Source organism: Lycium barbarum, chromosome 5, assembly GCF_019175385.1.
Source record: "Lycium barbarum isolate Lr01 chromosome 5, ASM1917538v2, whole genome shotgun sequence".
In the NCBI taxonomy this organism is placed as follows: domain Eukaryota; kingdom Viridiplantae; phylum Streptophyta; class Magnoliopsida; order Solanales; family Solanaceae; genus Lycium; species Lycium barbarum.
Genome location: NC_083341.1, coordinates 10,751,086 through 10,823,174, shown reverse-complemented (window position 1 = coordinate 10,823,174; position 72,089 = coordinate 10,751,086). Strand labels below are relative to the sequence as shown.

Below are 72,089 nucleotides of genomic sequence, written 5' to 3'. Positions count from 1 at the left end.
CAAAGAAGTCATTTGAATAGAGTGATTATTCATCGATTTTGGACCATCAATTTCAGCTTGTACTTTTCTGCTTTGAATTTTCTATTACTCATTACAATGCAGTTGTAATATGCCTCACACCATTTGTACTACTTACATGGGACATGCGTACATACAACGTGCGTGTCCAGATACTAGTAATACTAACTAATATAAACTAGTATTATGCAAAACTAATTGTTTAAACATTGAACTTTGACTACTCTATCTTGATTGAAATATTTTTTTGTGTAATTGATTTACGAAGGGGATTGCTTGTACTTTCTTTTGAATATTTTTACATGTGTGAGGTGTTAGTACAATATAATTGAGACGTTTCTTGAATAACCGAAGTCATAATTCTCTACAATATGAATATATGTAAGTTGAAATTGAACGAACTATGGTACCGATTTGTCATACCGCAAAATACCGAAACCGAACTTAAAAATACAGAACCATACCGAACTAATTTGGTATGGTAATAGTATAGTATGTTTAGAAACCGAAAATTCGAAATTACCATACCGAAATTTCAAACACCGTACCATGCCCACCCTAATCCTTAAGTGGGTGGTCTGTTCAAAATAATACAGTATTCTCCTATCCTTTGACCTCTCCCTCTCTTTTTTCTTTTTTTGGCACACTTGAAACGGAAAAAGTGTCAAGACGAGCTTACGTATATTATTTAACTAATTTGTGCTTATACCGGCTGAGCCTATGTTTTAATATTTTTTTATTGTAATTGTTTTTAGAAGTGTATCTATGTAATTGATTTTAGAAGTGTATCTATGTGCTTTCTTAGTAAAATTAGCAAACTATGCCCGTGCGATGTACGGAGTCCAACATGATTAATTTGATTACTCACTTTAGTTAATTTTTATGATTTGTATATTTTGCAAAGGATAGCGCGATTTTCCTTAGTGGGTCTCCATATTTTATTTCTTTTCCCCTTAATTTCTCAATTGTGTTAAGATTTGTCCATTCACATTAATTACTCATTTTCAAATCATTTTCTAAGGCTATTGAGACTATACACCAATAAATATGGATATTATGATAAAATATATACTTCATTTATTAATTCTTAAAGAACGTGAAAAGTCAAAAGTGGACAAGTAAAAATGCACGGAGGGAATAATTATGTGTAGGAGAATTAAAATTGAAGTGCATACGTGTATACATGAGAAGAGAATAAATACGCAGTACTATGGCATATGTCCAAGTAAGATAACAAAGTAGTTGGTTAAAGTGTACAATTTATATAACTTTTGATACAAATTTGCATTGCTATTCGCCCTCTCTTCACGTTTAAAGTATTGACAAAGAAGGAAAACGGGGATAAAAGTCACTGCCTCTGTTCACTTTTACTTGTCCATGTTAACATATCAAGAGAAAGAAATTTTTCTTCTTATTATTAATTTTACCCTTCACATTAATTACTCGTTTTAAAATCATCTTCCAAGGCTATTGAGAGTTACACCAATAAATATGAATATTATGGTAAAGTATATACTCCCTCCGTCTCATATTACTTGTCACTTTTTCTTTTGTACGCCCCTTAAGAAATCATAAATAAAAGATGTAGTTTACTATCTTACCCCTGTCTCTCTCCAATAAATACATTCTAATCAAAATTGACTATTTTCAAGAACATTTATTACTAAGGGTAAGATGGGAAAGATTTAATTAATTTTATCTTGGTTTTGTAAATGAACAAGTAATTAATTTGGACATATTTTTAGTAATGTGGCCAAGTAATATGGGACGGAGAGGGTAAGATGGGAAAGATTTAATTAATTTTATCTTGATTTTGTAAATGAACAAGTAATTTGGACATATATTTTTAGTAATATGTCCAAGTAATATGGGACGGAGGGAGTACTTATTAATTCTTAAAGAATGTGAAAAGTCAAAAGTGAACAAGTAAAAGTGCACGGAGGAAAAAAATATGTGTCGAAGAATTAAAATTGAAGTGCATACGTGTATACATGAGAAAAGAATAAATATTTAGTACTATGACATATGTCCACGTGGGATAAAAAAGTAGTTTAGTAATGTGGCCAATAATATGGGACGGAGGGAGTACTTCATTTATTAGTTCTTAAAGAATGTGAAAAGTCAAAAGTGAACAAGTAAAAGTGCACGGAGGAAATAAATGTGTCGGAGAATTAAAATTGAAGTGCATATGTATACACATGAGAAGAGAATAAATATTCAGTAGCCAAGTAATATGGGACGGAGAGGGTAAGATGGGAAAGATTTAATTAATTTTATCTTGATTTTGTAAATGAACAAGTAATTTGGACATATATTTTTAAAAATGTGGCCAAGTAATATGGGACAGAGGAAGTCCTTCATTTATTAGTTCTTAAAGAACGTGAAAAGTCAAAAGTGAACAAGTAAAAGTGCACGGAGGAAATAAATGTGTCGGAAAATTAAAATTGAAGTGCATACATGTATACATGAGAATAGAATAAATATTCAGTACTATGACATATGTCCACATGGATAAAAAAGTAGTTGGTTAAAGTGTACAATTTATATAACTTTTGGTACAAGTATTCATTGTTGTGTTAGTCCCTCTTGGACACTTATATATAATAATAATAATAGAAAAGCATTTGACTCTGTAACTATACTGATATGGTGTTTGTTGCTGCTAATTCTATCTGAATGGCCCTTGTAAATTGGAGGTAATATCTATAATGAGTTAAGTTTTCTTTTTAAGAACATATATTACTCTGAATTCATTAGTGCAAAGTGAAATATAAGGAGTTGTATACTTACATTTAGGGGTGTTCGGTCAGTTTGGCTTTCGGTTAAAACCAAAATCAAACTAATTTAATTGGGGTTTTAATTATTAAAATCAAATCAAACCAAATATAGTATATATGTTATCAGTTTGGTTCGGGTTTTCAATTTTTAAGAAATCTAATAGTATTTCTCTCTTTCATTTTTTTTCCTTACGATTAGAGAAGACTTTTCCATCCTTTTCCAACTTATAATTAATCCGTTATTATATTTTTATTGTTGGAGCTATAATTTTCATGGATTATGAAGAAAACGTCTTAAGATCCATAAGTTTTAATCAAGTGAATAAAGTTTATAAACATACAACTTTTTTTAGGTAAATCTATAGTTGTTTATTTGAATAAAGGGCAAAGGAATAAAAATACCCCTGAACTTTTTGATATAGAACATATTTACCCTCCGTTAAGTTTTTAGCTCATTTGTGCCCTTGCAGTTCGCGAATGGGCTCAAATATACCGTCCGACTAGCGGACCCTGATAATTATTCTCCTTCTTTCACTCCCATGGTGAAAAAACTATTGTTGCTAATTTTGGTTTAGTTTCTCTCCCAATGTCGGACTTAACGTGGTAATTAGTTATGTTCTGTCTATTTGGATAGACCATAATCATTATGATTTTTTTTTTTTAGTGCAATGAATTCAACAAATTGACCACGTGCAAATTCATACAATTTGTTTTCCCTCCAAGCAATACTCTATTCCTAGTTTCGATTTTGGTTGAATATTAAAAACTTCAGTGCAATAAACAGGGGAATTCTTTTTCTTTTTAACAGTACGATGACTTGGCTGAGCTTTTGCGGAGGAATTATTATCAAGTGGCAACATTCAAAAACCTTCATCTCATCCCTGTAACAAATGTTAATTTCACCAACACTAACACAAGCAACAGTTCCTGAGGACTCCTCCGTTCCTGGCAAAGATCGCCCTCCTAAAGGGAGAGAGATGGGGTGGGTGTGTTGATCACAGAGGGTGGGGGATTTATAGCTTATTTGGCCAAGGTTATTTTTGCCCGAGAGTATTTTTATTTTTTTCAATAAGTGCTTATTTTAAAAAAAGTGAAGTGTTTGGCCAAGTTTTTTGAGAAAATAAGTGCTTTTGGGGAGTAGCAGAAACAGAAGAAGTTTTTCAGAAGCTAAAAAAGATAGTTTTTGCCCAAAAGCACTTTTGAGAAAAATATACTTAGAAACACTTTTTAAAAGCTTGGTCAAAAACTAATTATTGCGCAAAAGTGTTTTTCAAATTAATTGGCCAAACACAAACTTTTTTTTGCCAAAAGTACTTTTTTGAAAAGTACTTTTGAAAAAAAAAAACACTTTTCAAAATAAGCTAATTTTAGAAGTTTGAATAAACAGGCTATTAATTAGACGGTTGGGGGTTAATTAGAGGGGTGGGGGAGGTTCAATTAAATACAGGTGGCATTTTTTAAAGCAAAAGACACTAAAAAAATATTTTCAAAATCATAAAATTTACTCTATTAGCCGAAAGGGTATATTTGAGTCCTTTGATTAACGGTAAGGGCATAAATGAGCAAAAAATTTAACGGATGGTAAATCTGCTCTATATCATAAAGTTCAGGAGAAAAGCCCCTTTGCCCTTGAATAAATGAGTTTGGATTCATGAATTTCTTTTAAGAAATGAGCTTAAAGTGTAAAGTTCATTGGCCTAATAGAGATAAAGAAAATTTTGATGAAAAAGTATACAAAGTTTAAAATTATTTAAAAAAATTGATATATTGTATACATATACTTATAAAATATTGTATGCATATACTTATAAAAATTGTGTATATTATTTTATCGGTTTGGTTTGGAATTTTCTTCATTTTGTTTTTAATAAAACCAAACTAAATCAAATATTATCGATTTTAAAAAATTTAAAATCAAATTAAACCAAACTCGAACAACTATCGGTTTGTTTAATCATTTTGATTCGATTTACGGTTCGGTTAGGTTTTTAACCAAACCGTTAACACAACCTTTTTTTTGCCCATAACTTTGTCATATATTTTTTAATATTTCTAACTATAAAAAGTTTACTTATAATCTAGGGATAAGGCATAGAAATACCTCTAAAATATGACGAAATTATCAACTACACATTTAAATTATGAGAAATCTTATTACCTCCTGAACTTATTTTATTCGAACATATTTTTTCATATTATTTACCCCTTCACAAGCCCCTCCATACTGATTGCCGGAGGAGTTGAATTTTTAGGTTGATGAACAACGAGACATTGCAATAGCTTCTTGCCTAATCATCAAACTCAAGGTAACATTATTTACTTTTTACTGGGTTATTTTCATTATTTAACCATTCTGCTTCAATCTTTATTACTTAATTGCTGCTTCCTGGTATGATCCTCATTATATCTTTAATTTCTCTAATGATATGTCCTTTTCCAATTTATGCATAGGAACAATTCTTACTGCTGGTGATTGCCTTTCTTGGCTTATGTTGTAATTGTAAGCAATTAATCATACCAAATTTGTTACTCCCTCTGTCCCAATTTATATAATATTTTTCGTTTTCCAATAGTCAAACAAGAAATTTTTTACTACTATTTATTTATGCCCTTCAAATATTTTTAATTATTAAATTGGGACAGAGGGATACTTCTTTTGCGAAGCGGTCACCAAAATTTAGTTCAAAAACTCAAATAAATTCTTCTTTGTAATTTCCACGAAAAAATACAATTGATTTAATCTGGGAATATGCTTTCCTAATTCTACAACATATAGTATATTCAGTGGCAACTTCTTGCACCATGTTGGCCCAGTCATCTATCAAAAAAAGCAACAAAGAAATTCTAGGAAAGGAGGAAAATGTAGTAGCCTCGAATGTGGGGGAACAATATCAATTAGAATGACTAAAACAATTAAAGTTGATTTCTCTAGGGCTCTGAATTTTGTATTATGTTGTGCAGTCTTCAACAGACAGGAAAATCTGCTGGAGGAGCCTCCAATGATTCCAGTTCACTGTGTTGAGATTATGTGTAAGTGTAATTGTATTTATCTTGTAACTTGTAATTAGTTAGTTAGTCAAAGTAAGTCAAAGTTTGTTAGTTAAGTCGGTTGAGTCAAGGTAGTTAGATTAGTTGGTTACTCATCATAGCTAAGAAGATCCTTTTCCAGATAGTATATATACATCATTGTATTAGTAATTGAACACTTCTTCTGATTCTAAGAGATGAGATGCTTACATTTCATAAATTCTCTCTCTAAAGCTCTTATTCTCCATTGTTGCTTCTTCTTTCTTCTTCTTAGTTCGAAGCACCATTAATGGAGATTTTGTGTATGCCTCCTTGATTACTGATCTCAACACACTGACTCCATTTTCCACTAATGTGAACGTCTAAGTGACAATGCATTAGCCACACGGCCTGTTTAAGTAAAATATTGTTAAGTTTGTACCATTGAAATGTGACATGGCATAAAAAGAGTAGTGACTATTAGGAGATATAAGTACTTGTTTCCCTATTATTTCTCTTACCTGGATTGTCAGTGACGAATCTGATGACTGTCCATCCATTGACAGGTATACACTTGCTGTATTTCTGAGAGGTGGATCGACAAGGTTGAATTTAGCTGCATCTCTTTTTGGATTAAAGTTACCAAAACCTCTGCAATGATGTAAAAATCATATCCATGAAGATGAATTGGGTGGTTTTCACCAGTGAAGATACTCGTCCCTTGTAACACAACTTGCACTCTTGCCCCATATTTCAGCTTGTACAGCTTAGTTCCTCGAATAGGTTGCCATAATGATCGGCTCACGTTGCCAGTATAATCAAATTTTACAGGTGGCACAGCTGGGAAATCAGTTGAGAAAACACCAGGTATGCTTTGGTGATGTGCTTGTAGCAGAGAAAGTTGGACGGTAGCACAAAAGATACATTATTCATACTGGCAGCGAATCGAGTTCCATTTGGACCTTGACAGTTTCTGGAGCGTGATCCTCTTGGGCAATTCTCAAGTCCCAGCCCGACTGTGAAAAATAGATTTTCATTGATTTCAATGGGCACCTCGACCTTTCTTGGACTTCTGAATTTGGTTGTGAAGGCTGTAGCAGTGGCTGTGTTATTATATGCTGGTAAAGATGGGAAAATGGGATTGCTCTTGACACACTTGGAAGAACAAGAAGCCGATTTGTACTCGAGGATGGCAGTGGTTGTGGTATTATCAAAGGGGGCGCCTTGAGCGCTTGCGTATGCACGTGCTGCCATGTAGTATCTTGCTGGTTGTTGATCAGCTTTAATCAGGACATCAGTTGTCTGGCCGGGTCTGAGCATAAGGACTGATGTTGTGAAGGGTTTAACATAAGAGGCATCTGCTCTAACAACAGTAAGCTTGTGGTTGGCCACAGTAAAGAAAAGCTGTTGGTTTAGTCCAGCATTGATAACTCGAAGGAGGTTGGCTTCGCCAGAGTCCATATGGACGATGGTGGTCTCTGCATAAATATGATTGTATGAAAACATGTACTAAACAGGTAAGATATCAAATCATAGTTTAGTGAATGCTAGCATAACATCGTTAGGTGGAAATTAGTCTTTTCACTATGTATAAACTTGCTTCCATTATTTGATCTTTTAAGAGTATTACTATATGAATTCGTTGTCTTGAGTATTTGAACAAAATCGTTTTGCTTTCGGAAGTAATCTTGACAGTTTCTACAAAACCGTCGAGATGCAACATCTATAGGTCTTCTTAAATTTGTGAGTCAAATTTCTTGGTACCCTGTGTCAAGTATTCTGTGAGATTGGAGCTAACCTTGTTTGGAACACTTGTAGAGATCACCTGGTTGACCATTGATGGTGTACGCATCAGATATATTAGGAGCTGCTCCTGTTCTTGTAGCTCATCCTACAACATCAATAGGGTTTGTATCCCACCACTCACCTGATCAGCACTTTCAAACTATTATTTCAAAAAAAAATCTAAGGGGAAACAGAATACGAACAAATGCCCAACTAGTATTCTCTTATAGGAATGGTCAAAGTTTCTGGTGTTAAGAGAAGGTAGAAGTAGTACCCAGCAGAATTGGTGTTTCTCTTTTGGGCTTAGTAAATGGATATTTTTCTCCCTCTTTTGGGTGGATAATTATAGCTCCATAAACAGTAGCCCTTAGCCATGAACTGTGGGCATGCCACCAAAGTGTCCCTTCCTGTCCTTGAATTGTAAACCGGTAAGTGTAACTCTTTCCTGGTCTAATTGGACACTTTGTCACAAATTCTGGTCCATCTGCCCTAAGGGTGTCAAACGGTTTGAACCGGAACCGGACCGGACCGGTAACCGGTTATAAAACCGGTCGGTTTCTGGTCTAAAAACCGGAACCTGCCACCGGTTCCGGTCTAAAAACCTGAACCTGCCACCGGTTCCAGTTTACCGGTTAAAAACTCGAAACCGGAACCGGTCCGGTTCAAAACGTCCAAAACCTTTTTTTTTGTTTTGTATAGTATATATATATTATAGTATTTATTAGTATATTGTAGATATATTTACATATGTTATATAAGTTTATAAGTAAAATTTATATATTTACTGACTAACAGGCTAACAGCAAGTCAGCAATACAACATATACGTGTATATATATATTAAGTTATATGTTTAAGTTATACTACATATACCTAAAATATAGTAAGAATATACTTATATATATCAATATACTTAGGTTACATAACTTATATATATATATATATATATATATATATATATATATATATATATATATAAGTTATAAGTATATATAGTATACATATAACTTAAACACACACATATATATATATAAGTTATATGCTTAAGTTATACTACATATACCTAAAATATAGTAAAAATATACTTATATATATCAATATACTTAGATTATAAATTTGATCAACCAATGCTTTAGTATAAGACACTTTTAAACAAGAATTTAAAAGAGAACCCAATATAAATAAAGTTGGGATGGGAAAAAAATACTTCTTAAATTTTGTTGTCATATCAAAAATAGCCGCTTGATAACCGGGTTTATATTTATACTCTTGTGAAACTCTAGCTATTTCCGCTAAGTAGGCTAAAATTCCGGTTACCGTGGGATAGAATTGTTTAGAAAAAGCAAGAGTTGCATTATAAAAATTTTCTAAGAGTTCAACACATTCCTTAACATCTTCCCAATCCCTAAAATTTAATCAATCATCACTATTAATATTATATTTGTTGTGAACTTGTTGTATGAGAATTCTATATTCATATGCTTGTTGTAGCATAATGTAAGTGTACGTAGTTCCACCTAGTCTCAATTTCTACTTGAATTTTCCTAGGTCTAAGGTTATTTTCCACACAAACATTCTTAAAATCTCTAATTCTTCCCCTATTAGCATTACAAAAAAGAAATGCAACCGCATCTCTAACTTTTTGAATAGAAACGTCAAAACGCACAAGACCATCTTTAACAATTAAGTTTAAAATGTGACAATTACATCTTACATGAAAAATATTTCTTAGCGGAGGGTTTAGTTCTCTTTTTAAAAGACCAATTGCCTTTGTATTATTAGAAGCATTATCTAAAGCAATACAAAGTGTTTTTCTATAAATGTTAAAAAATCTCATAATAGTAGACATTGAATCTGCTAAAAATTTTCCATCATAACGACCTTTTCCTTCATCATATAAAAAAGCTATAATTCTTTTTTAAATAATCCAATTGTCATCAACCCAATGACATGTAATAGCAAAAAAATCTAACTTGTTAAGACTAAGACCCAAATCAGCTGTAAGACAAACATTACAATTTAAAGAATTAAATACATGGCGCAAATAAAATCTATATTTTTTATACAAATCTATAACATCCGCTCTACAAGTACTTCTACGAATACCCTAAAATAACGGATTATAACAACGTTGAATGTAAGTAACAAACCCCAAACCCGAAGGAAAGGAAAATGGTAAACAATCATAAGCTACCATTTTAGCTATTTCTACACGCTCTTTTTTCTTGTCATACTTAAAATTTGTACCGGTTCATGGGTCTATCGTCATTTGAATACCCCCCACATTTGAACCCGTTTGCTCTCCCTAAACATCCATATGTTTCTTTCTCATATGAGCATTTAGTGTACCCGTTCCACCATCTTTACTAGTTTCTTGCTTAAAAGTAAATATTTGTCCACATAGGGTACATTTAGTTGTTTGGCTTTCCCTATCCTTAGTCATAAATTTTCAAATTTTAGCGGTTGGCTTACGAGTTCTAGGCGGTTTGTCTTGTGTATGTGATTGTGCAGGACATGTATCTCCTATGGGATTTTCGGAGGGTTGTGTTTCATCATCATCATCATCATCAATTTCATTAAAAGTGTCGGTATAATGTTGTTGCATTGTCTCATGACCTAAAAGTGGATTATTTCCACCAATATCAATACCTAAATTAGGTGTTTCTTCTACAAATGTTTCCTCATTAAGCCCACGCCTAACAATACCACTACTACCGGCACCACGTCTAAATCTCTTCGCCATTATTAAATTGAATTAATTTAAATCACACTCAAATAAATCACAAGAAAATGAATTGCAACAAATTAAATTAAATTGCGTAAATTAAATTGCGAAAAATAAAGATGGAGTTGGAACGAAGGTACCAAATTGCCGGACTAATTTCCAACAAAGTGAAGGCGGCTAGAATTGCAAATCCACCAAAGCTACTTCGGATTGTTGCAAAATCACCAACTCCACCAACAATATTATAATTGCAAAATTTATAATTGAAACTATAATAAGACTTTATAATATTTATTTGAGAGAAATTTAAAGTGACTAATTATTGCAAAGTAACTATAATTGAGAGATTGAGATTTGAGAGAAAGAGAAGAGTGACTTGGTGTGGATTAAAATGGAAATGGAGAGGGGTTTATATAGGGGTGGGGGATCAGTTAAAGTGTTAAAAAAAAAGTTTGGGGGGTTTGGGGGGGGGGGGGGGGGGGGGAAATGAGTTGGGGACCGTTGGCAACGGCCATTTTTACAAATGGGGGCCCAAGCCTACAACGGCTACAAAAAAAAAAAAAAAAATCCACTGGTTAACCGGTTCCGGTTTTACCGGTCCGGTTACCGGTTTGAACCGGTAAAACCGGACCGGTTGACGGGTTTAATCTGCCCATCCTGTTCTCATTTGCCTAACTCCATGCCTTTTGAAACACAACAAAAAAGTATAGAATGTAAACGAAAAAGTCACATGAAATATAATCAAGTCTTATTTGTTGGAGTAACATATATCAGTTCATTTGAGTTCTGCATGCATGAATTTACCAGTGAATGGTGACATGGTATCCGAGCTCTATTCACAACGTTGACCACTAGAGTATCCCCGTTGTCTACTTCCAATGTTGGTCCTGGAAATTGTCCATTCACTGTTATGGTGTTGTGGGTTTTGCACAGCCTCTTCACTGGTGTTGCTTGAATCCGTTATAGAGAAACAGAGGTGAGAATCGTACATGTTGTAAATATATGAAATGTTAGCAAAACAAAGAAGTAAAATCTCTTACAACAAAATCATGGTAATGGGTTTTCCCTGATGCTGCATTTGCAAAGAAAAGCAAAATGCATATAACTGTTACACCCCGTAGTTTCGTACGTTGAAATTTATAAGTATCGATGGTTGTTTTAAGTACGGTTACTGGAGTTACCTTGAGATTATATGCGCCTGTTGACACCCAATTTTGTCCCGTCTATTTATTTACGCTTCTGATATTTTGGCAACTTTAAAATAATTATTTATATTTTTCTATAATTATCAGTCTCTTATTAATACCGGCGTTTTCGATCGCTAGCTGTTATTATTTTTGTTACTGCTACCATTATTATTATTATTATTATTAGTATTAGTATTAGTATTATTATTATTATTATTATTATTATTATTATCGATATTATGATAATCCACATTTTTTATCATTTCAGCATTTTTACCATCTTATGCACACGCATCGCATTTTATTTTACGCAAGTTAAATGATAGCGTTTATTTATTTTCAAAATATTATTGCACGGCTACTACGACGTCATATAATTTTATTACCTGAGCACTAATAATGACATATTTTTTATAATAATTAATTAAAATGGGTCTTTTATTTAAATTTAAAAGCCCAAATCATTTCTCTCATCAGCCCAATTAATTACCCAAGCCGAACCCATTAACCATTAATATCTTTTCGGACCAGCCCATTACCACCCGAAGTAATAACCAGCCTACCATTTGTTTAAACATCAGCAACCCGTACCCGTTTAATTTGCATTCGACCCGGCCCAGTTTCACCTCTTATCCATCTTCTACCATACAACCCTAGCCGCACCCTCTCTTTCCCCTTCCTCTCTCTTCTCTCTCTCTCCTCCACGACCCGCGACCAAAACAAAAAAATTGCAGAGCCCTTTTGCTCTTATCAGACCATGCATGGTCATTTCGAGGAAGGGCATTAATGGTTCGTCCTTCCCCCATCCAGATTTCAACTGTTGAAAGAGAGTGAGGTTTTGTTTTCTTCTTCCCCCCACATTCGGAGTTGGGCTAAAAGCCCAACATAACCTCTCTCCGTCCAAGCCCTCTGTCTGCAGCAAAATAGTCCATAAAAACTCTGGGTCAAAGCCCAATAGACTAGAACAGTCCACAGCAACAGCATATGAAATTCGCTGGGCCGAAGCCCAAATAGCAAACAGATTGCAGAAGTCCCAAAAATGGGGTGAACCCCATTTAACCTTATCTGCCCCCTTTATTTTTTGTATTTTTTATGCATCTACTTGTATTATGCAACTAGCCCTCTACTTTGTTTATTTTTTAGCTTAGATGAATTATAGGGGATTAGTGTGGTGGGTAGTCAACCTAAGGAAGTTACTAATTAATTCCATAATTTTCATTCTTTTTTTATTTGCGTTAAATTATTATAATACCTATAATATTTATCTTTCTTAGAATGATTGATTTATAAAATAGCATAATTATATATTTGAGCTAAAGAGAATTATGGTTTATACTTACTACTTTAAAATTTCAAAACGCCCTAATATGCAAATATTAATCCCAGTGCATTTCATGAACGTTTTAGATTGATCTGATGATGTATATATTTAGCTAAACATAGTTAAATAAGGCTAATAAGTACGAGAAAGAAAATACATCACCTTTTGCATTCTATTCATAAAATAGTTTAGATTAGATAAGCATATCTAATCGATTGAATTTTAAAGCCTCATTTACATTATTTTGAACTCTTTGCATTATAATTCCTACATCGCTGTACTCATATAATGTCGTTTTATCACAAGTTTAAATTGGCTAGTTCTTTTCTTAAAAAGTTTTTACTTATATGCAAATCATTATATTTGCAAATCTTATTTTTTTTAAATAGCATTATTATTTAAAGCCTTAGTTATATTTATAAGTTTGTTTTTAAAGTAGCCTTTAAAGTTCTTCTTTTATACAAATTATTATATTTTCTATAAATCTTATTTTAACAAATATTATTTTCCTTTACAACTTTAGCAATAGTTGTAAGCCATTTTCTAAAATTCAAACACTACATTTAGCCTTAATTAATTAACCTAAGTCTGGCCGGATAACCGTAGTTAACGGATTCTAAAGGATGCCTAACCCCTTCCCTTTAGGATAATATAGAACCTTTACCTAGAATTATACTGATTAAGCAGACCATTAACGGATATTTAGGTAGTTTTACCTTAGTTAATAATTAGGTGTCCTAATTCACCTTTAAAATCAATTAGGTGGCGACTCCTTAAAAATAAAACAAATAGGAATCACCAAAATGTTGTACTCTAATTTAACCCGTTTAAATGGGGTATAACAGCGCCAACCTTATGGTTACGAGGGTTTAAGTTCATATAATAAGCTATGGAGACTCCGGGACCAAGCAAATCAAAGAAAATAAATTTGTCGAAAATTTGGAAAAAGTTGGCAGAATTTTGGGTCAACTTTGGAGGGGAATATCTCTAGGTATATTAGGAGTTTTAAGGTGTTTTAAAATCATAAAATGAAGTTCGTCGAGTCTAGTTTCTAACGCAACAAACCACTCGTCGATACGATGTCGGAGTAGAGAATTATGGACGTTACAGGTTAGGCGGGTAGAGCAGGGCGCGCTGCTACAGTGCTACAGTGCCAACCGACTCTAACCCACTATATAAGGGCTAAAACCCCTCATTTTCAGTCCAAAACACTCCAAATATTTCCAAAATTTTCTGGAAAATTCTCCCAACTTTCGCCGACTAAATTTTAACGCAAATTAAGTGAAATCCCCGGATTTAGGTCTGAATAACGTATAGTTGTGATTATAATATCGTATTGTGGCGAATCTTGGCTTGGAACCAAGGTGATAACTGAAGATATTACGGTAGTGGGTGAAAGGTATGAATCTTCCCTTATTTATATTGATTTAAACTTATTACGGAGGAAAAGGTTATTAAATGATCATATAATGAATTTGTGGGTGGAGGAATTGGATAGAACGTTGTGTGGGACGTTTTATGGAATATATTGGTATTGATAATATTATGGTTGATGTTGGTATTGTTGTTGGTTCCTGGATTACGATTTCGGACTAGGCATATAAACAGGGGAGATGCTGCTCGAATTTCGACAGAGCCAAAGGGATTTTATTTAAATGCTCGAGACAAGTGGGTGACAACGCGCCTAATGATAGTATGAATGGTTTATGTGTAGATTTGCGGGCTTGGAAGAATAAACGTTAAGTGACCAAGGAAACCGAAAGGTATTTTAAGGCTAAACCCTTTCTTCCTAAAGGCATGCTTCTTTTGTTATAAACCTTTGTGCCATATCCATAATATCCTTGCTTCCACAAATGCTAGAAGTCTATGAATCTCATGATCCTTACGATATTATTGAGCTTATTCATGATCTTGAGACTATTCTTTGTGATTGATCTCACCTCATAATACTTGTTCTTTCGAGGTGAGATATAGCGATGACGATTCTATTTCTAATGCTATCTAAGTTCATGGTTCTCGATACTCTCATGACATTATCGATTTCATCTTACGATGATTGATCCTTCAAGGAATGATATAGTGATAATGATAATGCTAATTATGATGTTGATTTCATTTATGTATTTTTTTTTATGTTTATATATGTATGTATGCATTGCACTCCCACTGATCAGTTGGGTATTACACCGAGTCCTGAAAGGTCGGGTACGGATGACACCGAGTCCTGAAAGGGCCGGGTACGGATGACACCGAGTCCCGACAGGGCCGGGTATGGATATGACAGATGTATGTATAGTAAATGTATGTGAATGCAAATGTGTGTATATTGTGTACGGATGTGTATGAAATGTTTTTTTTTCCTATAGACAAGTTAATTTACGTGACAGAGGTCTGAGAAAGTGTACGAGGTATAATTACTCACCTTATCTTTTGCTATCTTCGTTTTTATATCATGTTACTATTCATGCCTTACATACTCAATACATTAATTATTCGTACTGACGTCCCTTCTTGTGGACGCTGCATTCATGCCCGCAGGTGCAAATAGACGAGACGAGAATCTTCCACCGTAGGCTGCCTTCAGGTACCAGTTACGTTTGGTGGCTCCACTTCTTCCTGAAGCATTGTCGAGCCTAAGTCTATATATATATATATATATATATATATATATATATATATATATATATATATATATATATATGTGTGTGTGTGTGTGTGTGTGTGAATTGCATTAAGGGTATGTCGGGAACCCTGACCTGACTTGTATATTTCAGTCATGTTCATAGAGGCTTTGCAGACAGTTCCTGTATATAGCTTAGTTATGTTGTGTCGATAGTTATGTTAGCATCGTAGCCCATTGCACATATATTTATGCATGATATTATGTTCATATTTAGCCCTTAGCCGTATTTTTACCATTCGAGACAAGAAGGATGCAAGTTATAAGTTGGTTTGCTCGGTTCCCGTAGGGTGCCAGTCACGCCTTACCAGGGGTGGGGTGTGACAATAACAAAGAAAGAACACAAAGGGTTTGCAATGCTTTTGAAGGCCTCCATTGTTTTCCTTTACTTAAAACTCTTTCTATGTATTAGTAGAGATGCAAATCAGTGTTCGCTTGTGAAAGTAGAGTTGAAGGGTCTGCTTTTATGGAGGAAGAAGAAGAGGACAATGTTGTCTGAGGTTAGATTATGTTTTCAAAAGTTAGTTAAACCCTGTAGAACTAATTGGTTCACCCACTTAACCTATCTAACTAGCAGCAATTTTCATGAGTAATGCCTGCATTAAAAATCTTTTTCTTTAAGTAGTTATATTTGAAAATTTCCAAGGAAGCATCACTTTTTATGGTTTTTGCTTAACATTAACGATGCTGCTAATTCAACAACTGTAGTTTGTTGTCATGATTATATACTACCTATCTTCGTCTCTCGCAAATTGGATATCAACAAATTACTACTATTAGCTAAAGCTCTTGAGGTAATTAAGAAATGACTATCTCATTATGTTTTAAGTCCAAAGAACCAATTGTTGTAAATCGCAAGAATGAGTTGAAACGCAAAATCTTTTGGGTATAGAAGTCATAGGTTGGGGTAGCACGACAAATCTTTTGACAAAAAAGATATTAAATTTTGAAGGCTAGGTTTATTAAATCAAGACTGCATATTTGGTTCTTTTATTTTTGAGCATGGGGGTTGACACTTTGACTGGGCAAAAAGTTAAAGAAAGAATGAAATACTTTTAAAACTCATGGTTTGAAATATACTGCATTAATATTTATGTAGATATAAATCAAATAATCAAAGATAAAGTTAAAAAATTAAAGTTGGATTGTACTTAATTATAAACAAAAAATGTATTCTTCATACTGCATTAATATTTATGTAGATATAAATCAAATAATCAAAGATAAAGTTAAAAAATTAAAGTTGGATTGTACTTAAATATAAACAAAAAATGTATTCTTCTTTTTGAAACAAATCTTTTAAAAAAGAAGATAGGAGTATTACAAAAATTGGAATAGAGAGAGTATTAGATACTGAGATTGGTATGTGGTTTTGAATGGCTGAAGTTAAATCCTCAATAATATTAACGGTTTTATAATTAAAGAGTAAAATCAAAATATGCTACTAACCCAATCCCAAATAAAGGCATAGCCAAAAATTTGAAATTTCTGAATTTTAAATTGTCATTGAATTATAGCTCGTTTAAGTTATTAGATACATAATTATAATTAAATAGAAAACTAAATATATATACATTTAATTTTTTTAATATTTATATAAAATTTAAGAAAAAATTATTCAATTCATCTAATCCGTACCCCATATGTATAATTTAGCCACTGCTACTCTGCTAGATTGCACGTACTCTAGTGGATCAAGACAAAGATGGCAACAGGTCTTCTTCAGTTTGTTGTGTCTATTGGATTAGTCGGTTAAATATTTGATTGGGTATGAAGTATAAGTTATAACTAAAACTTCAGTTAGAGAAGCCTACAACAAGAAGCCATGATTTTGATAAATGATGTCTTTAAGTAGGTGGTCTGTAAAAAAAGTACACATTTATTTCAGTCATCCTTTGACTTCTTCCTTTTCTTCTTTTTTTTTTGCACAGTTGAAAATGAAGAAGTCTAAGACGTACTAAGTACGTTATATCAGGAATTTGTGCATATACACAGCCCACGTGCTATATTAGTATTTTTATTCGTTTTGTTTCTAGAAGTTAATAAGAGCGTGTGTAATCCTCGATCCCTATTTATGTTTAACAAAAATGTCTCCTTTTCATAATCAGAAATGACATAATTTTAAAATTGTCCTTTTACCTTAATAAAATAATTTGTGGCCAGACAAATGTTTAATTAAGGTTTATTTTACACCATTAAATTCAAAAGTCTTATTTTTTTCTTAAACTTTGTGTCAAGTCAAACGGTGCCTCATAAATTGGGACGAGGAGAGTAACTCTGTAACTATACTGATATAGTGTTATTTTGTTTTTAATTATGTCGTATTCAAAATTTAATGACCCGATTACTTTAGATTCGCTCATTAGGCTAAGAGGGATGGTCTTCTTAAAGCTCAAACTCAAAACTTCTAACCGAGAGTGGAAGGATTTCATCTATCTACTGATGTGATTGTAATTGCTACTAATTCTAGTTTGAGTGGCAGATGTAAATTGGAGGCAATTTAGTGAGTTAAATTTTCTTTTCAAAAGAGTATATTTCTTCGAAATATGAATTCATTAACACAAAGTGAAATAGAAGGAATATATAGTAAACTTGCTTTTCTTAACGTTTTAAAAGTTTTCACTATTTGATGACTCACAAAACCTTTTTTTGTCCATAACTTTGTCATATACTTTTTGCTATATTTATAAGAAGTTTATTTATGGTAATTTTATCTAGTTTGTAATCAAGTGTATCTGATCACCAAGTCAAATATGTGCATTTTGCCTCAATAGAAGAATAATAATTATTAGGCATCATCCGGCCATAAATAACATTTCAATATTTGTAAGTGCAGAAGTAGGAATTTGGACATACGTTATTTTCAAATGTTTGTTATTCACAATTCTGGTGTGCACAAGTACGCACCATTGTTTTAAAAGGCAGTATCAGGACTCGCCTCGGGGCTCGTCTCGGGGCAGGGCAGTGGCAAAACGCCCTGGGGCTAACGTGCAGGGCTTAGTTCCTATGAGGCTTACGCCCTAAGCGCCCAACCGTACGCCCTAAACACGCCTAACGCCCAACGCCCAGGACTCGCCTAACAGTTCTTACACAAATTATATTTTAAATTCCTTAATTAAAATCATTCACCCTCATAATTGTTTAACAAAATAATGATACTTAATAGTTTTTCATCTATAGAAATAGAAGATTGGGTGTAACTCATATAACAAGTCGTAGTATTGGATATTTACTATTTGAGAACGTCGTGAGGGTGAATATCACTTAATTTAAAAAAAAAAAACATATAGCGGAATTGTACATTTTCACTTGTCATTGGTCATAAGTCCTATGTATCAGAATTATCATATAATTTTATTTTTTGTTCATGAAGAAGTTATGTTTTAATTGTAATATTGATAAATTTTATTGATTATTTGCTTATAGGGAGAACTCCGCCTGTGTGAGCTCGCTCACATTGCCGGTCCCAAGCCCGGATAAAGGAGGAGGGTTGCCGAGGGTCAATCGGAAACAGCCTCCCTACCCAGGTAGGGGTAAGGCTGCGTACATCTTACCCTCCCCAGACCCCACTATTGTGGGATTACACTGGGTAGTGACCAAGACCAAGACCAATTTGCTTATAGGGAGATAAAATGAATAGTATGATAGTAATAGTATTTTAAGAAACTATGTTTTTTTTCATGTTTGAAAGTTAAAATGTTAGAATTGATTTGCATTTCATAATAACTTTTATTTCATTGTATTGTTTATACTTGTAAAATTATGTTATATATAATTACAAGTTATAAGCGATGTATAATGGATTGCTTTGATCTTTTTTTTTATGAGGATCAAGCGTGCGCGCGCACACACACACATATATATATTTCATTTATTTACAATTTCCTTTTATTGTTTTATGTAATTTTACCTATTTAAAAATATTTATTATAATTATATTATTTTAAGAAATACTAAAAATTAAATACTCATGGGGCTTACGCCCCGTGCCTCGAGGCGTATGTAAAACGCCCCGCCTTTTAAAACACTGGTAGGCACCTCAATTTATTTCCGTTTTGTCAGTTGAACACTTCAACTTATAAAATGATCATTTGGACACCTCCAAAAATGTAAGTGTCACGTCAATATTTGTGCTTACGTGTTTAACTTTATACAAGTTGAGATGCCTACTTGTGCACAATCAAAATTGGAAGGTATAATTGTCAGCTGAGACCAAGTTTGAGGGTTAATTTATGTATTATGCCTAAAAATAAGTGGCTCCGAACGCCACTTGGCACTGCAGAGGAGATATCAAACAGAAAATGTTATCATTTAAGGGGAATAAAACCTATATTTTAAGTATTAAACTTGTAAAATATGAATAATTTGGGAGGATTTTTAGGTACTAACTTTATTAGGAGTATTTTACTTATAAAAGATGGAGTATAAGCTTTACAAGGAAAAAGAAAAAGTAAAGGTGCCTGACAATAATTGCTCTTCAACCATTTTTATTTTCCTAATCATCAAACGCAAAGGTAACAATTGACTGGATTTTTTTCATCATTCTGCTTTAATCTTTCTATTTTAAACTGCTTCCTTGTGTCCTCATTATACTTTAATTTCTCGAAAGATCTGTTCTTTTCCGAATTTATGCAAATGAGCAATTCTTACTGCTGATGATTCCTTTCTTATCTTATGCTGTAAATCTGTAATTATGCAATAAATAGGCAGTTCGTAATTATAGTACTGCTTTTGTGAAGTGGTGACGACATTTAGTTTAATACTCAAATAAATTCTTCTCTGTAATTTCACACGAAACAATACAATTGCTTTAGCAATATGCTGGCTTAATTCTACAACAGTTGGTGAATTCTAGGCACCATCTTGACCAAAAATTCTAGGAAAATGTAGTAGAGGAAAAAGAACTAGCCCCAAACAATATCACTTAAAGTGATTAAAACAATTAAAATTGATTTAATTTTGTATTATGTTGCTTGTTGTAGTCCTCAACAAACAGGAAAATCTACTGGAGGAGCCTCCAATGATTCCAATTCACTAACTCCGTTTTCCACGATGAACGCCATCGCCAAACCCCACGTGATGTGAACATCCAAGTGACAGTGCATTATCCATACTCCTGTTTTAAGTAAAATATTGTAAGTTTGTAGTATAGGAAATATTAGGAGATATAAGTATTTGTTTCACTATTATTTCTCTTACCTGGATTATCAGCGACAAATCTGATGACTGTCCACCCATTAACGGGTACACTGGCTGTATTTCTGAGAGGTGGATCAACAAGGTTGAATTTAGCTGTATCTCTTTTTGGATTAAAGTTACCGAAACCCTCTGCAATGATGTAAAAATCATATCCGTGAAGATGAATTGGGTGGTTTTCACCCGTGAAGATACTCGTCCCTTGTAACACAACTTGCACTTTTTCCCCGTATTTCAGCTTGTACAGCTTAGTTGCTCGAATAGGTTGCCATAGTGGCCGGCTTACGTTGCCAGTATAATCAAATTTTACAGGTGGTACAGCTGGGAAATCAGCTGAGAAAACACCAGGTATGCCTTGGTGATGTGCTTGCAGAAGGGAAAAGTTGGATGGTAGCACAAAAGATACATTGTTCATACTGGCAGCGAATCGAGTTCCATTTGGACCTTGACAGTTTCTGGAGCGTGAACCTCTTGGGCAGTTCAGGAGTCCCAGCCCGACTGTGAAGAATAGATTTTCATCGATTTCAGTGGGCACCTCGACCTTTCTTGGGCTTCTGAATTTGGTTGTGAAGGCTGTAGCAGTGGCTGTGTCATTATATGCTGGTAAAGATGGCAAAACTGGATTAGTCTTGGCACAATTGGAAGAACAAGAAGCTGACTTGTACTCAAGGATGGCTGTTGTTGTGGTATTGTCAAAGGGGGCGCCTTGAGCACTAGCATAGGCACGTGCTGCCATGTAGTATCTGGCTGCTGGCTGATCAGTTTTGATCAGTACATCAGTTGTCTGGCCTGGTCCGAGCATAAGGACTGATGTTGTGAATGGTTTAACATAAGAGGCATCCGCTCCAACAACAGTAAGCTTGTGGTTGGCCACAGTAAAGAAAAGCTGCTGGTTCAGTCCAGCGTTGATAACTCGAAGGAGGTTGGTTTCGCCAGAGTCCGTATGGACTATGGTGGTATCTGCATAAATATGATTTTTATGAGAACATGTCCTGAACAGGTAAGATATCAAATTATAGTTTAGTGAACTCAAAGCATAATATCGTTAGTTGGAAATTCGTCTTTTTACAATGTATAAACTTGCTTCCATTATTCGATATTTTAAGAGTATTAGACGATTTCATTGTCTTGATTATTGACTGTATGAATAAAAGAGTCGAGATACAACCTATATACGTCTTCTTTTAATTTCTGAGCTAAATATCTTGGTACCGCGCGTGTTTCAAATGTTCTGTGAAATTAGAACTAACCTTGTTTGGAACACTTGTAGAGGTCACCTGGTTGACCATTGATGGTGTACGCATCAGATACATTAGGAGCTGCTCCTGTTCTTGTAGCTCTTCTTACAACGTCCATAGGGTTTGTATCCCACCACTCACCTGACAGCATTGAAAGACTATCATTTCAACAAACATTCTAAGGGGAAACAGACTATGAGCAAAGTTTGTGGTATTAAGAAAAGGTAGAAGTAGTACCTAGCAGAATTGGTGTTTCTCTTTTGGGCTTAGGAAATGGATACTTTTCACCTTCTTTTGGGTGGATAATTATAGCTCCATAAACTGTAGCCCTTAGCCACGAGCTGTGGGCATGCCACCAAAGAGTCCCTTCCTGTCCTTGAATGGTAAACCTGTAAGTGTAACTCTTTCCTGGTCTAATTGGGCACTGAGTGACAAATTCTGGTCCATCTGCCCATCCTGTTCTCATTTGCCTAACGCCATGCCTTTTGATACACAATAGAGTAGTATAAAAAAGTAGAAGCAAATGTCATTACATATAATCGCCACTAATTTATTGAGTAACATATATCAGTTCATTTGATTCTGCATGCATGAATTTACCAGTGAATGGTGAGATTGTATCGAGCTCTATTGACAACGTTAACCACCAGAGTATCTCCGTTGTTTACTTCCAATGTCGGTCCAGGGAATTGTCCATTCACCGTTATGGTGTTGTGGGTTTTGCACAGCCTCTTCACTGGTGTTGCTTGAACCTGTTCCAGAAAAACAGAGGTAAGTATAGTCAAATTTGTAAAATATTACGAAATGTTAACAAAACAAAGAAGTAAAATCTTGGATAGCTTACAACAAAATCATGGTAATGAGTTTTCCCTGATGCTGCATTTGCAAAGAGAAGCAAAATGCATATAACAAGGAAAGAACACAAAGGGTTTGCAATGCTTTTGAAGGCCTCCATTGTTTTCCTTTACTTAAAACTCTTTCTATGTATTAGTAGAGATGCAAATCAGTGTTTGTTTGTGTAAGATTGTAGAGTTGAGGGTCTGCTTTTATAGGGGAAGAAGTAGGAAGAAAGAGTTGGTCTGAGGTTGACAGAAGATTATGTTTTCAAAAGTTAGTTAAACCCGGTATAACTAATTGGTTCACCCACTTAACCTATCTAACAGCTAAGAAATTTCAGGAATAATGCTTACATTATAAGTCTTTTACTATTTTCAGGGAACATGATTTTTATGGTTTTGCTTAACATTAACGATGTGCTTTTATCCAGCAAACTTTTGTTGGATAAAAAAATTCATGAATTAATGTGGAGTTTGTTCTTATGATTATACATACCACCTATCTTCATCTCTCACAAATTGAAGGAAACTTTCTGCTTTTGCTGATTCAGAGTTTGAACTCAAGACATATGATTAATTTTCTTTAAATATCATTTAGTAGTTAATTAACTTGTGTCATTAAATTCATTAAATTACTACTATTAGCTAAAGCTCTTGAGGTAATTAAAACTCTCCTAGATTATATTTCAAGTCCAAAGAACTAATAGCTGTAAACCGCAATCGGCATTGTTTACTTCTTAAACTCTGAAAAGTAGTGACCAAGAATTAGTTAAAACGTAAAAAAAAAATGGGTCATAGATGTCATAGGTTGGTGTCGCACGACAAGATCTTTGCCAAAAATTAGAAAAACAAAAGAAATTAAATTTGAAGGTTAGGTTTATTTAATCAAGACAACATATATATTTGGTTCTTTTATTTTAAAGTATGGGGTTTGACTGGACGGAGAGTTTAAGAAAGAAAGAAATATTTTTTAAACCTTGTAAGCTGAAACATTGCAGAAATATTTATGTGGTTATAAATTACTTTATCAAGAGTAAAATTAGAAGTTTAAAGTTGAAATGTTTTTAAATACAAGAAAATATCATTATTTTGGGGATAAATTAAAAAGAAAAGGTGTTACATAAATTGGGATAGATAAATTAAGTATTACATACTTAGATAGGTATTTAGTTTTGAATGATTTTTTTTTTTAATTTCACGACTGGTGTCTGGTACTCACGTTGGGGCCTAATTAAATCTGAATTCGCGCCTCAATGTCCTACATTGGAGGGTAAACCACTCTCTAACAAAAGTAACTATATATAGAGCTCGAACTCAAAACCTCTAATTAAGAATAAAGAGTATCTATCACACAACCTCAACCTTTATCGGTAGTTTTGGATAAAGTTAAATCCTCAATAATAGTAACACTTAAAGTCTACAGGATGAAGTTAAAGATGGCAAAAGGTCTTCTTCAGTTTGTTGTGTCTTACTGTATTAAATTAGTCGTTCAAAATTTGATTGGTTCTGAATTCTAACTTAAAAGTTCAGTTAGAGAAATCCAAAACGACAAGCCATGATTTGATGAATAATGTCCTTAAGGAGGTGGTCGGTCAAAAAAACATAATCCGTCATCCTTTGACTTCTCCCTTTCTCTTTTTCTTTGTTTTGCACAATTGAAAAGGAAAAAGTCAGAGACGTACCTACGTACGCTATGTGACCAATTTTTGCTTATATACACTCCACGTGTGATTATTTTTGTTCCTTTTGTTTTCTAGAAGTATATCTTTCACATTCCTGTGCTTATTTCACCCGGTAAAAGTTGAAGAACTCTGTGATTTTGGAGGCGGAGTCAGGATTTGAAGCTTGTGGGTTCGAAATTCTAATTCATTTAATTTACTGGGTTCTAAATTAATAATTTATACATATTCAATGAATTTTTAAAGACAAATACAGGGTTTAGACTAAAGTTACTGGGTTTGGCCGAACCCCCAACTACCATCCTAGCTCCGCCCCTGGACTTTTGGTCACGAGTCTGAATCCTAGGCCAACAGAACTGAGCCTAGTATTTAAGCGGACAAGACTGCATTGGTGAAAATGGAAATTATTTAACGTAACGCTTGACAAGCATAGAGAGGAGCAGAGTCGATGGCAGAAAGAAATGGTCAATACCAACTCAGCCAGCAACCATATGAAAAATGACGAATAAAGGCAAAGTTGTTCTTTATTGTGACAAATACATTTTTACTTAATACGGAATCTGATTTAAGTAACAGTGGCATGAATATTTGGATAAAAGATAGGGTACACTACAAAAGTACTGTATAACTCATTAAATTGCAATACTGAGACATTTTCAAGTAAAAATTATAAGGAGAATCGTTTCAGAAATGCCGAAACGTAGACTGGGGTGAAGGACAGGTATAGCGCATGTATTACATCAACTATGCTGATCAAACCTGACCACACGTCTGTAAGCAATTTTGGCCAGGCTTGTATAGCTCATATAATACTGGCGCATTGATTCTTTTGTTTGTTAACACATAACTTTGGTTATGTGGCAAAAAGTACACTAACAGTTTGATTCTGAACTCGTGAAAAATGAAGGTAATGGTGTTGGCTAAATAAAGAGGAAATTATAGGCTTAGGGTATTCTCATATATGCGTTTTTTCTCGAGATTCAAAAATCACTTTTTTATGATCAACCATTAATTGCAAATATTGGACGCCATTTGGGACGTACAATATTTTGTTCTAGTAGAGAAACAAGTATCACAAAGAGAGAGGGAGTCCGCTTTTAATGGAGGAAAGGGCCCAATTTTTGGTTGAGAGAAGTAGTGAACACAAAGCCCATCTCAACCGCCAATCTAATTAGTATAGTACAAAGAGTGAGTACCTCGGAGATGAATTCAGAATCTTAATTTAATGCGTAGGTATGAACAGTGACGGATTCAGAATTTTCAATCAGGAGATTTGAAAAAAAAATAACAAAAGTTAAATATAAAACAATGTTGTCCCTGGGAATCAATCCTAGGACTCTAGAGACAATTTTGTACACCCTGGACGCTTGAGCTAACCTTTTGCTTCTGTTCAAGGTATTCAAAAGTTAATATATGTACATAAACACATAAATCTACCTTATATATACATTGTAATTTTTTACCGAGGGTCTTCGGGTGAACACCCTCCCCACCCTCTAAATCCCTCCCTCGGTTACGAAGTATCACTACACCTATTATTACTTAATACTATATACGAATTTAGTGGAAATATATATGTATATTTTCTTAAATTGTTCAAGTGCAAGCACAGTAGTACATCTACTTAGTTGTAACTTGTATAAGTCTGGCCCATGAATGGCTAGCAAGAGTGGTCCTCGTATAGTACTCTAGAAGGCTGATTGAAGACGACGGAAACTTGTTTGTCTATGGACCGCATCTCACGTCTCCATCAAAACAGGTAACATAATCAATACGAACGTGTAAAAAAACCTAAAGACCCTCTAAACTTGGGCAAATTATTAGTTGTATGTCTAAATAATAATAGTCTTAATTACTTTATTAACTTGGCTATTTAGTAATCTTTATACCCCCACACCCCACACCCGTAAAAAAAAAAAATCGATGTGGTAAAGAGTGTGACAACACTCTCTTTTAGGTGTGCTGGCATGAAAAAAGTTGCTCCAAATAGGCTATTTTTCAAATGTTAATCGCCACAGCATATATAGCAATTTAGTTATTCTAATTGTGTATTTCTTCTTATTTCAGCTTAATATATAATGCAAATGTTACCCCAACTTTGCATTTTTAGAATTTCTTCTTTAAATGCAATGATTACTAGTTCCAACTATTTGTTTCAAATTTTGTATTATTTCTCTTTCAGGTCAAAAAAAAACTTGGCTCGCCATCATGTTAGCCAAATAAAATTAGTTTCATTAAAAAATAATGAAGTATTTATTGTTTATTTCTTCTTTAGATGCAATGACTATTTATTTCAATTGTGTATTTTTCCTTTCAAGCCAAAATCAATAAATAAAAATTAAAGTTCTATTATTTTTAGTCAAATAAAAAAATCAAAATAATAGAGTTGGAACTATGTGTTTTCTTTTTTCCTTCTTTAGCTACAGTGATTATTTATTTTAAATGTTATTTTTCTTCGGGCCAAATCTATAAAAAGAAAAAACTTTAGAGCTCCTTATTTTTACTAAAATAAAGAGTTTTAGCAAAATAATGAAGCTCCAACTGTATAATTCTTGTTATATCTTATTTAGATGTAATGACTATCTGTTTCAACAATGTATTTTTTTTTTTTTTGGAACAAAACCTGTATATAAAAAAGTGATTTCATTATTTTTAGCCAAATAAGATATTTTCGCCTAAAAAGTGGAGTTCTATACTATTTTGACCTGAAAAGGAAAATCTAAAAATTAATGAATTTATAAAGTAAAAACAAATATTTATTTTTTAAAACCATGTAGGCAAAAAAATCCACATGGCAGGTGAGTGTATCCTACTCTCTTAGGATGAGATCATACGGTAGGATAAAGGCTATCAAATAATCAAATTTAGAAGGTAATTAAGACTACAAATAGTTTAAGTGTACAACTAATAATCGGTATCAAATTTAAAGGGGTTTTTAGTTGATATGTCAACATTAAGAGCCCGTTTGGATTGACTTATAAGTTGGCTTATAAGCTGTTTTCAGCTTTTTTGAGTGTTTGGCTGGCCAGCTTAAAGTCATTTTATGCTTAAAATAAGCTCAAAAAAATAATTGAACCCATTTGACTTAGTTTATCTAAAGCAGTTTATAAGCTGAAAACAGCTTATAAGCCAAAAAAAATAAGTTGAACTACCCCAACTTATTTTTTTCAGCTTATAAGCTGCAAACAGCTTTAAGCTGTAAGCCAATCCAAACGGGCTCTAAGTTACCTCCTTTTTCACCTCTCCCTTGCTAAATGGCCTTTGTTTAGTAGTGCGTGTGCTTACTGCCACTAACTTTTCCATATTTGGATACAGAGGCACGCTCACCAAGATCTTTAAATCTAAAAAGGCATGCTCTAAAGCCTTTTTTGTTTCTGTTTTCTTTTGGTGTTCAAATGCTCAAAAGTTTTAAGGGTCCTTTGCAAAGGTGTATCATGATTTGAATTTTGAATGAGTCTATCATATCCATGCCAAAAGGATTTCAACTTCATAGTTTCTTGTCGAGCTAGTAAATAGGAAGATAAATGAGTCAAACCAAACTTTACATTATAATTTCATATGACACTCTTTTAGATTTTTCTACACAATTTTCCCTAATATATTATTTAAAAAATAGTGACTGAGACCCCATTTGGTCAGATGTCATCTCCCATTAATGCTCATACTCCATCTCCCTTCGTCTCATATTACTTGTCCGCTTTCCCCGCATCTTAAAAAATCATAGATAAATGTATTTTTATCACGTTATCCTTATCTCTCTCAAATAAATTGCACTTTAATCAATATTGATTACTTTAAAAAATAATTAATGTTAAGGACAAAATAAGAAAAATTTAACTAATTCTATCTTGATTTTGTAAATTGACAAGTATTTTGAAACAAATAATTTTAGCAATGTGAACAACTAATATAGGACGAAGGGAGTATTAATAAAATAAAATAAAATAATTTTTAAGATTTAGAAAGAAAAGTTTTGATTTTTCAAATTTTGGTTTTCAGTAAATCTGACAAAAGACAATAAGTGAAAGTTTATCTTAAATCACCTAGTTCCTCCATCCAAGTCACGTAGTTCAAGACGAAATGGGGAATAGAATATTTGAAACAGCAATTCAAGGTAACCTCGGATGACCAAATGGGACTTGCCTGGACTCGAGGCAAAGATAGGTCATAAATCATAATTATAGAGAAAATTTAAAAAAAAAAATAGTTCCTTATATTTGTGGTAAGTAAAATAGTTCTTTAAATATAATCATAAGCACTTTTGGTCCTTTAAATTTGTGAAAAATGTCGTCAAATATTTAACAAACTCATGTTACATTTAACGAAAACTGAAAAAATAAATGTAATAACTAGAAACAAGAAAGCCTTGTTAAAGACCAAAAACCGCAATACCAACAGTTGCACGACATCAGAAATAGACCAAATAAAACAGAAATAGCACCTCCTACTATAAATTTCCTCTAAATTCTTTTTATTCACAGTTCCAGTGAAATCTAAGCTAAAAGTTTTCATTTTCGTTCAACAAACTCAAAGGATCAAAACTAATCAAAAGTATACCTACTACACTTTGATGGGAACAGTGGTAAAATAATCAAAATAAAGACAATACAAAAGGAGTACTAGTCCCTCCGTCTCAAATTATTTGTCATAGTTACTAAAAATAATTGTCTCAAATTATTTATCATGGTTATTAAAAATAGTTGTCTCAAATTATTTTTCGTTTTAAAAGTTCAAGGCACAATTAATTATTTTGTTCTTATTTTACCCTTAATAGAATTTAGTCATTAATGGAGATCCGTCTCAAATTATTATTTGTATCTTTTTTGTTTTACACGACTCTTAAGAAAATAATAATTAGAAGGGGTGCTTTCACTAACTTTAGCCTTATTTATGTCTAAGTTATATTTTCTCTCCATTAAATGTTGACTTTATTTGTGTGTTATCTCCATTGATAACAAAATTCTACTAAGGGTAAAACGGGAACAAAATAATTAATTGTGCCTTGAACTTTTAAAATAACAAATAATTTGAGATAATTATTTTTTATAACCATGACAAATAATTTGAGACTGAGGGAGACGGGGAGTAACATACAAATAAAGTAAACATTTAATGGAGAAAGAATATAAGGGAAAATACATAACCCCCCCCCCCCCCCTTTTAGCCAGATTAATTATGACGCACCCAACCTTTGCGGACGACCTATTACCCCCCCCCCCCCCCCGTCTTAATTTTTCAGTATTTTAGTATCATTTTCTAACTGACGTGGCAAAAAAAATTGAAGCCCAGTTGCACAGTGGAGAGTGTTGCACACTCTCCGCCACATTGGTGCCACGCTGCTGCCACGTCACTGCCACTTTTTTTTTCATTTCATTTTTCTTTTATTAATTATATTTACACTAATTAACCTCTAATTAACTATTAAACCATTAATTTTGTCTTCTTCATCACTAAACTCTTCTTCTTCTTCTTCTTCTTCTTCTTCATTTCAAGAAATCCATCAATCAATTTTCTTCCTCCATTAGCACACACACATTCAACCCATTTTCTTCCTCCATTAACACACACACATTCAACCCATTTTCTTCCTCCATTAACACACACATTCAATTTAATCATCAATCATAAAGAACTTATTTTCAAAAAACATTCAACCAATTTTCTTCCTCCATTAACACACACACATTCAACCCATTTTCTTCCTCCATTAACACACACATTCAATTTAATCATCAATCATAAAGAACTTATTTTCAAGAAACATTCAACCAATTTTCTTCCTCCATTAAAACCCATTTTCTTCCTCCATTAACACACACACATTCAACCCATTTTCTTCCTCCATTAACACACACATTCATTTGAAGGCAAATCAAACACCAAAATATTTTTAACCATTTTCTTCAACCCATTTTTAATATTTTTTGTACCTCCTGTTGCTGCTGCTGCGACGGTGTGGCGGCGGCGGTGATTGAGGAGAAAGAAGAAGAAAGAGAAAAATAAATTGTATTTAACAATTGAAATGTGGAAGACAGGAAGGGAAGGTGTCTTCAATGTCTTCTTTCTCAATTTTAAGCATCTGAGTCGCAACATTTCATTTTTTTTCAATTCACTCGCCATATTTTTTTTTTGCCACGTCAGTCGAAAATGGTACTAAAATACTGAAAAATTAAGACTGGCGGGGGGGGGGGGGGGGGGGGGTAATAGGTCGCCCGCAAAGGTTGGGTGCGTCATAATTAATCTGGCTATATGTTTGGGGGGGGGGGGGGGGGGGGTTATGTATTTTCCCAAGAATATAACTTAGACATAAATAAGGGTAAAGTTAGTCAAGTATCCCTCCTAATTAATACTCCCTCCGGATCAAAAAAAGAGTCCACTTAGCCATTTGCACACCTCTTAAGAAACTACTCACTTCAAGAAAAAATATGTAAATTGGCTATACCCCTAATTAAATAGGCATTGAGATTTGATCACATAACACTTAATAGGGACAAATATGGAAAGATTAATTGTTTCTTGATTTAATAAGCGGATACTTTTTTTGACCCAAGAAAAAAATGCTAAGTGGACTTTTTTTTTATTCGGAGGGAGTATTTCTTAAGAGGTATGTAAAACAAAAAATCGGGAGAATTGGTTATTTGGCCCTTTACAAAAAAACAATTAGTTTTATGACCCTTTTGCAAAAGATCTCCATGTTTTACACATAAAATATCTGAAAAAATCATTTCCTTCTATTCAAATTGTAAGAGGCCAAGAGATCTTATTTTCTCCAAAAAATCGACAAACGATTTGAGACGGACGGAGTACTAACAATGTACTATAATACTAATGTTTAGCCAATTTGCTTGAGAATGTTGCCCACTCGTATAGGATAGACACTAGAGGAGGAGGGGAGCATGCAGTGATCAGCTGCGTAGTTGAAAAAATTTAAATACTCGCTCGGTTCATTTTTACGTGTCACATTTTTGCTTTTTGAGAGTTATATTGCATGAATTTTGACCAAGATGTATTTCTTGTTCTATTAATACGAAAAGGATTGCAACTTATAGCATTTTCTGTATAATTTTCGAACATGTAAATTTAATATTTAAAATATTGAATTAATTTAATACAATTAACTCTGAAAATTAGCCATATTGCATCTCGTGAAGCAAAACGTGATACAAGTAAACGGAGGGAGTAAGTAATACTGCAGCTCAACCAGCTACTCCAATAATTACTGGTTATTTTACATTCTTTTAGGTTGACATTAAGTACTTATATACATAGGTGTTGGAAAAATAAACTTGTTCACATTATTTAATTTGTTCACATTAAATTTAATTTAATTCATGAACTAGTAGACTAATGTATTAGGAGATACATGAACTGGTGGAAAATTCTAGATTAGTCTAGTGAATTCTAATTCATGTACTTGGAGGATGTGAAGTGTGAAATTATTAATAGTGATACATGTATGCTAGGCTAGATACATGGATGAATTCACATATAAATAGTCATGTAATCTAGCCATTTGAATTAAGTCATGTTGAATAGAAAATCATCTTTCCTCCATTTCTCTTCTAGTGAGTTTTGAGTATTATTTGTGTTGTCTTGCTCTCCCAAATTTTCAACATTTTGTATCAGAGCCGGTGTGTTTGAGAGACAACAAAACGTAGAGATAAAATGACTAACATCAATGGAACTCCATTCCAAGTTCCAATGCTCACTAAAGAAAATTATGGAAGTTGGTGCATCCAAATGAAGGCTTTGCTTGGAGCCTATGATGTATGGGAAATTGTGGAGAGCGGCGTTGATGAAGAAGATGATGCCGCTGCCACAAAGAAGAAAGACCGAAAGTCACTCACACTCATCCATCAAAGTTTGGATGAAAAGATGTTCGAGAAGGTTGCAAATGCAACCAACTCCAAGCAAGCATGGGATATTCTTCAAACTTTCTTTAAAGGTTTAGACAAGGTCAAAAAGGTTCGTCTCCAAACCTTAAGAGGAGAATTTGAATCGCTGCAAATGAAGGGATCCGAATCAGTTTTGGATTATATTTCAAGAGTCTTGGCGGTTGTCAATCAAATGAAGAGATATGGTGAAGCGTTGAATGATGATAGGGTCGTTGCAAAAATATTACGATCCCTAGATTCAAAATTTAATTATATTGTTGTTGCCATTGAAGAGTCCAAGGATTTGGACACCATGACCATAGAAGAACTCACGGGTTCTTTACAAGCACATGAAGAAACTGAAACAAGAGTCTGTTGAACAAGCTTTGCAAGCAAAACTTTCTTCGAAGGAGAAAGATGAAAGGCGTGGCTCACAACAAAGAGGTCGTGGGCGTGGAAGAGGTCGTGGTAGAGGAGGAAGAGGTGGTAGTCAACGTCCGACCAAAGAAAATAGAAGTCAAGACTCCAACCAAGAAAGAGCCCGCGGAAGAGGTAGAGGATGAAGGTCAAATCATGGGAGGTATGACAAATCAAATATTTAATGTCAACTTGTCAATATGGTCATTTTGAATGTAAAAATAATCTGTAGGAGATAAATAATTTTGTGGAGAGCAAAAATGAAGATGAAGATGACACTTTACTCATGGCATGTAAAGAAAAAGAAAGTGTAGAAAGAAATAAATGGTACCTTGATTCCAGTGCAAGCAGCCATATTTGCGGGAAGAAGCATTTATTTGCCGAGTTTGAGGAATTTAATGGTGGCAACATCACTCTTGGAGACTCTTCAAAAGTTCAAATCAAAGGAAAAGGTACGATTTTAATTCGTTTGAAAGATGGAAGTCATCAATTTATCTCCAATGTCATGTATATACCGGAAATGAAAGGTAATATTCTGAGTTTGGGACACCTTTTGGAGAAAAATTATGACATTCATTTGAAAGATAAAAGGTTGACTATGAAAAATGAAAATGGGAGATTGTTAGCCAAAGTTCCTATGGCTAAAAATAAAATGTCTGTTTTGAATCTTCAAAGTGATGTACCAAGGTGCTTATTTTCATGTGTCAAAGTTTCATCTTGGCTTTGGCATATGAGATTTGGCCATTTGAATTTTGATAGTCTAAGGTTGATGAAAAAGGAAAATATGGTGAAAGGGTTTCCAACGATTAACCATCCTAATCAGCTTTGCGAAGGATGTCTTTTTGGAAAGCAGTCAAGGAAAAGCTTTCCCAAAGAGTCATTGACAAGTGCACGGTGTCCTTTAGAGTTGATTCATATGGATGTGTGCGGACCTAGCAAGCCAGTCTCACTTGGTAAAAGTAATTATTTCCTTCTCTTTATTGATGATTATTCTCGAAAAACCTGGGTATATTTTTTGAAGTAAAAATCTGAGGTTTTTGAAAAATTCAAGAATTTTAAGAGCATGGTGGAGAAACAAAGTGGCTACCAAATAAAGTCACTTTGGTCCGATAATGGTGGAGAATTCACTTCAAATGAATTCAAGGCTTTTTGTGAAAAAAATGGAATACGTCATTTTTTGACCGTTCCAAGATCGCCCCAACAAAATGGCTTGGTGGAGAGGAAGAATTGGAGTATTCTCAACATGGGAAGAAGTATGTGTTGACACCCAATTTTGTCCCACTTTTCCTCTAATCGATTTTCTTGTGCTTCCTAGTAATTAATAATCTATTTGTTTACCCATCATTGTAATTGTTACCGTTTTTACTACTGCTATTTATATTGGCAGTACCATTATTATTACTCTTATTATTAATATTAGCATTAGTATTATTATAATTACATCTCGTTATCATTTTTAGTATTACTAAGACAGTTATTGTCGTTACGCGAATAGTACATTTATAGTTTATATTACTACTATTATTAATTCATTAGTATTTTTATATGTAAATTTTTTAGTTTATATTTTTATTTTGGCCATGTTATATATATATATATATATGTATATATATTAGTAAATAGTATTATATGTTATAAGTATAACATGTATAAATTATTAAGATAAGGAAGCCCAAGAAATGTTTAAGGTAGGGAAAGAGCACTATTTTCGCAGCTCAAATGTATCTTCTATAAATATACCATATGACCCATTTACACTCATCTGAAATAACTCATTAAGTTAGCCCATTTGACACCCTAAAACCTAATCTTATTCTCAGCTGCATTCACCCCAAGCCTCTTCTTTTCTCATTTTAGGCAAATATTTGACCTTCCTCTCTCTGATGCAGAAAATAGCTTCACCATTTTAGTGCAAATTTGTCCCTCTCTCTCATATTTTCGAATTCTCCCACCTTAACTTCAAAAACTTCGGTATTATGTTGACCAAATTGCTGCAATTCTGAAGAGAAAGGACAATTCGTTTCAGCCTTTTCTGTCATATTTTGGATCATTCTTGAGCAAATTTTGATATTCAAATGGCCATATCTCAAATCCCGCCCCAAAAAAAAAAAATTGATTGAGAGTTGAAACCCTAGTTCTTCATCTATAAATACTATCCTTAAGATCTCAGCCAACCATCTTTTCATCCCTGTGGTTCTAGACATCTTAGACATTATAATATTTCTATTATCTTTGTCCAAATACTCTTCCTGAGCATGGACCCGGAGTCACTTTCTTTGAACTATTATTTTCTCTTGTCTTAACTATGTAAAAGCCAAAAATATAGGAAGTAGTTCCCCACCCCCCTACTCTTTTCTGATGCTTGGGGAGAATTAGTATGGGTTATATGCTTTAATATTATGTCACTCTTTGCTACTTGACGCCTAGGATTACGTCTAATTAATGAAGTAGTTTAAATCGGTAATGGAATTCTATAAACCTGCTTAATCGATAAACCAAGCTTTAGTCCACAAATTGTTTTACTTATTTCATAAGTCAAAATTTAAGTTCAAATGACTTCTCAGAAAACATCAAATCACATTTTTACAAATTTGCCCAGAAATTAATTTACTACTTTTCTCAATTTCATTAAGTCAAGTCACCATTTTTTCACCCACATGTTGCTCAATATTTTTTAACAGTACGAAGCTTTCTACAAATTTGCTACATTTTGTTTTCTTCGGAGGGCACAAATTGTGTTCTTATGCTTATATAATTTAAACTAATAGATGTTCTCATTTTTACTTTAGTGTTTTACGCATGCATATTTTTTAAGATTTCAATAAATATACTTTAGTGCAATATTTTCAAAATATTCATTTTTAGCCATATTTTAATTAATCTTAAGTCCGGTCGGTTAACCGTCTTAGTACGGATCTTAAAGGGTGCTTAACATCTTCCCTTTAGATTAATTGAACCCTTATCTAGAATCTTAGGTTAGTAGACTTTAAACGGAGTTAAATATTAAATAATCGATAGGTGTCCTAATTCACCTCTAAATTAATTAGATGACGACTCCTTAAGTTAGTTAAATAATTTATGAATCACCAATATGTTGTACTCTAATTTAACCCAGTTAAAATGGGTTATAAAAGTATGTTGAAGAGCAAAAATATGCCAAAGGAGTTTTGGGCTGAAGCAGTTGCTTGTGTGGTGTATTTATCAAATCGACGTCACACCAAAAGTGTTCATGGCAAAACACCGCAAGAGGCTTGGAGTGGTTTCAAACCAAAAGTTGCTCACTTGCGAGTGTTTGGAAGCATTGCTTATGCACATGTGCCGGATGAGAAGAGATCTAAGCTTGATGAAAAAAGAGAGAGGTATGTTTTCGTTGGTTTTGCGCAAAGATCTAAAGGTTATGAGTTATATAACCCAAGAATGGCAAGGTTACCATAAGCAGAGATGTTGAAGTTGATGAAGATAGTGCTTGGGAATGGAAATTTAAAGAGCAAGATTACTCTTTTAGTCCATTCGCTGATGATGAACATGATGAAGAAGTTATGGAGCAGCCTACTACACCACCTACAACACCTCCACCGCAAGTTCAAGAAGTTAGGGAATCAAGTTCAAACAGTGTACCTCGAAAGTCTAGAAGTCTTCAAGACTTGTATGACGCAACGGAAGAAGTAATAGAAGATTTAAGAGATTTAACTCACTTTTGTTTATTGGTGGACAGCGAGCCTATAAGTTATGAAGATGTTGCCGGTAATCCAAAATGGAGAGATGTGATGGATGAAGAAATCAGGGCAATCAAGAAGAATGACACTTCGGAGTTGGCAAAACTTCTGAAAGGAAAAAGCACCATTGGAGTCAAATGGGTTTACAAGCTAAAGAAAAATTCCAAAAGAGAAATAGAGAGGTACAAAGCAAGATTGGTAGCAAAGGGGTACAAGAAAAAGGCCGGTGTTGATTATGATGAGGTGTTTGCACCAGTTGCTCGTTTGGAGACAATCTGCTTGATTATTTCTTTGGCAGCTCAGAACCAATGGAAAATCCATCAAATGGATGTGAAGTCGGCTTTCTTGAATGGGATTTTGGAGGAAGAAGTATACATTGATCAACCTTTGGGCTATAAGGTTGAAGGAGATGAAGATAAAGTGCTGAAATTGAAGAAGGCTCTTTATGGCTTGAAACAAGCTCCACGGGCTTGGAATTGTAGAATTGACAAATATTTCCAAGCAAATGGTTTTTCAAAGTGTCCACATGAGCATGCACTTTATGTAAAAATTAATGAATATGGTGACACATTACATGTTTGTTTGTATGTGGATGATTTGATCTTGACAGGAAATAATCCAAAGATGTTTGAAGAATTCAAGAAATCAATGACAAGAGAATTTGAGATGATGGACATTGGCCTAATGTCATACTATCTTGGCATTAAAGTGGAGCAGAAGAATGATGGCATCTTTATTTCTCAAGGAGAATATGCAAAGGAGATTCTCAAGAAATTTGAGATGGAGAATTGCAAGCCTGTTAGCACCCCCCTGGATTGTGGAGTTAAACTATCCAAGCGTGAAGATGGAGAAAATATCAATCCCACATATTTCAAGAGTCTTGCTGGAAGCTTAAGGTATTTAACTTGTACAAGACCCGATATTCTTTTTGGTGTTGGACTTGCCAGTCGCTTTATGGAAACTCCAACAGCTTCTCATTTAAAAGCAGCCAAAAGAATACTCCGATACATCAAAGGTACACTTGATTATGAAATTTTTTATTCATCTTCTAAAGACTTCAAACTTGTTGGCTATTGTGATAGTGATTGGGCTGGTGATGTTGATGACCGGAAAAGTACTACCGGGTTTGTTTTCCTTTTTGGAAATTCCGCATTTACATGGAATTCCAAGAAGCAACCAATTGTGACTTTGTGAAGTAGAGTATGTAGCAGCTTCTTCTTGTGTTCGTCATGCAATCTGGCTAAGGAGCTTGTTGAAAGAACTTCACCAACCATAAGAAGATGCAACTAAGATTTGTATTGATAACAAATCGGCCATTGCGTTGGCTAAGAACCCGGTGTTTCATGAAAGGAGCAAACATATTTATACTAAGTATCATTTCATTAGAGATTGCATATCGAAGAAGGAGGTAGAGCTTGAGTTTGTGAAATCTCAAGACCAAGTTGCGGACATTTTCACCAAGCCGTTGAAGATTGATATTTTTCAGAAGTTGCGGATGACTCTTGGAGTAGTGAATCAAGTTTAAGGGGGAATGTTGGAAAAATTAACTTGTTCACACTATTTAATTTGTTCACATTATATTTAATTTAGTTCATGAACTAGTAGATTAATGTATTAGGAGATACATGAATTGGTGGAAAATTCTAGATTAGTCTAGTGAGTTCTTATTCATGTACTTGGAGGATGTGAAGTGTGAAATTATTAATAGTGATACATGTATGCTAGGCTAGATACATGGATGAATTCACCTATAAATAGTCATGTAATCTAACCATTTGAATTAAGTCAAGTTGCATAAAAAATCATTTTTCCTCCATTTCTTTTCTAGTGAGTTTTGAGTATTATTTGTGTTGTCTCGCTCTCCCAAATTTCTAACAATAGGTTACCTGTAATTGTCTTTTTAAGTACTTCTATTACGTAATTATGCTTTTGCTATTCAAAAAATGACTCACACTTATTTTAAGTAACCATCAGCAATTACTTTTAAAAATAATTTAATAATGTTAAAAATTAGCATACTTATAGTGTATAAAAGTTTGTTAATTTTCATTTGGTGGCTGATATGCATGTTGGAGCACCATTGTGTGGTGTAAGGCTCATTCACTAAAGGAGGAAACACTCTACTCAATTTTTTTTTCTCCTAGAAGACCTCTATTAATAAATATGAGGAATTCTATTCATTCTACCACAACTCTAAGCCACTCTAGGCAGTTGAAGTTAAACTCATGGTGAAAACTGAAAACAGATTCCAAAACACATTAAGCTCTATCCAATATCCACCATCGGCAAAAAGCCAAAGGCCAATACACTAGTAAAAGCTTAAAGTGCCTTTAGAGCAACACATATAGCAAGCAGCCTTCAAAGTCTAGTGATATCTGACAGACACAATTATCATGTTCCCCAGAAAAAAGAAAAAAGAACTTAGTGTAGATTCCTCCATTTTAGCACTATGTGCTCCTCTCCACGTGCTTCCTTCCAAGAACCGCACTTATTGCAACCCACAAAATACAAATTACCCTTCTTGTGGTGTGTGTAAAAGACTGTCCCTGCCCAATACTCGCTCCGATTTATTTCAAGTGTCTTATTTTTTTTTTTTTATTTATCTCAAAATATTTTTTTTTTATATTTAGTAAGTTAATACAATCAAACATATTACGTGATGAGTTTAAAATAATAAGATTCAAAGTCTCGCTTCTTGAAAGTCAAATTAACTATTGTTTGAAGCTAAATTAAATTAGAGATTAATTTAATATTTTAAAATTTAAATTTAAATATTTATAACTATATGAAATAACTTGCAATTCTTTTTGTGTCATGATATAATTTTTTTTTTTAAATATTAGCTAAAATTTATATAATTTAAATATCGAAAAACTACCAATGCCACGTAAATTGAAATAGAAATAAAGCCAGTATAAAAGGAAAAACAAAGAAACAGAGGAAGTACCACTTAACAAAAGAGAGAGAGAAAGTATGTGAGGGGAAGATAAAGAAAATCTTTTTTTTTTTCTTTTTTCTCAGTGTGTGTTCTTAAGAAATAATTTCAGTGATAATGGAAGATCAAGATTTTAGTTGTTTTTACTCACATCCATTTGTTTTTTTCAAGTTTTTAACTCCAAAAGAAGCTGGGAGGCACATTTGTTGTGATAAAAAGAAGGAAAAAGGGATACCATTTGTCCAAATTTTCTTGTTCTTGCAGCTGATATTTTCAAGAACTCAGTTAGCTTTAGGCCAAGATAACTGGGATGGTATAATTATCACTGAAGCAAATTTTCAAGCCCTTGAAGCACTTAAACATGAATTAGTTGATCCAAAAGGGTACTTAAAAAGCTGGAATAACAGCAATGGAGCTTGTTCTGGTAGTTGGATTGGTATTAAATGTGCTCAAGGTCAAGTTATTGTTATTAAGCTTCCATTAAAAGGATTAAGTGGAAGATTAACTGAAAAAGTTGGTCAGTTGCAAGGTTTGAGGAAACTTAGTCTACATGATAATGATATTGGTGGTTTAGTTCCTACTTCTTTGGGTTTTTTGCCTAGTTTAAGAGGTGTTCAGCTTTATAATAACAGGTTTTCTGGTTCTATTCCTGGTTCACTTGGTTTATGTCCATTACTTCAAACACTTGAGCTTAGTAATAATTCTTTATCTGGTACAATACCAATTAGTCTTGTTAATTCAACTAAGCTTTATAGGCTTAATTTGAGTTACAATTCATTGTCTGGTTCAATCCCTCAAAGTTTCACTCAGTCACCTTCTTTAATCTTTCTTGATTTACAATATAATAATCTCTCAGGTTCTATACCAGATTCTTGGGGTGGAAAATTACAATCTTTGACACTTGACCATAACTTTTTCTCTGGTGGCATTCCTGTTTCTTTGGGAAAGTTGAATGAGCTTCTTGAGATTTCACTTAGTCATAATCATATTACTGGTGTAATCCCAAATGAGATTGGAAAGCTCACTATGCTTAGAACACTTGATTTATCTTATAATGCTATTAATGGGAGTTTGCCAGAAAGTTTCTCCAATTTATCCTCCCTCGTGGTTGTCAACTTGGAAAGTAACAATCTTGATGGTGAAATCCCATTAGATATAAACAAAGTGCGAAAATTGTCTGTTCTCAATTTCAGGGATAACCAGTTTAGAGGTGTTATTCCAGCTACCATCGGGTACATTTCCGCTTTAAGCCAGATAGATTTGTCTCATAACAATCTAACCGGAGAAATCCCGGTGTCTGTTGATGATTTACCAAATCTTAAGTCCTTCAATGTTTCATATAACTCTCTGTCTGGTCCTGTTCCTACTCATCTTGCTAAGGAATTCAATACAAGCGCCTTTGTGGGTAATGTTCAGTTATGTGGCTATAATACTTCAAATCCATGTCCTGTTACGCCTTCTGCAGGAGGTTGCAAACGAAGTATTAAAGACGTTATTATCATAATAGTAGGGTCTCTCATAATAATTGTGTTTCTAGTCTGTTGCATTCTCCTTTGCTGCTTGATCAAGAAACGAGCGGAAGCCAAAGCAGCAAATGATGTAAAGGATATTCATCCGACTGTTGGAGAGGTCGAAGCAGCAGGAGATAATACAGGAGGAAAACTTGTCCATTTTGGTGGAGGTATGATGTTCAGTGCAGATGATCTTTTATGTGCTACTGCTGATGTATTGGGAAAGAGCACTTACGGTACGGTGTATAAAACCACATTAGAAGATGGAAATCAAGTTGCAGTGAAAAGATTGAGGGAAAAGATTACAAAAGGTCAGAGGGAATTTGAGAGAGAAGTCAATGTTCTTGGAAAGATAAGGCATCCTAATCTTCTGGCTCTTAGGGCTTATTACTTAGGAACAAAAGGAGAGAAACTTCTTATTTTCGACTACATGCCTAATGGAAGTCTGGCAACTTTTCTTCATGGTAAGCAGAAAACAGATTTCCATTATCTTTTATTTTTTGAAATTGGGAAGACTGTATAGATTGATCTTATCAATGATAGAATGATGTAACAGTTTGAAGCATCTCAAAAACAGAAAAGGGTTTTTTTCATTTTTGGCTGGCGAAATTAATTACAGGCACTATCCAAATTGTTCAAAAACATATACACTGATTATGTATATTATATGTATATTGACACTTAATATACAAAACCTATACATTTGCTGGCTATTGTTTTTTTTTTTTTTTTGAGAAGTCCAAAATGCAATTACCCCAACAGAAAAGGGATAGGAAATTGGTATGGCAGGGGGGTAATATAGCTTATTGTTTTTGTTGCAGCTCACGGCCCGGATACACCAGTTGATTGGCCAACAAGGATGAGAATAGCAAAAGGGACGACGAGGGGATTGCTGTACCTTCACACTAATGCCAACATCATTCATGGGAATCTTACGTCGAGCAATGTTCTGCTTGATGAAAACACAGATGCAAAAATTGCAGATTATGGCCTTTCTCGCCTAGTGACCGCTGCTGCAAATTCAAATGTAATTGCCACAGCAGGGGTACTAGGCTATTGCGCACCTGAACTTAATAAGCTCAAGAAAGCCAATGTGAAGACGGATGTCTACAGCCTTGGAGTCATTATACTGGAAATCCTAACTGGTAAGTCTCCAGGAGAGGTAACGAATGGTGTGGATTTGCCTAAAAGGGTGGCATCGATTGTAAAAGAAGAGGGAACAAATGAGGTGTTTGATTTGGAACTAATGAGAGATGCATCCATATTTGGTGATGAAATGTTAAGTACACTGAAATTGGCTTTGCACTGTGTTGATCCGTCGCCATCAGCTCGACCAGAAGTTCAACAAGTTCTCCAGCAACTGGAAGACATTAGGCGTGAAACGCCAACTGCAGCTCCCTCGGCAAGTCACTAGATTGTTTTTTGATAAAGTATTTTGAGATGTTAGGTGTTAGTTGCCATGATTCTTTCATTCTTGAATTTCATTGCTAGAGTATTAGGTCTGTTTCAAGTGTCTTTAAATGCAACTATGCTACATTGTTTTGGTGTTTAAGCATAGTAGAATTCTTCTAAGTATCATCCCCTTTTGCTCCAAGAACACAACCTTAGATGAGTTTCGTTCACTAGATACAGAGACTTTAAATCATCTACCCACTGACTTAAATTCCCATATAGGCTAAATTGCCTAGTGGAGAACTTATATCGGTATTTGATCTTAAATTTTAGGTAAGTACATGGATACCCGATTTTGGTAATACCGTTTAAGTTGTGCCTTAAGTTTATAACTTTTTGTACGTTTGTTCACTTCGGAAGAACTTCAGTCATGCGGTGTTGAAGTTTCATATGGCTAAAGTTTAGGAATTTTTGTCAGAACTTCAGCCATATGATACTTTAAACACCTCATGTCTATGTTTATCAAAACTGGATACAAGCTAAACAGCGGTGTTCAAATAGGGTACCCGTGAATTTTCACTTAAATTTTACTACTTGCTATACCTGATTAAGTGATACTTAGCCCAATCCCTTGAAACGATTAATTGTGTTTTTTTTTTTTTTTACTTTCAAGTTCATTGAGAAGTTGCTGAATTGACCGCCAGGCCACTGTTATACGGAAGTTCCACATTCTTGTGAGTCCTTTAATCAGTGGCATATGTAGTCTTTGTCAGCAGGTTTATAAAAAAAATAAGAAGAGTCCATATTTAAAGTATGGAGTTTAGATAGAGTTGGTGCATGCCATTAGTGGCGGAGCTAGAAATTCTAATAAAGGGATTCAAAGAATGTGAGTATACTAGACCTAGGATTCAAACCTGCCGCCTAGAGCGATTTTTAAACAACTTTTTCCGCTATACTAAAAGTTTCTTTACGTCATAGGCATTTAACAATCTATTTACAACCACATACCCAGTGTGATCCACAACCAGGATCTGAGAGGGTGGGTGTACACAAATCTTATCTCTACCTTTTGATTTAACAATGTATATAATTGTATTTACCCTTTTGCTCAACATAATTTTTAACAAGGATAATTTAATTGAACCCTTTCATCACATGTAAACCCCCCCACCAGTAATGTTCTTGCAATGATGCTCATTATTAGGAAAGGCCGATCTTTCCTGGTAGGGTCTTCAGCAAAAGAATTCTCCAGTTGCCCCTTTTTGAGAATATTGTTTTAATAAGTGATTCATTTTTTATTTCTCCTGCAATTTATGAATTTTTTAGACCACGGTTTAAAGATTTTTTTTGAGAAAATCGAAAATCTTGCACGAAAACATTAGACAACGGTTTAAAATTTATAAGTTAAGATGATAGCCTAACGTTTTATCTGTCAAATTGAGCAATATATGAGCAAACATTAAACCCGTGTCTAAATTTTCCAAAAATATAATTTTTCAAGGATTATATTTGCACACCTTTTTAAAATAAGGACAATTTAAATAGTGGCCTGGAAAATGTACTTTTGGGTAAAACAACAGCGTCTCCATACAACTGCAACCAGGGGAAGAGCTACAGTGTCAAGAGGGGTTCGGTTGAACCCAATAGTTTTTGCGTAGACCCCGTATTTGTACTAGAAAATCTTAATAAAGGTAGATATCATATACCGAACCCACATACACAAATAAGCGGATGGTTCAATGCCAAAGTAGAGGCTAGTGAAGCTATCTCTTTTCCCGAGATGTGAGTTCGAAACCACCAGTGACCTCAAATGCTAGCTTCGCCTCTGATTGCAACATCCATGAATAAAAACAGCTAATTAGCTGCCATGGTCGTTAATCTCTGCAATTATTCGCATTCATTCCTGTTTAATTACGATATTAACTATAGAGGGTGACGATTACAGTGCTCTTTATATTTGAGTTTTTACGCAAGGATTAGTAACCTAATTCCTCGGTTTGAACACCTAAATAGAGAAATAATTTAACAACCATTTGTAACTAACTGCAAATATGAGCTTTCAAGTAAACAAAAGTGGAAGAAAAAAACGCATCTTGACAGGGCTTATAAAAGATTTTCAAGATGTTCCATCAAATTCTACTATAACTACTATGCTTAAAGTATTAACAATTTGATTGATTTGTTACGTTTTGGGTTTTTAACTCGTTGAATTTCTTAAAAGCAGTAACTCATCTACCACACTTCTTGCCTTTTGATATCTAAAGCACCTTTTATTTTTATGTGTAGTTATATACATTGACAATGTAAATAAAATAAATAATATTTGTTTTCTCTGAAAAAGTATTTTCTTTTGTGGAGATTTGAGGTATTTGGCTAAAAATAAAAAGTGCTTTTGAACGGCACCAAAAGTAACTTTTCTGCTGTGGAGAAGCAGAAACTTAATCTTACAAGATAAAGATATCCTACCAAAAAATTACATTTACCAATTTATGGACTCATTTGTTTATGTTAATCTTAGTCAAATCTCAATCATTAAATGAGTTTTGTTTTTAAAAATTTTACAATAACTTAATAGATCTAAATAGATTTGAATGATAAGATTTAGAACAAATTTTAAATATCATTAAGATGTTATTCATCCAAGAATTTATGTAAAGATAACATTACCATTAGTTCATTCACTTTGATTGACAACCATCATAGCTACAATCACCCACCATTATCAACTACCACCACTCACCACCTATAAGGCTATAACCATTATTCTCAGCCACAACCACTGCTATCACCAATTATCACAGTCATTTGTTACCATCACTAGCCATCATTTAGAATCATCACTATCACCCATTATTATCACAATAACCATTAATCATATATAATTGTATATGTAATTAAATATTTTCATGCGGTTTTCAGTATTTCTGTATTTTATAAATACTAAATGTCATACCAAATATCAAAAGAATTGTAATGCATACCGTATATCGGACTCCCTCCTTCCCATTTTATTTGAAGGAAGATTTTTGAGATTTGTGATTTAAAACAAATCATAAAAAATTGTGTGGCTAGGTAAAAAAGTAAATTTAAAATTGAATTTTTACTGAATATAGAAAGTAGTCATTCTTTTTGGGACTGCCTAAAAAGAAAAGAGTTTCGTATATATTGAGACGGAGGGAGTACTAAATATTGAAACATCAAAATTTTCAGTTTCAATAAGGTAATTCGATGTATTTATCAAATGATGACATCCCTGCCGTGCACATTTTTGCTACATATTTTCAAATTACAAATGTTATTGTCAATTCAACTAAGGAAGACCTACCTCTCTAGAAAGAAAAAGAATAAAATAGTAACACGTGCATTACTAACATAGCGTACGTAAGTACGTCTTTCTTCCTTCTTTTTAAATGGGTTCAAAATGAAAAAGAAAGACAAGAAGTCAAGGCAGGGGGGTTGTAGGAGGAGGAGTAGATTGTGTCTTTTGACAGACCACCTACTTAAGGACATCAATGATCAAATCATTTTTTTTTTTTTGTAGGTTTCTCTAACAGAACTTATCGGAGAAAAGGATCAAAATCATACATTATGTTTGGGTTTGGATCAAAATCATACATATTCTTTCATATGGAGCACTAATAGTACATTATGTTTGCATAAGTGTTGCACTTTTAGTCAAACTCCCAAATATTTTTTTAGAAATTTAACGGAAAAGAACAAAAATGCCCCTGAACTTTTAGAAAAGGTATAAAAATACCTTTTATTCATCTATTTTACTAAAACTACCCTTCAATTCAACTTTTTGGCTCATTTATTCCCCTTGACTAACGGACAACACTAATTTTTTTTAAAAAAATATTTAAATTGCACATGACATTTTATTACTGAAAAATTGATTTATTTTTTTAAAAAGAAATCTGAAAAATCGTTATTTGTAGAATAAGGAAAAATAATTTTTCAACACCCGTTTCTTTAAAAAACAAATGTAGTAAGCCTTTTATATATATAAAAAAAAAACAGAATTGGATTTTCATTAAAACATGTGGAATTTTTTTAAATTTGGAAAACTTTTTTTTAACGGGTGGAAACCCCATTTTTTTTAGAAAATTCAATTTTTAAATCTGAAAAATTGATTGTTTTTTTTAGTAAAATGTGAAAAACTAATACTCCATAATTTTCTTCTAGATTTAAAAAAAAGATAGTTTTCTGGTTTTTTTTTTTAAACACAGTTTTTCCATAAAAATTTTAATTTTTTCAGATTTTTATAAAAATCCAGTTATTCACATTTTGAAAAGAAAAAAAAATTAGTGTTGTTCGTTAGTCAAGGTTTTACTCGTTAATTTTTTTTTTCCAAATTTAAAAAAATTCCACATGTTTTAATGAAAATTCAATTATGTTTTTTTTTTTCATATATATAAAAGGCTTACTACATTTGTTTTTTAAAGAAACAGATGTTGAAAAATTATTTTTCCTTATTCTACAAATAATGATTTTTCAGATTTCTTTTTAAAAAAATAAATCAAATTTTCAGTAATAAAATGTCATGTGCAATTTAAATATTTTTTTAAAAAAAATTAGTGTTGTCCGTTAGTCAAGGGGAATAAATGAGCCAAAAAGTTGAATTGAGGGGTAGTTTTAGCAAATAGATGAATAAAGGGTATTTTTATACCTTTTCTAAAAGGTTAGGGGCATTTTTGTTCTTTTCCGTTAAATTTCTAAAAAAATATTTGGGAGTTTGACTAAAAGTGCACCACTTATGCAAACATAATGTACTATTAGTGCTCCATGTGAAAGAATATGTATGATTTTGATCCAAACCAAAACATAATGTATGATTTTGGTCATTTTCTCGAACTTATTAGAATACAAACCAATTAATGGATTAATGTCAAAAATATCCCAAATAGTGGATATCCAAAATATCCCAAAATATCCCAAAATATCTCAAAATATCTCATGTCCTGTTTCTCTATAAATAGGATGCACAAATGCAATGTTGAAAGAGCAGAAGTAATATAAACTGATATCTCTCTACATATTCTCTCTACATATTTCTTCTGTGTATTTACTTCATAGCTTTATATTATAACACGTTATCAGCACGAGACTCTGTTATCTCGAGCAAATACTTCAAAACCTCGAAGGTATTGATTTCTTCGTTTTCCTTTACTAATGGCAAATCTTACTAAATGTGAATTTGTAGCCTTAGATATATCCGGTAATAGATATATGTCTTGGATTCTTGATGCCGAGATTCACCTTAATGCGATGGGTCTGGAAGACACCATCAAAGATAAAAATGAGGCATCAAACCAAAACCGTGCTAAGGCAATGATATTCCTCCGCCGTCATCTTGATGAGAATTTGAAAATGGAATATCTCACGGTTAAAGATCCTCTTACGCTGTGGAATGATCTGAAAGATAGATATGATCACCTGAAGATGGTCATACTTCCACAAGCACGTTTTGATTGGCTCCATTTAAGGTTCCAAGACTTTAAATCTGTTAAGGCATATAATTCTGCAATGTTTAAAATTATTTCTCAATTGAAATTATGTGGTGAAAATATTACTGATGATGATATGCTGGAGAAAACATTCTCCACTTTTCCTGCCTCGAGTATGCTCCTGCAGCAGCAATACCGAGAGATGAAGTTCAAGAAATATGCTGAACTAATCTCACATCTTTTAGTGGCTGAACAACATAATGAATTACTGATGAAAAATCATGAAAGCCGACCCACTGGTACTGCCCCATTCCCTGAAGTGAATGAGGCAAATTTTCGCCATTCTAGGCGTGGAAGAGGTCGTGGCCCCAGTCGTGGTCATGGTCGTGGTCGAGGAAGGAATTTTAATCATGATTCTCGTTATGCACCATATAATACCCTTCACCACCAGCAGTGTAAAAGGAAGGATGAAAAGCATGATGTTGTGCAAAAGAAAAATTCAGAAAATAATTGCTTTCGATGTGGAGGAAAAGGGCACTGGGCACGTACCTGTCGTACGCCAAAGCACCTTGTTGATCTATATCAAGCCTCCCTCAAAAGGGCAGAAAATGATGCCGAAGCAAATTTTATTTCTGAAGATAATGTTGAGCCTATGCATTTAGATGTGGCAGATTTCTTTGAAATCCCTGAAGGAAAAATAGATCATCTGATCGGTGATGGATCTGTATTAACTTAGATATTTCATACATGTCATTTGTATTAGCTAATGTGGTTATGTTTCCATATATAAGTAATAAAGTGTGTGTAATACTTTGTCTAATCAAAATATCTACTTCGATGTTTACTTTGCCTATTTTTTCGTTTTGAAGAATATATGGAAAATCCTCAAATATTATTTGGATCAATGACAAATCATGAAGATATTTGTGTGATTGATAGTGGAACAACGCATGCTATATTCAAAGATGAGAAATACTTTTCTCAATTGCGTAGAAAAAGGGGAAATATTAATACAATTTCTGGCAATTCGAAATTAATTGAAGGCTCCGGAAGAGCTACTATATTTCTACCTAAGGGGACGAAACTTGTTATAGAAGATGCACTATTCTCTTCTAGATCCCCAAGAAACTTGTTGAGTTTCAAAGATATCCGCCGTAATGGGTATCACGTTGAGACATTAAATGAAACAAATGATGAATATCTTATCATTACAAAGAATGTCTCCGGCCAGAAATGTGTTTTGGAGAAATTACCAACTTTGTCTTCTGGCCTGTACTATGCAGAAATTAGTACAATGGAAGCACACTCAATCGTAAACCAGAAGTTTAACGATTCAGGAACTTTTGTGCTTTGGCATGACCGAATGGGTCATCCTGGATCAATAATGATGAGACGAATTATTGAAAATTCAAAAGGGCATCCACTTAAGAACCTGAAGATTCTTGAAAGTAGTGAGTTTTCATGTGTCGCTTGTCATCAGGGCAAATTGATAACCAGGCCATCACCAATGAAAGTTGACATTGAATCCCCTGCTTTTCTAGATCGTATACATGGGGATATATGTGGACCTATTCACCCATCTTGTGGGTCATTCAGATATTTTATGGTTATAATAGATGCGTCTTCGAGATGGTCTCATGTGTGCCTCATATCGTCTCGCAACCTGGCGTTTGCGAAATTATTGGCACAAATAATACGCTTAAGGGCACACTTCCCAGATTATCCTATAAAGGCTATACGTCTTGATAATGCTGGAGAATTTACATCCCAAGCTTTTGATGATTATTGTTTATCAGTTGGGATAAAGGTTGAACATCCTGTAGCACATGTTCATACCCAAAATGGCCTTGCTGAGTCATTTATTAAGCGTGTGCAATTGATAGCAAGACCATTACTTATGAAAACACGGTTGCCTACAACCGTCTGGGGTCATGCTATTTTACATGCAGCATCTCTTGTTCGTCTTAGACCGACTCATTATAATAAATACTCCCCGTCACAATTAGTGTTTGGTCATGAACCAAATATTGCTCATCTCCGAATCTTTGGCTGTGCTGTATATGTGCCTGTAGCACCACCACAACGCACTAAGATGGGCCCCCAAAGAAGGTTAGGAATATATGTTGGGTTTGAATCACCCTCCATTATTCGCTATCTTGAGCCATTGACAGGAGATTTATTCACTGCCCGATTTGCAGATTGTCGATTTGATGAAACAAATTTTCCACAATTAGGGGGAGAGAGAAAAGAAATCAAAAGAGAAATTGCGTGGAGAGTTCCATCACTATCTCATTTTGATCCACGTACCCCTATATGTGAGCAGGAGATCCAGAAGATCATCCACTTACAGAAAATAGCAAATCAAATGCCAGACGAATTTACTGATTTGAAAAGAATAACTAAGTCGCATATCCCTGCAGAGAATGTGCCTATTCGAATTGATGTTCCAAAGGGACAATCTACTAGTGTCATAGCCTCTGAATCTCATCCACGCCTGAAGCGTGGTAGGCCATTGGGCTCCAAGGATAAAAATCCAAGAAAAAGAAATACAAACAATGATCAGAATGACACTATGAAAGGATCTCATGAAGAGATTCAAGATCTGATTAATTCTGATATTCCTGAAGAAATCAGCAAACCCGAGACTTCAGTGAGTGAAGAACTATATCGTTCGAAAATTGTGGTGAATAGTGTTTTTGCATATAATGTTGCACTAAATATTATAAAGGGCAGTGAGGATCAGGAACCTCAATCTGTCGGAGAATGTCGACGAAGATATGATTGGCCAAAATGGCAAGAAGCAATTCAATCAGAATTGAATTCACTTGCTAAACGTGAGGTTTTTGGACCTGTAGTCCAAACGCCTAATGGTGTAAAACCAGTTGGTCACAAATGGGTCTTTGTACGGAAAAGAAATGAGAGAAATGAAATTGTGCGATACAAAGCACGCCTTGTTGCACAAGGATTCTCTCAAAGACCCGGCGTCGACTATGAAGAAACATATTCACCAGTTATGGATGCTATAACATTTCGATACCTCATGGGTTTAGCTGTCTATGAAACCCTTGAAATACATCTTATGGATGTGGTTACAGCTTATCTTTATGGTTCACTTGATAATGAAATTTATATGAAAATTCCTGAAGGATATAAAATGCCTGAAGCATTTGGTTTAAAGTCTCGGGAAATGTATTCAATCAGATTACAAAGATCATTATATGGTTTAAAACAATCAGGGCGTATGTGGTATAATCGCCTAAGTGAATACTTGATAAATGAAGGATATATAAATGATGTCATTTGTCCATGTGTTTTTATTAAGAAAACAAAATCAGGATTCATTATACTTGCTGTTTATGTTGATGACATAAACCTCATTGGAACTCCAGAAGAGCTCCAAAAGGCGATTGAATATTTGAAGAAAGAATTTGAGATGAAAGATCTCGGAAAGACAAAACTCTGTCTTGGTCTGCAAATTGAACATTTCGCAAAAGGGATCTTTATCCATCAATCTGCCTATACTGAGAAAGTTTTAAATCGGTTTTACATGGACAATTCGCATCCTTTAAGTACTACTATGGTTGTTCGCTCACTTGAAGTGAGCAAAGATCCGTTCCGACCTCAGGAAGAAAACGAAGAGCTACTTGGTCCTGAAGTACCATATCTTAGTGCAATAGGTGCACTTATGTATCTTGCTAATGCTACAAGACCTGACATAGCATTTTTTGTTAATTTGCTAGCAAGATATAGCTCTTCTCCTACACGGAGGCATTGGAACGGGATTAAGCATATATTGCGATATCTGAAGGGAACTAGCGATATGGGTCTGTTTTATACTAACAAAGGTAGTACAGATCTTGTTGGTTATGCAGATGCAGGTTATTTATCTGATCCACATAAAGCTCGATCTCAAACGGGCTATCTGTTTACATGCGGAGGTACTGCTATATCATGGCGATCGACCAAGCAGTCCATTGTTGCTACTTCTTCAAATCATGCTGAGATAATCGCTATTCATGAAGCAAGTAGAGAATGTGTGTGGTTGAGATCAGTAATACATTTCATCAGAGAAAGATGTGGCTTGAAGTGTGATACAAAAATACCCACAGTATTATATGAAGATAATGCTGCATGCATAGCTCAATTAAAAGGAGGTTTCATAAAAGGAGATAGAACAAAGCACATTTCACCAAAGTTATTTTTCACACATGATCTCCAGAAGAATGGTGATATTGATGTGCAACAAATCCGTTCAAGTGACAATCCTGCAGATTTGTTCACTAAATCTTTGCCAACTTCAACTCTTGAGAAGATGATATTCAAGATTGGAATGCGAAGACTCCGACATCTGAATCTTGGTCTTCGTCAGGGGGAGTGAAATACGTGTTGTACTCTTTTTCCCTTAACCAAGTTTTGTCCCATTGGGTTTTCTTGGTAAGGTTTTTAATGAGGCAACTCTCAAAGCGTATTATTAGATATGCGCACTCTTTTTCCTTCATTAGGACTTTTTCCCACAGGGTTTTTTTCTAATAAGGTTTTAACGAGACACATCATCTATTAATGGATATCCAAGGGGGAGTGTCAAAAATATCCCAAATAGTGGATATCCAAAATATCCCAAAATATCCCAAAATATCTCAAAATATCTCATGTCCTGTTTCTCTATAAATAGGATGCACAAATGCAATGTTGAAAGAGCAGAAGTAATATAAACTGATATCTCTCTACATATTCTCTCTACATATTTCTTCTGTGTATTTACTTCATAGCTTTATATTATAACAATTAAATCTTTAATGGATTACTTTAATAGACAAACCAAACAGAAGAAGACTTTTGCAGTCTTTTAACTTCATCATTATTAGACTTAATCCTATCTACGTTCTTACCATACTTTAGTTATAATCTTTAACAACCAAACTGTCACTTTCTGAAAATTTTGATCATCATCCATTCAGTGACCAAATAGCAATCCAACTATCTCATTTAGGGACTTCTGGTGTGTTTGGTATGGAGTAAATATTTTCTAATTTTCTCATGTTTGATCAGTTTAACTGTTTGGAAAATAGTTTCTTTTTAGAAAATTCTTTTTTGATAAGGTAAGAATAGATAGCTTAAAAATTAGGAAATAATGTTTCCTTGTGAAAGTAAGAAAAATAAGTTCCGTAAGTACCATTTCGATTGTCTCTTCTCTACTCTCTAATTCTCCACCCTGGCCCCATGCCCTTGTACCCCGATCACCACCCCTACACGACACACTACGTGTTTCCCTAAATTATATATAAACTAGTAAATATGCTTGCGCCTCGTGCTGTCATAAATAACCTTATTGAACTTGCAAAAAATCCTTCTCCAATATTTGAATATTAAAAATAACAAACGGCATATTGTTGTAAAAATTAGAAATGTTTAGAATACTTCAACTTAAAGTTAATCCTAAGTAACAAAAGGCAGGTTCTCGTAAAAATTATAGATGTTGACGATATTCCAACTTAAATTGAAAGATAATGAATGATATAAAAATATTACTCTTTAATCATTTTTTTCTATCTTCTATATATTCGATGATGGTAGAATTTGTCCTAAATACATATTTATATTATATTATACATAAAAAGGAATGAATTCTTTATCTTTGCCGCGTACACTATACACAAATTTATGAAATGGTCTTTTGTTAATGTAGTAGAAACATAAGAGATCAAATTATCATAAATACCAAAAAAAAAAAAAAAAAAAAATCCATAAGTAAGTTATGCATAAAAATCTTAAAATAAATTATAAGGAAAAAATGATTAAGAAACAAAAAAATATGTTATTTTCCTTCATTAGTTCCTCTTATCATTCCTATAATTAATAAAATAAATTGAAGAGAAAAAGAAAGTATTGGAGCGACACTATACATGTACACGAGAGGGAATTGTTTTCCTTAAAAAAGCAGAATCATACCCAAAAATGAAAGCGCTAAAAGCGAAACATAAGAATATATACATGTACAAAAATAAAAATTACGTAAACAATAGTGTCAATGACCGCAAAGGAGAGAATTAAACTACTAATGTAATTCATCAACTCTATTACATTTATTGTTGGAAATTATAAGCACGTTCAAAAACCTACTGCTTCTCCAAAAACATGTTTGAAACAACAACATAGTGATACCAATTTAAATTCAAAGTAATGTTAAAAATCGAAACATAATTAACAATTTGGTTAAATAAAGAGCAAAGAATTCTATATTGATTGTCAGTAAATGACAAAGGAAATAGCAGCGTATAGGCAAAGGAACTCTACAATATTAGAAGTTATCGGCATTAGAAATAGATGAATATGAATATAGGTATAAAATAATAATTAGATTAAATGAAAAGCAAGAAAATTCTATATTGATCCTCAGTAAACAACAAAGGAATTGGCAGCGTATAAGCAAAGAAATTCCACAATAGTAGAAGTAATCAGTATTTAAAATGGATGGATATGAAAGTTTCAAAGAAATGGGATTGAATGGAGGAAAGGGACTTGGGAATGTGGAGTAGGAATAGATGGGGATTAATTTACTAATAACTACACTCAAACCTCACAATAGTGATAGCGTTTGTCCGAAAATTTCATGGCTGCTATAGTGAGGTGCTGTTATGCATGTATACTGACATTCGATATTTAGATCTCATTTAGCTATTATAAATAAAAGTACGCAAACAATTAACTTTTTGTACTTTTTATGCTATAAACGAAAACAATATACTTGTAAATTTTAAAATCTCAATTGATTTTCATAGCTCATAAATTAAAAATTGAAAAGACTAATAAATTGCTACTGAAGGGGAGCCTTGGCGTAACTGGTAAAGTTGCTGCCATGTGACCAGGAGGTCAGAGGTTCGAGCCGTGGAAACAACCTCTTGCAGAAATGCAAGGTAAGGTTGCGTACAATAGACCCTTGTGGTCCGGCCCTTCCCCGGACCCCACGCATAGCGGGAGCTTAGTGCACCAGACTAATAAATTGCTACTAAATCCATAACTAGTTGTACCACAGATATAAAGAATTAAAATATATGGAACATATGCATTTTAAATTAATTGAGAATTTAAATATTTCAAGTTTGACGTAAGAACTCTACAATTGTAGGTTGTTTCGTAAATTCTAGTCTCTTAGTGATAATATAACGCTTCAACTGATGAAAAAAATTGTCCAAACTTTCAGCAAAAGGAAATTCAATAGCTTTCCCTTGAAGGCTGTCTAAGTACTTAACATTTGACTCTTCTATCTCCAAGTAGCAGTAGGTTGAGGCTCTTCATCGACACTTTTGTTGTCACATAATATATTTTACAAAATATTATTACACGCTATTTGAGTATGGTTGTTATAGAGAGGTAATTTTACAAAAAGTGTACCCCTGTAACAGATGTCATTGCTGTTATAGGCAGAATGCTGTTATAGAGAAGTAAAATATAACATGAAAAATCAATTCAGGAGAAAATCAGGCCGTTATAGTGAAATGTTGTAATAACGAATGACAATTATAGAGAGGTTTGACTGTATAAGGAGAGAGAAAAGTAAGATTTTGGGAGACGACGCTTAAAAATTGGACAGAACAATTCGGAAAGGAAATGTCGATTAATTTTTTTTACTACTTAATTAATTAATACAATAAAGGCAAAAAAATGAGTATAAAGATAAATGTGAATGCTGGTTTTTTAGGCTGTCACATTAACTGGCCTATATCGTGCAATTATATATATATTCTTTGGATAATAATTTGTACTTATTTGCCAAACACTAAAAAATAAGTAAGAAAATTTCTTGAAAAGAAAAAACATTCTCCTTTGTACCAAACACACCCTCACAACGTAGGATTTTAATTTCGCCAAAGATTTTCTTCACGAGTATAACAAAGAAAAAGAAGTATTGTAGTAAACGTAAGACCCAGTATGCATTAATATGTTGAGCCCTTGCAAAAAAAAAAAGAATGAATCAAATACGCAATCTTGATTTCATCAGTCTAACCTTCAGTTTTTATCCTTTCTTAAGAAATAATTTATCACTTTCTTGATTTGGAGATGTAAATGCATACAATTTCCTTTTTGCTCAAAGCTGGTTGTTTTCATTAGTTTTGGTTGCACTTAAGGTGCAGATGTTTCATGTTTCCTTTAGTCAGTGTGAAAGAGGAAGATAGGTGGTATATAATTTTTATTTATTACGTACAAAGGTGGTATATAATCATAACAACAAAATACAGTTTGTTGGATAACAGCACATCGTTAATGTTGATGATTGAAAATATAACCAACTCAGAGAAAAAGACTAAAATTTCAGCAGTTAGGGTAAGTGGGTGAACCAATTAGTTCCATAAGGTTTAACTAACTTTTGAAAACATTAATCTGTCAACCTCAATCTCTTCTTTTTCCCCTATAAAAACAAAGCCTCAACTCTACAATCTTTCACAAACAAGCATTGATTTTCATCTTTAGTAATACTCAAACAGAGTTTCAGAACAAAAGGAAAATATGGAGGCCTTCAAAAGCATTGCCAGCCCTTTGTGTTCTTTCTTCTTTATGTGCATTTTGCTTCTCTTGGCAAATGCAGCATCCGGGAAAACTCACTACCATGGTTTTATTGTAAGCTATCCAAGATTTCCCTTTCTTATTTGCTACGTAACATTTATAAATTCTACGGTACTCACCCTTTTTTTTTTTTCTTTTCTCGAACAGATTCAAGCAACACCAGTGAAGAGGCTGTGCAATACCCATAATACCATAACTGTGAACGGACAATTCCCTGGACCAACATTGGAAGTAAACAATGGTGATACTCTAGTCGTCAAAGTTGTCAATAGAGCTCGATACAATGTCACCATTCACTGGTAAATTCATGCATGCAGAACTTAAATGAACTGACATGTGTTACTCCAATAAATAGACACCATTATATTTCATATGACTGTTTTTTTATGACACTTTGCTGTGTTTCAAAAGGCATGGAGTTAGACAAATGCGAACAGGATGGGCAGATGGACCAGAATTTGTCACTCAGTGCCCAATTAGACCAGGAAAGAGTTATACTTACCGCTTCACAATTCAAGGACAAGAAGGGACACTTTGGTGGCACGCCCACAGCTCATGGCTAAGGGCTACTGTTTATGGAGCTATAATTATCCACCCAAAAGAAGGAGAAAAGTATCCATTTCCTAAGCCCAAAAGAGAAACACCAATTCTTCTAGGTACTACTCTTACCTTCTCTTAACGCCAGAAGCTTTGACCATTTCTATAAGAGAATACTAGTTATGCATTTGTTCATATTCTGTTTCCCCTTAGAAATTTCATTGAAATGATAGTTTTGGAAATGCTGATCAGGTGAATGGTGGGATACGAACCCTATTGATGTTGTAAGACAAGCTACAAGAACAGGAGCAGCTCCTAATATATCTGATGCATACACCATCAATGGTCAACCAGGTGACCTCTACAAATGTTCCAAACAAGGTTAGTTCTAATCTCACAGAATATTTGATACAGTGTACCAAGAGATTTGACTCAGAAATTAAAAGAAGACTTATAGAGGTTGTATCTCAACTCTTTTTTACACATAGTCAAGATACTTCAGAAAGCAAAAAGATTTTGTTCAAATACTCAAGACAATGAAATCATCTAATACTTTTAAAAGATCGAATACTAATTTCCACCAAAAAATGTTATGCTAGTGTTGACTAAGCTATGATTAGATATCTTACCTGTTGAGGACAAGTTTTCATAGAATCATGTTTATGCAGATACCACCATAGTCCATATGGACTCTGGCGAAACCAACCTCCTTCGAGTTATCAATGCTGCACTCAATCAACAACTTTTCTTTACAGTGGCCAACCACAAGCTTACTGTTGTTGGAGCAGATGCCTCTTATGTTAAACCCTTCACAACATCAGTCCTTATGCTCGGACCAGGCCAGACAACGGATGTGCTGATCAAAGCTGATCAGCCAGCAGCCAGATACTACATGGCAGCACGTGCCTACGCAAGCGCTCAAGGGGCCCCCTTTGATAATACCACAACCACTGCCATCCTTGAGTACAAGACAGCTTCTTGTTCTTCCAACTGTGTAAAGACCAACCCCGTTTTCCCCTCTCTACCAGCATATAATGACACAGCCACTGCTACATCCTTCACAACCAAATTCAGAAGCCCAAGAAAGGTCGAGGTGCCCACTGAAATAGATGAAAATCTATTCTTCACAGTTGGGCTGGGACTCTTGAACTGCCCAAGAGGTTCACGCTCCAGAAACTGTCAAGGTCCAAATGGAACTCGATTCGCTGCCAGTATGAACAATGTATCTTTTGTGCTACCATCCAACTTTTCTCTTCTACAAGCACATCACCGAGGCATACCTGGTGTTTTCTCAACTGATTTCCCAGCTGTGCCACCTGTGAAATTTGATTATACTGGCAATGTAAGCAGGTCGCTATGGCCACCTATTCGAGCAACTAAGTTATACAAGCTGAAATATGGGGCAAAAGTGCAAGTTGTGTTACAAGGGACAAGCATCTTCACAGGTGAAAACCACCCAATTCATCTCCATGGATATGATTTTTACATCATTGCAGAGGGTTTCGGTAACTTTAATCCAAAAAGAGATACAGCTAAATTCAACCTAGTTGATCCACCTCTCAGAAACACGGCCAGTGTACCCGTTAAAGGATGGACAGTCATCAGATTTGTTGCTGACAATCCAGGTAAGAAAAATAATAGGGACACAAGTACTTATATCCCAAAAGATTCTGTCTTTTCTATACAATGTCACATTTCAATGGTACAAACTTAACAATATTTTACTTAAACAGGAGTGTGGATAATGCACTGTCACTTGGATGTTCACATTACGTGGGGTTTGGCGATGGCGTTCATCGTGGAAAACGGAGTGAGTGAACTGGAATCATTGGAAGCTCCTCCAGTAGATTTTCCTGTCTGTTGATGAATGCAACAAGCAACATAATACAAAATTCAGAGCCCTGGAGAAATCAACTTCATTGTTTTAATCATTCTAAGTGATATTGTTCCCCCCATTTGGGACTGGTTCTTTTTTTGCTCTACTACATTTTTCTCCTTTTTCTTTGTTGCTTTTTGTGATAGATGACTGGGTCAAGATGGTGCCAAAAGTTGCCACTGAATTCACCATCTTACTTAGAATTAAGCCAGCATATTCCCAGATTAAAGCAGTTGTATTGTTTTGATTGAAATTAACAGAGAAGATTTTATTTGAGTTTTGAACAAAATTTGAATCTCACGTGCTATAAAGTGACTACAGTAATAAGACAAAAAAAAAAGGTAATCAGCAGTAAAAAATGCTAAAAACAAAAACAACAACAGACCCAGCAAAATTCTAGAGTGGTGTCCGGAGAGTGGAGGATGTACGTCCACAGCTCACCTTTACCCCTACCTTGTGGAGTAGAGATGCTATTTCAGATGTTTCAAATAGACCCTCGACTCAAAAGAAAGGTAAGCGACACAAGATTATAAGACCAATAAAACAGCAAAATATATCAAGATACACAACAGATGAAACAACAGATAAAAGAAAAAATACGAAACTATATACTACTAATAAAAGAAGAAGAGCCCCTTACCTCTCCCACATAAAGTGTTATAATTCTCAACTACCTTCTAACCTGCTACCCTAATCCTCGACCTTCAAGTCTTACTATCTAAGTTCATATTCTCGGTCAGCCGAAGCCGTGTTATGTCCTGTCTAATCGCTTCCTCCCCAGTTCTTCTTACCTCTACCTCTCCTAACTCCTTACCGGTAGCTAATTTGCATAAATTGAACAAAAGAGAGAGATCTTTCGAGAAATTAAGCAAAATGGTTCATCAACTGTTACTTTAGAGCTTGATGATTAGGAGAAAAAGAAAAAAAAAAAGGGCAATTGCAAATTTGTGTATTATACACTAAATATAACTCCTATCAGCATAACTAGTGATTTGAGCGAATTATGCTCACAAACTTCATTTTTCTTTTCTAAACACAATTTTTTTTTTGACATTCAAATAAACCTTTTTAATTTCTACTTCAAATACTTTTATTTTAAAGTATTTTCCAACTGAGCTTAGAGCACCTTCTAGAAATAATTTTTTGCACATAAAAAAGGAGTTTGAACGTATGTTATTTGCGAATATTATTTGTAAATACAATAACAGCACCCGCATATAACGACACCTCTCTATAACAGCTAAGATTTTTTGGAACCAATTTTTTATATTATATTTTACTTCTCTATAACAGCATTTCACCTATAACAGCAACAACCAACTTTATAGCAGTACATTCTTTGTAAAATTATCCCTCATATAACAGCTATCTTCTTTTTTTGGTAATATAATAATTAACTATCTTTATAAAAATAGAATATCTATGATTACCAATAATAAGAGTATAAATTTTGACCAAATATTTGATCATTTAATACACTATTTATGACAAAAAATATCATATGAATATATATATTTTCATCATTAAACGATTTTCCTCCGTTATACAAAGTGTGATTAAGCTTCGAATTTGACAATTAAAAATGAAAATTTGATTTTATGCATCTTTTTTGCCTATAACACCGAAGTATTATTTAAATGTCAATGCTGTTATAGGTGTATAACAGTCATGCTCTATAACAGCTGAAAATTTTCGGACCCAACCATGCTGTTATAGAGAGGTTTGACTGTAGTAAGACATTATTTGCAAATCAAAATTCCTTTTAGTAGGCATCTTGACGATATTTGGGTTGAAGTCTAAAAAAGTATTTTGAAATTAAAATTGCATAAAAGGTCATAAAATTAATGTTATGTTTAAACAAGAAGTTTATTTGGAAACAAAGTTATAGATTCGTGAGTGAAAAGAATTATTTTACTTGAAATGGTCTTAAAAGAGTATTTCAATTTTTCAAATCACCAAGTACAATTTTATACGGAAAATGACGAAATATGTCCTTAAAGTATTTGAAATTGAGTATATATGTCTTTGGTTAATACTCAGTTTAGCTCACAAATGCCCTACCGTGCAATAGTTAGTCTAAATATGTCACTGGAGCCCTTAATTAAATAATTAATAAGTGAAAAAGGGTCATATATACTAATAAAATATGCGAAATTGAACAGATATGTCCTTCATTGAACCTATAAATTATCTATATACAGGGTACATTGGTGAACAAAAATAGACACATTTCTAATTTCATTTCTATTTCTCCTCCACTCTAAGTTGGGTTTCTTCTCTTAGAAATTGTTGTTTCAATTCCCAGTTAATTATTGGAAGAACTTGTTGAATTTTAAAGATATACTTAATTAATCATTGACTGCGGGATAAAATATGAAGGACAACATGTTCACACGATCTAAGTTCGTTCTATTTTTTAGATTATTATTTTTTTAGATTAATAACTATGGAAGAATACTTCTAGAAAACAAAAATAAAAATAATAACACGTGGATTCTCTCTTTGCACTTTTTGGTTTTCAATTGTGCGGAAAAAAAGGGAGAAGTCAAAGGATGAGGAATATGTTTTTTCACCGACCATCTAATTAAAGTATACTCTAATTGATCAAATCAAGGCTCGTCATTTTAGGTTTCTCCAGCTGAGTTTATAGTCACAATTCAGAAGGGCAATTTGCACGATTGTCCTTATTTGGGGTGGTCTTTAATTTTTATCTCTCCAATTGGTGGTCTTTAATTTTTGTACTTCGCTAAAAGTTTCTTGATTCTGCAGTTGAATTCTTGCTCAGTCAAAATGTAAAAAAAAAATTGAAGATAGAGTTTGAATTCGCAATGTAGAGTTTCAAACTTTACCGTAAGACAGAATTTGTCTCAAACTCTACTTAAAGCGGAGTTTGACTGCAAACTCTACTTAAAACAGAGTTTTGCCTTCAGGGCATAAGATAAAACTCTACCTTAAGGTAAAAAAAATATATATATATTACTCAGTTGGAATTTTGCATAACTCTGCCATAAAGCCTAACTTTTGTCCGAATAGGCCTAATTTTGTTACGAAACTCTGCCTTGCGATTTTTTTTTTTGACTGAGCTAGATTTCAAACCTCATGGTATTAGGCGAAGGGCAAAAATTAACCACCAGCAATTTGACGGACAAAAATTAAAGACCAGTGCCTTTGAAGGACAATCCGCACAAAAAAATGAATTGGGAACCAATAAAATGTTTACCGTGCTAACTTCATAGACACAACAAATTGAAGTTTTTTTTGCCATCTTTAACTTTATCCAATCTAGGTTAATAGCATATTTTAATTCTACTCTTTAAAAAACAGAACTGTCACTATTGCGGACTATTTAATAACACCCCAATCATTACACAAATACCTATCTAAGTAGTATCTAATAGTAATATGTATCCAATTACAATCAAGGAGGGAGGCGGATGTAAGCGTAATTAGTGGATTGATCTGAATTCAGTAGCTTTAGATTGAATAAGAAATTCACTGAATGTATACAAATAATTGTTTTTAAGCCTAGTAAATTATAAATTGTGGTAGAATTTTGAAATCAAACCCATAAAGTTCAAATACTGAATTCACCTATGAGGAGGAGTGCAGTGAAATTATTGCCTTCTTAGGTTGAGGTGATCGTTTCACCAGTTTTGGTTGCATTTAAAGATTAACAAAGAGCAAGGAAATTCCCTTCACTTGGTGATATAGGAAGATAGGTGGTATATAATCATAACAACAAACTTTGGTTTGTTGATAACAGCACATCGTTAATGTTAAGCAAAACCATAAAAATGATGTTTCCTTGAATCTTGTGCTGGACAGAGTTATCAGAAACTATGTCGCTGGAAACTGGCAGGTAGCCCGTGAAATTAGTCGAGGTGCGTGCAAGCTAACCAATTATTAAAAAAAGAAAAAGAAAAAAAAAAGGGTGATTATTTCACCAGTTTGGTTGCATTTAATAAGATTAACAAAGAGAAGAAGTTCCCTTCAATTTGTGATGGAGGAAGATAGATAGGTGGTATATAATCATAACAACAAACTTTAGTTTGTTGTATAACAGCACATCGTTAATATTAAGCAAAAACGATAAAAATGATGTTCCTTGAAAATTCAAATATAACAAACTCGTAGAAAAAGACTTATAGTGTAAGCATTATTCATGAAAATTTCTAGGCTAAGTGGTTGAACCAACACCTACAACCTACAGGGTTGAACAAAGATTTTCCCCCTAACATGACCGTGCTGAAGCAAAATATAATCTCCCCCTATAAAAGCATAGCCTCAACTCTCCAATCTTTCACAAACAAGCATTGATTTGCATCTACTAATACTCAATAGAGTTGTAAGAAAAGGAAACAAATGGAGTCCTTCAACAGCATTGCCAACCCTTTGTGTTCTTTATCCTTTATGTGCATTTTGCTTCTCTTTGCAAATGCAGCATCCGGGAAAACTCACTACCATGAGTTTGTTGTAAGCTATCCAAGATTTCCCTTCTTTGTTTTGCTCTCATTTAGTAACTTTTACGAACTCCGTGATACTGACTTCTGTTTCTTGTAACAGATTCAAGCAACACCAGTGAAGAGGCTGTGCAAAACCCACAATACCATAACGGTGAATGGACAATTCCCTGGACCAACACTGGAAGTAAACAACGGGGATACTCTAGTGGTCAAAGTTGTCAATAGAGCTCGATACAATGTCACCATTCACTGGTAAATTCATGCATGCAGAACTTAAATGAACTGACATGTGTTACTCCAATAAATAGACACCATTATATTTCACATGACTGTTTTTTTATGACACTTTGCTGTGTTTCAAAAGGCATGGAGTTAGACAAATGCGAACAGGATGGGCAGATGGACCAGAATTTGTCACTCAGTGCCCAATTAGACCAGGAAAGAGTTATACTTACCGCTTCACAATTCAAGGACAAGAAGGGACACTTTGGTGGCACGCCCACAGCTCATGGCTAAGGGCTACTGTTTATGGAGCTTTAATTATCCACCCAAAAGAAGGAGCACATTATCCATTTCCTAAGCCCAAAAGAGAGACACCAATTCTGCTTGGTACTGCTTACTTTTCTTATTACAAGAAGCTTTGATCATTTTTGAAAAAGAATGCTACTACAATTGCATTAGCTCATGTTCTCTTTTCCCTTAGAAATTTCGCTGAACTTATAGTTTGTCAATGTTGATTAGGTGAGTGGTGGGATACAAATCCTATTGACGTTGTAAGACAAGCGACAAGAACAGGAGCAGCTCCTAATGTATCAGATGCGTACACCATCAACGGTCAACCAGGTGACCTCTACAAATGTTCTCGTCAAGGTTAGTTCTAATCCCCAGAATGTTTAAACTGTGTACCAAGAAATTTGCCTCAGAAATCAAGACGACTTATAGAGGTGGTGTACCAAGAAATTTGTTTCTACAGTCAAGATTACTCTACAAATTCTCCCAACAAAGCTAAAGCATACCGTTCAGATAATCGAGATGCTGTTACCATCTAATACTCTTAAAACATCAAATGATCAAGCAATTTATACATAGTATAAAGACCAATTTCTAACTTTCACTAAATGAAGATTTACCTTACCTGTTCGGGACCTTGTGCTCATAGAAATCATATTTATGCAGATACCACAATAGTCCATGTGGACTCTGGCGAAACCAACCTCCTTCGAGTTATCAATGCTGCACTCAATCAGCAACTTTTCTTTACAGTGGCCAACCATAAGCTTACTGTTGTTGGAGCAGAGGCCTCTTATGTTAAACCCTTCACAACATCAGTCCTTATGCTCGGACCAGGCCAGACAACGGATGTCCTGATCAAAGCTGATCAGCCAGCAGCCAGATACTACATGGCAGCACGTGCATACGCAAGTGCTCAACGCGCCCCCTTTGATAACACCACAACCACAGCCATACTTGAGTACAAAACAGCTTCTTGTTCTTCCAATTGTGCCAAGACCAATCCAGTTTTCCCATCTTTACCAGCATATAATGACACAGCCACTGTGACAGCCTTCACAACCAAATTCAGAAGCCCAAGAAAGGTCGAGGTGCCCACTGAAATTGATGAAAATCTATTCTTCACAGTCGGGCTGGGACTCCAGAACTGCCCAAGAGGTGCAAGCTCCAAAAAGTGTCAAGGTCCAAACGGAACTCGATTCGCTGCCAGTATGAACAATATATCTTTTGTGCTACCATCCAATTTTTCGCTGCTTCAAGCACATCACCAAGGCATACCTGGTGTTTTCTCAACTGATTTCCCAGCAAACCCGCCTGTAAAATTTGATTATACTGGTAACGTAAGCCGGTCACTGCAGCAACCTATTAGAGGAACTAAGCTGTACAAACTGAAATACGGGGCACGAGTGCAAGTTGTTTTACAGGGGACAAGTATCTTTACAGCTGAAAATCACCCAATCCATCTTCATGGATATGATTTTTACGTCATTGCGGAGGGATTTGGTAACTTTAATCCAAAGACTGATACGGCTAAATTCAACCTTGTTGATCCCCCTTTCCGAAATACAGCCAGTGTACCCGTCAACGGATGGACAGTCATCAGATTTGTCGCTGATAATCCAGGTAACCGAATACAAAGGGAAACAATTATATACTTATATTTCTAACCTTTGCAAACTCTTTTCTACATGATGTTTACAAATTCAACTTACAATAATAACTTAAACAGGAGTGTGGCTAATGCATTGTCACTTGGACGTTCACATTACGTGGGGTCTGGCCATGGCGTTCCTCGTGGAAAACGGAGTTAGTGAACTGGAATCATTGGAGGCTCCTCCAGTAGATCTCCCTGTCTGTTGATGACTACAACAAGCAACATTATACAAAATTCAGAACCTTAGAGAATCACTTTTGATGCTTTAGCCAAGGAGGTCTAAATGTTGCCCCATTTCGGGCTAGTTCATTTTTGCTATACTACTTGAATTTCCTTTTTGCTTTTTTGGTCAAGATGGTGCTTGTACTAAAAAAGCAATCCACTATCAAGCTCAGAATATCGCCAGATTACATCAATTGTATTGTATTTCTAGTACAATTAACAGAGAAGAGTATATTCATTTTTTTAATAAACTTGATTATCCATCCAGAAAGCAGTACAACAATTACAAACTGCCTATTCTAGAAATCGATCTGTTATGAATCTTTGAATGTCACTGCTATGCAACCTCAACTTATCATAATTGGCAGGGACCGAGCTACAAGCCTGTCTACGGGTTCGGCAAAATCTAGCTTTGGCAAATATATGTGTTTAAAAAGGGGTAATTCCCCTTTTGGTCCCTCTTATGAGTAAATTCTGATTTTCGTCCTTTGTCATATTTGGTAAAGCACATTTAATCTTCAATTAAATAAAATGTGTATCTTTAGTCCTTTTATGTAGAAAATATGTTATATTTGAACTACTTTTAGAAGTATATTATCATCAAATATGGCATAAATGCAAGCTTAATACAACATATTGGTAACTAAGCGGTGGAGCGATTAATAATTATGGTAAATTTGTGATATTCATCGGCAAAGGGATCAAAAATGCACATTTCAATTAATTAAAGGTTAAATATGTTTAGTCAGATATCACAAAGATCGGAATAAAATTTGGGATATTTTAAAAAATATACAGCTTTTGAAAATATTTACCCCCGTAGCCCAATATACAATATTATATACAACATTATATAAACCTGGGGGAGGGGGGGGGGATCATTATACATAATAGTGTATAAAATGTGTTTATACACAAATATGCGCTAAATCGGGTGTTTATACATAAAGTATAGGCTACGTGCCATAAATATTTTCAAAAATAGACATAGAGCGTAATTTTGCCATTAAAATTTACCAAAAATTGAGGGACGAAAAGTGCTATGAACCCGTTTAAAAATTCACTTAATATGTATAGATAATTAATCCAGAACCATTAAATTGTCTTTTCTAAAATTTACAACTCATAAACTCAAAATTCTAGTTTCGTCTATGATAGTTGAATATAATCCAGATCTTTCGAGAATCCAAAGATACAATGACAAAGTAACAGTTAGCTAATATCGAAGCAATCTGTGAGTTATTAGGAATCATACATATTATATACAGCCCAATGAAGCAAAATGGCTGGAAAATGAAAAATCTAGGCAAAAGTTGATGTATCAAATTTCTTGCAATCAGTATGGAGGGGCCTTTGTAGCTTTTTGGGAGAAGATACAAAGGCTTGTACGATAATACCGCATAATTTGTGATTCCACTTTGACAATTTAAAATAGGACTCCAAGTCAGGAGTGTTGCCTTGGAGCAAAACTGGCTAAGTACACATATATTCACTTTCGGGGCCATCATTTGCTCGCTTTGTACTCCTTACGTCCCAATTTAATTGTCACCTTTTTAATTTCATGGTCCCAAATTAGATGTGTATGATGTACTAAAATGTATTAAAACTTGTTATATGAGATATTTGAATTGTCAACATACTAAATATAAAAAGAGACATTTTTTTAACACATACCAAAAAGAAAAGTAAGAGTAATTTTTATTTTTTTTCGAAAAAGGGTCAAATATATCCCTATACTATTGGAAAAGGGCTAAATATACCTCTGTTATACTTTGGGTCTAAATATGCCCTTACCGTTATAATTTGGGCACAAATATAAGGTGGAGCCCAATCTCACATGCCATTAATATTTTAACGGAAAATGGCCAAATATACCCTTGTACTATTGGGCATGTTATATCCCGTATTTTTGAACCTCGGAGCATCTGCTGGGGTGGGGCCCACATACCGAGATTTTTTTTGGAACATCTGAAAAGTCATATGAATCACATATGTAAAGTTAAACACAACTCATGAAGTACCCTTGGACCAAATCAAAGTGGAAACCCTCCAAACGAATATTTTTAAGAAAACGTTTTCGGGTGACCTGACTTTGGGGGGCAAAACCTGTATTTTAAGTTTGGAATTTCGAAAATACCTTGAAATAGAAGTTGTAGATAATTGAATTAGCTTTCCATCCATAGGTCGTGGGTTCCCAGGTAACGTCGGTACAAGGAGATATGAACGTTTTAAGGTCGAAAGGTCAGTGGGCTAGGCCCAACTCGGGACCAACCGAGTTGGCCCAAAAAAATGAAAAAAAAAATTCAGGCCCAAGTGAGGAGCCATTCGGCCATGGTCCATAAAAAGGATCCAAGCCCATGGAATTAAGTCATGTGGTCAATGAATAAAAGACCACTTAATCATCCAAATTCCATAGAACTTTCAAGAGAAAGAATAGGAGGAAAAACAAGAGAAAAACAAGAACAAAAAGAGGGCATTTCGGGTTTGGCCATAAGAAAATCACCCCTCAAAATCTTGCCTCTAAAATTATTTTCTTGTTGAATTCCTACTAAATTAAGTGTCCTCTACAACTTGGTGTAATTGTTTTGGAAGAAGGAGCACTTATTTCTTCAAGTTGACAACTTGTTCAAGTGAAGAAGTTTGTAGAAAAAGGTAAGAATCAATTCCTTTTTCTTATGTTATGAAGGTTTGTTTATGTTGTGGTATGTGGAAATGAGTAGAAATTATGGAAATAAGGAAGTTTGCAAAGTGGGTATGTATATATATATGTAGCCATGGGTGTATATATGTTGTATACATATATGAGTTGAATTTTATGTTGCATTCTAGTTGTGGTTATGATGGAAATTATATTGGGAATGAAAGTTGAATGAATTTTGGTTGAAGTTGGAATGTAGATGATTATGTCACTTTAGAATAATTTTGTGATATTATGGAAATGAAGTTGTTAAGATGTGAATTATGATTATGGTTGATGAATTTGGAAGTTGGAAACTTGTTATGAAGTTGTATGCCAAAGATTTGATGTTTTGCATAAGTTATGATTTTGGCGGAAGATTGTATATCATGTATATCGAGTGTATATCTTAAGGAAAACGATATGAAATGTTTTTAGAACTATATGGTGATGATCATGATGGTTGTTGAATATGAAATTATTATTCTTAGTTGAAAGTTGGGTTGAATTGAAGATTATGTCAACTTGTGAGAAAAATGACTAGTTGAAGGATATTTGTGTTTTTAATGTTCATTGTTGATATTGTTGTTGTCGTTTGGGTTGTTGTTGATGATTTATAGCCGAGTTGAATTCTCGGGGTGTCATATGTATAGGGGAAGTGCTGCCGAAATTTCGGTAGCCAAATATGCTTAAAGTTGAAATAATGGCATTAATAATTCACAATTGGTAAACTTGACCAATTGCAGTTTTTCGACGAAACGGGAAGTGAGTTTGGAAAGGCTTAAGGAGCGCGAAAGGTATGTAAAGTAAACCCAATTCTTCCCTTGGCATGCCCTTAGTGTATTAGGGTCGGATCCGGGCCTCGAAGGACCTCTTGGCCCTCGGAATCCGCAAGACAAAATTTCAGTTTTTCCTTCAGTAGAATTGAACCATTTTGATACGCTTTTTCTGAAATTATGCAATTTTGCTCTAAATTATTCAGAAAGTCATAGAATGTTTGTATAACCTTTTTAGGTGATACTATATGCTTAGAGGGCACAATTTGAGCCCGCCGCCTTGTTTGTCCCAAGGCGGGCCCGCTATTTACGGTTTTGCCCCTAATGTGTTAAAGCTTCCTTTTTAAGCGATTTTTGAAAGAAATGTTTTAATTACCCTACTAATCGCTTAACGAATATAATTTTAAATATTCTGTTAAATATTATAAATTATTTTGACACCCGGAATGACTTCGGGAAAGTCAGACTTCTGTAATTTATTATGATATCTGGAATACATTTATTATGATTCCGTCCGACTCCATTTGATTTGTTTGTCTTTGCTACGCCTCATCGAGTCTTTGAAAATACTTATGATATTTTTAAATTGCATTAGTCTCTCACTACTCCATTCGTGGATGTCCCAATGTTTCCCACACTGAGCCCGGGCCAGGATATGTTGTCAAGCGTAATTCTCTGCATTGTTCGCCGCGACCCGATGTGAGGGGGCAGGTATACGCGTACATGGGTCTGTGGAGTATGATGTGCCATGTCCGCCTATTCTGATCTGATCTGTATGGCCATTTTGATATGACATTATATGATACGGGGCCACGCCCCTTTTTCTGATTCCTCTGTATAGTGGCACCAGCGTCGGGAGGGTGGCCACATTCTGTCTGCCGAGTCCCGTATCAGGGACCGGATATGATATGATATGACATATGTTTCTGTACGCATTCTGTCTGTTTTGGAAATATGCATTTGACATTCTGGATTCTGTACTCATTTTCTGTAACCATTATGATTTGACTTCTGTGATTCCGCTTTACCTATTCAGTACATATTTCGTACTGACCCCCTTTCTTCGGGGGCTGCGTTTTCATGCCGCGCAGGTACGGACGACAGGTTCGCTGATCCACACGTTTAGGATCCTATTTCTGCTATTTGGGGCGCTCTCTTCTACAGAGCCCATCTTTTGGTACAGTCTGTCACTGCTATCTGGATATGTACTTTGTTCAGGGTATGACGGGGCCCTGTCCCGTCTTATGATTATGATATGTTCTATAGAGGTCTGTGGATACATCTGTGTGGGTTCTGTACATATGTTTGGGATATTCTGTTCTGTGATGGCCTTATCGGCCTATGTGTGCCAAGTCTGCTTTTCTGCTAAGTTCTGTAGCGACCACTAATATTATTATTATATTATTATTCTGTTAATATGCTAATTTGGGGTATCGGGTACGTATAGGTGCCCAGCTCGGGCACTGGTCGCGGCCCACGGGGTTGGGTCGTGACAGGGAAAGGGCTAAATATACCCTTCGTTATCCTTTGGGTTCAAATATACCCCTGCCGTTATACTATTGGTTCAAATATACCTTTCCTCCGTTAAAGTTTTCCAAGGTGGACATTCAATCCTACTTGACACTAACATTTGATGAGGTGGATGCCACGTGGCGTGGCATGCCACCTTAGCACCCCTAAGCTATTTCACCTCAGCACCCTTATTTGTACCCAAAGTATAACGGTAGGGGTATATTTGGACCCAAAGTATAGCGAGGGGTATATTTGGCCCTTTTTAGATAGTACAGGGGTGTATAGCCCTTTTCTTTTTTTGGCAGGTTTATTCACTTTGGGAACAACTTCAAACGTACATGATTAAAATTAAAAACTCACGTCTGAATTAAGTTTTTTTTGCTTAAAATTTGGTATGGCTTGCCAAGACCAAATTCAAACATTTTTTTACTAAAGTTGTGAGACTTGACAATGCCAAATTTCAGAAGTTTTACTTGACTTGTCAAAGCTAACTTTAGACTCTATTTGACTAAGGTGCATGTAAAAATTGACTAAAATTTCAATCATGTGTGTGTGAATCTTTTTTGCCAAAAAAGAAATTTGTTTGTTGAGTTTCAACAACACAAGACAAGATTCAACGCCAAAAACTACTCCAAATAAGCTCAAATTTAAAACATAAGTTTCATTTATCATTAAAAAAACAAACCCAAAGCATCAATATGTCAATAGAACAACAAATCTAAGAACTCATTTTGCAATACTAGTGATTTGTCATTGTTTTCAAAACCCATTAAATCTAAACTCAACTTTTATACGTAAAATTTCTTCAAAGAATTATATTTCAATTGCTATAAATTCAAAAAATATTGTTGTACAACAACTAAATAAAGGAGGAGGAAAAAAGAAGAATAAGATGAGGCGGAGAAGAAGCAGACACTTTTGTCTGGCATTACCTAATACTGAATATTCAAGCAAAATAGAATGCAAGATGGTTACCAATTAAATGGGACGACCAAAACCGGACGCCCAATAAAAAGGTTTACGATAAAACTTGTTAAACTTAAAATTTTATCTACACGACAAATAGGTCAAAAGTTTAAGATCATGTACTTAAAAGGCCATTTTGTAAATAACTCATCAAATTTTTATCATGGGCTAAGTGGTGCCAATCACGGGCCCAGCTTACTTTGACCCAATTTCTAGCCCAATAACAAGGATGCGATCCTGGCAATTCACAGGATTGCCCCTATTTTAGGGCAGTCTTTAATTTTTGTCACTCAAATTACTGGTCTTCAATTTTTACCCTTCGCTTAAAAAAATAGTTGAAAATGCCTCGAGGTTTTAATTCGAGTCCTAAAAAAAAAAAATGCAAGGTAAAGATTTTGCGAAAGCTCTGCCTACCTTACCTTGCGAAATGTTTTTTTTTTAACTAAGTTGAAATTCGAACTCAGAACTTTGAAATATTTTCGATCATTTTTAATCAAATGATAAAAATTAAAGATCAATAATTTAGTATTCCTTAGATTAGTATTGCTTATAAGTAATATGATATTTATAATCCATCGACAGGATGGGTTAAGAG

General features: G+C 34.3%; 4 protein-coding genes, 1 long non-coding RNA gene and 1 pseudogene across 5 annotated transcripts; 4 read left to right on the top strand and 2 right to left on the bottom strand.

Annotated features, from left to right (window-relative positions):
• Positions 1-5,759: 5,759 nt before the first annotated feature.
• LOC132639182 (laccase-12-like) lies at positions 5,760-15,596 on the bottom strand (annotated as a pseudogene).
• Positions 15,597-19,890: 4,294 nt separating this feature from the next.
• On the top strand, positions 19,891-21,134 carry LOC132640427 (uncharacterized). The gene is made up of 3 exons (XR_009582233.1): positions 19,891-20,012; positions 20,481-20,633; positions 21,007-21,134. It is a non-coding gene; the product is annotated as an uncharacterized LOC132640427 (long non-coding RNA).
• Positions 20,249-22,966, bottom strand: LOC132640426 (laccase-12-like). Its single transcript, XM_060357017.1, has 6 exons — positions 22,777-22,966; positions 22,533-22,684; positions 22,170-22,414; positions 21,945-22,073; positions 20,698-21,654; positions 20,249-20,614 (listed from the first exon to the last, which is right to left on the bottom strand). Exons 1-6 carry the CDS (start codon positions 22,885-22,887, stop codon positions 20,484-20,486), a joined length of 1,725 nt encoding a protein of 574 aa, XP_060213000.1. The 5' UTR covers positions 22,888-22,966; the 3' UTR covers positions 20,249-20,483.
• Positions 22,967-39,399: 16,433 nt separating this feature from the next.
• Positions 39,400-42,478, top strand: LOC132640425 (probably inactive leucine-rich repeat receptor-like protein kinase IMK2). The gene is made up of 2 exons (XM_060357015.1): positions 39,400-41,364; positions 41,722-42,478. The coding sequence occupies exons 1-2, from the start codon at positions 39,507-39,509 to the stop codon at positions 42,312-42,314; spliced, it is 2,451 nt and encodes an 816-aa protein (XP_060212998.1). The 5' UTR covers positions 39,400-39,506; the 3' UTR covers positions 42,315-42,478.
• A 13,690-nt stretch (positions 42,479-56,168) lies between these two features.
• Positions 56,169-59,003, top strand: LOC132640424 (laccase-12-like). Its single transcript, XM_060357014.1, has 6 exons — positions 56,169-56,355; positions 56,449-56,600; positions 56,713-56,957; positions 57,091-57,219; positions 57,507-58,463; positions 58,572-59,003. Exons 1-6 carry the CDS (start codon positions 56,245-56,247, stop codon positions 58,700-58,702), a joined length of 1,725 nt encoding a protein of 574 aa, XP_060212997.1. The 5' UTR covers positions 56,169-56,244; the 3' UTR covers positions 58,703-59,003.
• Positions 59,004-63,000: 3,997 nt separating this feature from the next.
• On the top strand, positions 63,001-65,826 carry LOC132640423 (laccase-12-like). The gene is made up of 6 exons (XM_060357013.1): positions 63,001-63,187; positions 63,278-63,429; positions 63,542-63,786; positions 63,919-64,047; positions 64,354-65,310; positions 65,417-65,826. Exons 1-6 carry the CDS (start codon positions 63,077-63,079, stop codon positions 65,545-65,547), a joined length of 1,725 nt encoding a protein of 574 aa, XP_060212996.1. The 5' UTR covers positions 63,001-63,076; the 3' UTR covers positions 65,548-65,826.
• Positions 65,827-72,089: the final 6,263 nt, after the last annotated feature.

Bases quoted from the DNA above. Each gene is read 5' to 3' on its own strand.
- LOC132640426 (XM_060357017.1), bottom strand. From the start codon at position 22,887: ATGGAGGCCTTCAAAAGCATTGCAAACCCTTTGTGTTCTTTCCTTGTT. The intron at 22,685-22,776 runs GTAAGCTATCCA...TTTCTGGAACAG, and splicing joins CTCATTACCATGATTTTGTT to GTTCAAGCAACACCAGTGAA. The intron at 22,415-22,532 runs GTAAATTCATGC...GTGTATCAAAAG, and splicing joins TACAATCTCACCATTCACTG to GCATGGCGTTAGGCAAATGA.
- LOC132640425 (XM_060357015.1), top strand. From the start codon at position 39,507: ATGGAAGATCAAGATTTTAGTTGTTTTTACTCACATCCATTTGTTTTT. The intron at 41,365-41,721 runs GTAAGCAGAAAA...TTTTTGTTGCAG, and splicing joins TCTGGCAACTTTTCTTCATG to CTCACGGCCCGGATACACCA.
- LOC132640424 (XM_060357014.1), top strand. From the start codon at position 56,245: ATGGAGGCCTTCAAAAGCATTGCCAGCCCTTTGTGTTCTTTCTTCTTT. The intron at 56,958-57,090 runs GTACTACTCTTA...AATGCTGATCAG, and splicing joins AGAAACACCAATTCTTCTAG to GTGAATGGTGGGATACGAAC. The intron at 58,464-58,571 runs GTAAGAAAAATA...TTACTTAAACAG, and splicing joins ATTTGTTGCTGACAATCCAG to GAGTGTGGATAATGCACTGT.
- LOC132640423 (XM_060357013.1), top strand. From the start codon at position 63,077: ATGGAGTCCTTCAACAGCATTGCCAACCCTTTGTGTTCTTTATCCTTT. The intron at 63,188-63,277 runs GTAAGCTATCCA...TTCTTGTAACAG, and splicing joins CTCACTACCATGAGTTTGTT to ATTCAAGCAACACCAGTGAA. The intron at 64,048-64,353 runs GTTAGTTCTAAT...ATATTTATGCAG, and splicing joins CTACAAATGTTCTCGTCAAG to ATACCACAATAGTCCATGTG.